The following is a 72,089-nucleotide window of genomic DNA, read 5'->3' on the forward strand; positions in this document are numbered from 1 at the left end:
CCAAGGTTGCCAAGCTGAAAGAAACCTATCATGATTATGCTCCAAAACTGCCATCAATTTTTCATTAATAAAGACACCTTGGATCCTAGACCTGACCTCCTCAAATTGTAAAGTGGGGGACTTCCAAGAGCTGGCAATAGTCTGCTTAGTGGCCATAAACAAAACAAAAGTTGACAAGCGAGAGGGTCAACGAGGTAGGCCATGGAGTGGCTTAAAAAGCAACGCTTCAATAGGGTCTTTTTTTAGATTAATAGACGTAACTGAATATATGAGATTGTAAACCCTAGTCCATAATCGGTGGGCCACTGGACAGGTCCACCAAATATGGAGCATCGTACCCTCTAGAGAACAGCCATGAAAACACTGCGAGTCATGATCTGGTATAAATTTAGCTAATCGAGATGGGGTAAAATACCATCCCGAGATCACCTTAAAGGAATTCTCTAACGCCGGTATATTCCGAGAGCATCGAGAAACCGCTTGTCACATAGGCCCCCAATCCTCAGCAGATTTCCATCTGAAGCTCCACAATCCATTGTACGCAATTGGTAGGTAAAGGTTCAGCCATATGATTCTGGATTGATAAATAAACATGAGAGAGGGCACCTTTAGTGGAAGTCGACGCCTTACAAAGCGATTCAAAACCAGATAAAGTTCGGGGGGAATCCCGTCTGCGAATCAAGGGTGCAAGAAAATGACATATTTCCAAATATGGAAATATCTCTGAGGGAGGAATAGCATGACTCTGGAAGTTGCGCGAATGTATGCAGACCCCGACCAATGAGTGATCAGATGTAAAGCAATGGATTATTTACCAAAGAAATGCCATCTCATCAGAATTCCCCGGGGGAAAAAGCGGACAGTTGAATAACTGTAGAAGAGGTAAATGTGGGGAGAGTAGTCCCGCCGAATACTTACATGAGTCCCAGATTTTCAAAGAATGAGCCATAACAGGTTTCAATGGTTTAGGCCAGGGGTCCTCAACTTTTTAAACTGGGGGCCAGTTCACTGTCCCTCAGACCGTTGGAATGCCGGACTATAGTTTAAAAAAAAAACTATGAACAAATGCGGACACAGTACAGGAGATGACCAGAGACTGCGGACATAGTACAGGAGATGACCAGAGACTGCGGACACAGTACAGGAGATGACCAGAGACTGCGGACACAGTACAGGAGATGACCAGAGACTGCGGACACAGTACAGGAGATGGCCAGAGACTGCGGACACAATACAGGAGATGTCCAGAGACTGCGGACATAGTACAGGAGATGACCAGAGACTGCGGACACAGTACATGGGATGACCAGAGACTGCGGACACAGTAAAGGGGATGACCAGAGAGTGAGAGGAATAGTGCCCCATCATTGGTGTCAGTGGGAGGAATAGGGTCCCATCATTGGTGTCAGAGGGAGGACTAGTGCCCCATCATTGGTATCAGTGGGAGGAATAGTGCCCCATCATTGGTGTCAGTGGGAAGAATAGTGCCCCATCATTGGTGTCAGTGGGAGGAATAGTGCTCCATCATTGGTGTCAGTGGGAAGAATAGTGCCCCATCATTGGTGTCAGTGGGAGGAATAGTGCCGAAGCCCAAACAAAAGGCAAAATTTGGTGTAGTAAAATACGGAGTGTATGAGGTGGAACCCGAACAGGGAACACTTGAAAAGGATACAATAATTTCAGAAGGTAGGTCATTTTAATCGCATGAGCCCTACTGAACCATGATAAGGTCATGGATTGCCAAGAAGAGATCAACTTGGTAAGCTGAGAAAGTAGGGGAGGAATATTTGCCGGGTATAACAAATCATAAGAAGGTGTAAATTAAACTTCCCAATAAGGAAGAGCGGAGGTCCATTGAAATGGAAATTGGGATTGAAGATGCGCCACAGCCCATTGAAGAAGGGAAATATTCATAGTCATTGACTTCATAGGATTTACATGTAAACCCGAGAGATGAGCAAAATAAGTAAGAAGCAAAAGGAGATTAGGGAGAGAAACAAATGTTGAAGAGAGATACATCAGGATATCGTCCGCAAAAGGCACAATCGTATGATGTACCCACACCAACACAAGACCCGAAATGTCCGCATGAAGCCGAATACGAACAGTTAGGGGATCTAGGGCCATGATAAAAAGAAGAGGAGACAAGGGACAACCCTGAGGCGTACCACCCCTAATTTGAAACCGAGAGGATTCAACCCCATGATAGCGAACTGTAGCGAACGGAGTACTATAAAGTCTATAAATCCACCAAAGAAAATAAACTTCTACACCCCATCTCCGCAAGGAAATCTGCAGATAATTCCAAGAAAGAGTGTCAAAGGCTTTAGTCATGTCCAAGGACAAAAACATAAGATCACGGGATCGCATCCGAGCGAAGTGACTGATTAAAACAGAGCAGCGGATATTATCAGCCGCCTGGCATCCAGGTACGAAACGTACTTGATCTTTATCAGTCAAAGTAGGGATTAACGCATTCAGTCTAGTGGCCAGAGTTTTAGTCAAACTTTTGAGGTTCACAAAGAAATAGGCCGATCATTTGACCAAGATTGCTGAACGAGCATTATTTCTATATTGGCAACACTGAGGACTGATCAGAGGAGAAGAATGACCAAGGCAGTCCTATGACAGCAGACCTAACAGCATGAGGACCCAAAGAGAAAGCCGCCACCCTACCTGGACACCTGATCAACATCCGTGGGTCAGCAGAGAAATCTCCAGAGTCGTGTCGTGGCCAGAGAGTATACCCCTGTAAACATTAGATCAGAGAAATGTTGCCGGCATGAAATGGAAGGAATAAACGTGTAGCATTAAAAATGCTGATAACATACAAAGCCACTTTAAAATAGTTTGTAAAGATTACTGTCTGCATCTTTTTTTCTATATAGAGATATAACTATTTTTTTCTGGTCTGTCTATATGAAATCTAGGAGTCTTTTAGTTGAATCCCATGGTCAAAAATGAAACTGCCCAGAGACAATACATTCTTTCTCCAGTTTTGACATTTTTAACCAAAAGATGACAAGCCTGCCCACCACGACAAGGTAGACTCTTTCAGGGCAGGACCTACACTGAACTACACTACGCTAACCTACACGATGCTAGTCATCACCCTATACCTCCAAGAGCAGAGCGTCTACTCTCCGCCTAAAAAAACTTCTGCTAATACACTATTACGAGCATTATTTCTTGTACTAAACGTTTTATTGAACAGAGTGAAAGAAACATACAAATCATGACAAATCATATGATAGAAAGCAGCACCAGACAACAGAGGACAAGGAAACACCACACAGAAACACAGGAATAGACATATAAGGCCCACACAGGGATCCAGATGACACATTATAAGACAGGGGGCTACGAAGCCCACAATCACGTTATAAAATACATAAGATACCTTCGAGAAAAGCATCAAAAACACAGAGAGAGCCTCGTCCTCTTGAAGAAATATTTTCCCTGAGAATCATAGAACTATCAGATAACAACAACAAATGACAAGCAATTGGTCTATTTGGAACAAACCATGTGGAAGAAGGATGAAAGAAAAAAAGTGAGAGAAAATCCAAAGAGGACCAAGGATTCAGGAACCCCAGACCCCCCCACTCCAGAAAAGACAGGAAAAAAAAGGAGGAAAAGAACAAAGGGAAGAAAGAAACAGACCAGCAAAAGAAAAGAAGTTTGTCTGACGGGAGGTCCGGGAGACACGACCCCCACATAGGGGGATTGAAGGGGAAAATCCCAACACATCAAAGATTAGTAAGCTTCGTGTTAAAAGGAGAAATTGGGTGGTAGTCCACCCAAGGTTGCCAAGCTGAAAGAAACCTATCATGATTATGCTCCAAAACTGCCATCAATTTTTCATTAATAAAGACGCCTTGGATCCTAGACCTGACCTCCTCAAATTGTAAAGTGGGGGACTTCCAAGAGCTGGCAATAGTCTGCTTAGTGGCCATAAACAAAACAAAAGTTGACAAGCGAGAGGGTCAACGAGGTAGGCCATGGAGTGGCTTAAAAAGCAACGCTTCAATAGGGTCTTTTTTTAGATTAATAGACGTAACTGAATATATGAGATTGTAAACCCTAGTCCATAATCGGTGGGCCACTGGACAGGTCCACCAAATATGGAGCATCGTACCCTCTAGAGAACAGCCATGAAAACACTGCGAGTCATGATCTGGTATAAATTTAGCTAATCGAGATGGGGTAAAATACCATCCCGAGATCACCTTAAAGGAATTCTCTAACGCCGGTATATTCCGAGAGCATCGAGAAACCGCTTGTCACATAGGCCCCCAATCCTCAGCAGATTTCCATCTGAAGCTCCACAATCCATTGTACGCAATTGGTAGGTAAAGGTTCAGCCATATGATTCTGGATTGATAAATAAACATGAGAGAGGGCACCTTTAGTGGAAGTCGACGCCTTACAAAGCGATTCAAAACCAGATAAAGTTCGGGGGGAATCCCGTCTGCGAATCAAGGGTGCAAGAAAATGACATATTTCCAAATATGGAAATATCTCTGAGGGAGGAATAGCATGACTCTGGAAGTTGCGCGAATGTATGCAGACCCCGACCAATGAGTGATCAGATGTAAAGCAATGGATTATTTACCAAAGAAATGCCATCTCATCAGAATTCCCCGGGGGAAAAAGCGGACAGTTGAATAATTGTAGAAGAGGTAAATGTGGGGAGAGTAGTCCCGCCGAATACTTACATGAGTCCCAGATTTTCAAAGAATGAGCCATAACAGGTTTCAATGGTTTAGGCCAGGGGTCCTCAACTTTTTAAACTGGGGGCCAGTTCACTGTCCCTCAGACCGTTGGAGTGCCGGACTATAGTTTAAAAAAAAAACTATGAACAAATGCGGACACAGTACAGGAGATGACCAGAGACTGCGGACATAGTACAGGAGATGACCAGAGACTGCGGACACAGTACAGGAGATGACCAGAGACTGCGGACACAGTACAGGAGATGACCAGAGACTGTGGACACAGTACAGGAGATGGCCAGAGACTGCGGACACAATACAGGAGATGTCCAGAGACTGCGGACATAGTACAGGAGATGACCAGAGACTGCGGACACAGTACATGGGATGACCAGAGACTGCGGACACAGTAAAGGGGATGACCAGAGAGTGAGAGGAATAGTGCCCCATCATTGGTGTCAGTGGGAGGAATAGGGTCCCATCATTGGTGTCAGAGGGAGGACTAGTGCCCCATCATTGGTATCAGTGGGAGGAATAGTGCCCCATCATTGGTGTCAGTGGGAAGAATAGTGCCCCATCATTGGTGTCAGTGGGAGGAATAGTGCTCCATCATTGGTGTCAGTGGGAAGAATAGTGCCCCATCATTGGTGTCAGTGGGAGGAATAGTGCCGAAGCCCAAACAAAAGGCAAAATTTGGTGTAGTAAAATACGGAGTGTATGAGGTGGAACCCGAACAGGGAACACTTGAAAAGGATACAATAATTTCAGAAGGTAGGTCATTTTAATCGCATGAGCCCTACTGAACCATGATAAGGTCATGGATTGCCAAGAAGAGATCAACTTGGTTAGCTGAGAAAGTAGGGGAGGAATATTTGCCGGGTATAACAAATCATAAGAAGGTGTAAATTTAACTTCCCAATAAGGAAGAGCGGAGGTCCATTGAAATGGAAATTGGGATTGAAGATGCGCCACAGCCCATTGAAGAAGGGAAATATTCATAGTCATTGACTTCATAGGATTTACATGTAAACCCGAGAGATGAGCAAAATAAGTAAGAAGCAAAAGGAGATTAGGGAGAGAAACAAATGTTGAAGAGAGATACATCAGGATATCGTCCGCAAAAGGCACAATCGTATGATGTACCCACACCAACACAAGACCCGAAATGTCCGCATGAAGACGAATACGAACAGTTAGGGGATCTAGGGCCATGATAAAAAGAAGAGGAGACAAGGGACAACCCTGAGGCGTACCACCCCTAATTTGAAACCGAGAGGATTCAACCCCATGATAGCGAACTGTAGCGAACGGAGTACTATAAAGTCTATAAATCCACCGAAGAAAATAAACTTCTACACCCCATCTCCGCAAGGAAATCTGCAAATAATTCCAAGAAAGAGTGTCAAAGGCTTTAGTCATGTCCAAGGACAAAAACATAAGATCACGGGATCGCATCCGAGCGAAGTGACTGATTAAAACAGAGCAGCGGATATTATCAGCCGCCTGGCATCCAGGTACGAAACGTACTTGATCTTTATCAGTCAAAGTAGGGATTAACGCATTCAGTCTAGTGGCCAGAGTTTTAGTCAAACTTTTGAGGTTCACAAAGAAATAGGCCGATCGTTTGACCAAGATTGCTGAACGAGCATTATTTCTATATTGGCAACACTGAGGACTGATCAGAGGAGAAGAATGACCAAGGCAGTGCTATGACAGCAGACCTAACAGCATGAGGACCCAAAGAGAAAGCCGCCACCCTACCTGGACACCTGATCAACATCCGTGGGTCAGCAGAGAAATCTCCAGAGTCGTGTCGTGGCCAGAGAGTATACCCCTGTAAACATTAGATCAGAGAAATGTTGCCGGCATGAAATGGAAGGAATAAACGTGTAGCATTAAAAATGCTGATAACATACAAAGCCACTTTAAAATAGTTTGTACAGATTACTGTCTGCATCTTTTTTTCTATATAGAGATATAACTATTTTTTTCTGGTCTGTCTATATGAAATCTAGGAGTCTTTTAGTTGAATCTCATGGTCAAAAATGAAACTGCCCAGAGACAATACATTCTTTCTCCAGTTTTGACATTTTTAACCAAAAGATGACAAGCCTGCCCACCACGACAAGGTAGACTCTTTCAGGGCAGGACCTACACTGAACTACACTACGCTAACCTACTCCATGCTAGTCATCGTATTCTTAGTGTTAGATGCCTGATTGTAATAAGCCTCATCCTAGAACCTTCCATCTTCCTCTCCAGACTTGTTTACTAAGATCTACATAAGAACAACCCTTTTCATTCACAAAACAGAGAACAGACTTGACATGGTTGTTGCTGTTCTCTTATGGTGGGTGATGCAGTGGTCAGCAATGATCACCTGTAATGTCTCTACATATCTCCTTTTCTTTGATCAATGTTTCTTCTCTAAAATACAACGTGAAGGAGAAGAACTGAACAAAACACGGACACTTTGGGGTTGATTTACTAAAGTTAAATAGCATGTGCACTTTGCAAGTTCTATTGCTCCAGAGCTTAGTAAATGAAATAAAGCTGCAGCTGGTAAAGAATACCCAATCACATGCATGAACATGAAAAAGAACAACACTTGTTCTCGCACTCAATGGGGTGATGGATGTCAGCAGTGCTTCCCCGTATTTAGTAAGCTGTGGAGCAACTGCAATTGCAAACTGGACAGTCTATTGATGTATAATAGAGTCACCCCTCGGTTTTATTTTGTTGTATTAAATGTTATGATGCTACAGATTTCCTTATGAATTCACCGAGACACTTTCACTAATGTGTTGATAATGATTTCGGTGGACTCGTTTGGTTTATAATCTGAAGAATCGTGGCCAGAAAGTTCCCCCTTCACATATCGGATACTTAGTTCCAACATCTTCCAGACATCAGCCTTCTGATAAGAAAACAATGTTATAGGGGGACACAGATTTATAAATTGATTTTACGGGGGGCTGTGGTAATGTTGGTGACAGGCTGTATCATATAGTTCTGTAGATGATAAAAGATTAAAAAAAGCCAGAGGGGCCATGATGTCACCATTGTGTGTGAGTGACTGACAGCTGTTCACACTGTGCATTAGAGACACGGAACCAGTATTCCCTCTTCACACTTCTGTCCCACCAGACATGACCCGGGATCCACTAGTCTGTATTAGACTGTCATTAGGATGAATAAACAGAACCAGCACCCCTTATATCAGGTCTCCCCATCACTGTGCCCCATTATATCAGGTCTCCCCATCACTGTGTCCCATTATATCAGGTCTCCCCATCACTGTGCCCCATTATATCAGGTCTCCTCATCACTGTGCCCCCTTATATCAGGTCTCCCCATCACTGTGCCCCATTATATCAGGTCTCCCCATCACTGTGCCCCCTTATATCAGGTCTCCCCATCACTGTGCCCTATTATATCAGGTCTCCCCTTTACTGCGTCCTCTGATATCAGAAGTCCTCATTAAGGTCCCCCTTACATCAGACATCCTTATCACAGTCCCCCTTACATGCATTGTCCCCATTGGAGTGCCGTCTTTTATCAGGAGTAATCCACAAAGGCCCTCTTTATATCAGATTCTCCAAGTGTCCCCTTACATCAGTTGTCCTCATCAGAATTCCCATTTCATGGACTGTCCTTAGTGGAGTGCCCCTTTACAAGGGCTGTCTCCATCCGAGTGCCCCCTTACAAGGTCTGTTCCTTTTGTTGTGCCCCTTTACATGGAATGTCCCCATCATGGTGGTTCCTTATATCAGGAGTCCTCATCAAAGTTCCTCTTACACCAGATGTCCCTACAGAGTCTCCCTTACATGGATTAACCCCATCAGAGTGCCCTTTTACATCAGGGTCCCCAATACAGTTCCTCCTTACATCAGTTGTCCTCATCAGAGTGCCCCCTTATATGGACTATCCTAATCTCAGTACCTGCTCACATGGATTGTTCCCATCAGAGTGCCCCCTTATATGAAGTGTTCCCATTAGAGTGCCCCCTTACATGCAGTGTTCCCATCAGAGTGCCCCCTTACATGCAGTGTTCCCATCAGAGTGCCCCCTTACATGAACTGTTCCCATCGGAGAGCCCCCTTACATGCAGTGTTCCCATCAGAGTGCCCCCTTACATGCAGTGTTCCCATCAGAGTGCCCCCTTACATGCAGTGTTCCCATCAGAGTGTCCCCTTACATAGACTGTTCCCATCGGAGTGCCCCCTTACATGGACTGATCCCATCAGAGTGCCCCCTCACATGGACTGATCCCATCAGAGTGCCCCCTTACATGAACTGTTCCCATCAGAGTGCCCCCTTACATGAACTGTTCCCATCGGAGTGTGTGAGTATAACCTGCACAGAGGCCTGATCAATTAGATTGGCTGCTGCTAGCAAAATCACAAACATAAAAATTGCTGCGCTGCCTCTCCCAAAAACGACTTTAAATAATTAATAAAATAAACGAATGAACTCCCCACTACACAAAGGGTTCCCACAAATGTGCATGTGTTCCCATCGGAGTGCCCCCTTATATGGACTGTTCCCATCGGAGTGCCCCCTTATATGGACTGTTCCCATCAGAGTGCCCCCTTACATGGACTGTTCCCATCGGAGTGCCCCCTTACATGGACTGTTCCCATCGGAGTGCCCCCTTACATGGACTGTTCCCATCGGAGTGCCCCATTACATGCAGTGTTCCCATCGGAGTGCCCCCTTACATGGACTGTTCCCATAGGAGTGCCCCCTTACATGGACTGTTCCTATCGGAGTGCCCCCTTACATGGACTGTTCCCATCGGATTGCCCCTTTACATGCAGTGTTCCCATCAGAGCGCCCCTTTACATGCAGTGTTCCCATCGGAGTGCCCCCTTTACATGGACTGATCCCATCGGAGTGCCCCCTTACATGGACTGTTCCCATCGGAGTGCCCCCTTACATGCAATGTTCCCATCGGAGTGCCCCCTTACATGGACTGATCCCATCGGAGTGTCCTCTCACATGGACTGATCCCATCGGAGTGCCCCCTTACATGCATTGTTCCCATCGGTTTGCTCCTCTGCATGGACTGTTCTCATCGGAGTGCCTCCTTACATGGACTGTTCCCATCAGAGTGCCCCCTTTACATGCAGTGTTCCAATCAGAGTGCCTCCTTACATGCAGTGTTCCCATCGGAGTGCCCCCTTACATGGACTGTTACCATCGGAGTGCCCCCTTCCATGGACTGTTTCCATCGGAGTGCCCCCTTCCATGGACTGTTCCCATCGGAGTGCCCCCTTACATGGACTGTTCCCATCGGAGTGCCCCCTTACATGGACTGTTCCCATCGGAGTGCCCCCTTTACATGGACTGATCTCATCGGAGTGCCCCCTTTACATGGACTGATCCCATTGGAGTGCCCCCTTACATGGACTGTTCCCATCGGAGTGTCCCCTTACATGCACTGTTCCCGTCGGAGTGCCCCCTTACATGCAGTGTTCCCGTCGGAGTGCCCCCTTTACATGGCCTGATCCCATCGGAGTATCGGAGTGCCCCCTTACATGGACTGTTCCCATCAGAGTGCCCCCTTACATGGAATGATCCCATCGGAGTGCCCCCTTACATGGACTGTTCCCATCGGAGTGCCCCCTTAAATAGACTGTTCCCATCGGAGTGCCCCCTTACAGCACTGATCCCATCAGAGTGCCCCCTTACATGGACAGATCCCATCGGAGTATCCTCTCACATGGACTGTTCCCATCGGAGTGCCCCCTTACATGGACTGTTCCCATTGGAGTGCCCCTTACATGGACTTTTCCCAGCGGATTGCCCCTTTACATGCAGTGTTCCCATCGGAGTGCCCCTTTACATGGACTGATCCCATCGGAGTGCCCCCTCACATGGACTGACCCCATCGGAGTGCCCCCTTACATGGACTGTTCCCATCGGAGTGCCCCCTTACATGGATTTTTCCCATTGGAGTGCCCCCATGCATGGACTGTTCTCATCGGAGTATCCCTTTATGTCACCTGCCCCCCCCCAGTCTGTCCCAGAGATGATTGGACGGATTCTCCCCCCCCCCTCCGTATAACAGATAGGAATGGATTGTAGTCCGCCCCTCCCCCGCACTCAGCACACTTCATATTCATGTCACACAATCATTCCGGCTACATTGGCTGTCAATTGTTCCCCTCCCAAGTGACAGATGGCGCTGTGTCACTCCGCACCCCTCTTACCCGTCCGTCCTCTCCTGAGTGTCCTTGCGCTCTGAGCAGAGCTTCCTCACAGTCTAGACTCCTCCCCCTTTGGAAACGTCCAAAGGGGGCGGGGCTGCAAGGACAGCCAGGAGGCGGGGCTGAGCAGCGCGCGGGTAGGATCTTAGACTACATAGGTTGCTAGGAGACCGGCTCTGTGCTTTTAGGAGATGAGTGGAGGGGAGGGGCCTAGCAGCAAAATGGAGCTCCACTCTAGATAGGAAATGTGGCCTGCTCTCCATCTTTAGTTCAGGTCCCCTTTTTTTTTTCTTGTTGTTTATTGAACTTTAATTCAGTAAACAACCAACAAACGCAGCTCAATGAAGTGTATGTGACATATTTCCTGTGTATATTTGTACAGAAAATGAGAAGTCAGCCTGCAGATGGAACTCCATTTTGGAGGTCACATGTTTCCTGTCAAGTGGAGCTCCACTCTGTAGCCTCTGAATATTTGCTAGTTTAAAGTTCTTTAAAAAAAGGGGCGGAGTGGAGGTCATGTGTTTCCTCTCAAATTCTGCAGCCAGACTCACTTGTCTGAATAGAGCCCCGCCTCAGTCTAGACTCCTCCGTCCAATGATGCAGTAAGAAAGGGGCGGAGCAACTTTGAGCAGCTAGGAGGCGGAGCTGAGGAGCGTGAAAAAGAGATGTGTGTGATCTGTTCTGTAGTGTTTACATAGGTTGCTAGGAGACCGGCGCTGTGCTTGGAGCAGCTGCCTGCACGGTGCTGATGGTGATGGGAACAGTCCATGTAAGGGGGCACTCCGATGGGAACAGTCCATGTAATGGGGCACTCCGATGGGATCAGTCCATGTAAGGGGGCACTCCGATGGGAACAGTCCATGTAAGGGGGCACTCCGATGGGATCAGTGCATGTAAGGGGGCACTCCGATGGGATCAGTCCATGTAAGGGGGCACTCCGATGGGATCAGTCCATGTAAGGGGGCACTCCGATGGGAACAGTCCTTGTAAAGTGGGCACTCGGATGGGATCAGTGCATGTAAAGGGGCACTCCGATGGGAACAGTCCATGTAAGGGGGGCACTCCGATGGGATCAGTGCATGTAAGGGGGCACTCCGATGGGATCAGTGCATGTAAGGGGACACTCCGATGGGATCAGTCCATGTAAGGGGGCACTCCGACGGGATCAGTGCATGTAAGGGGACACTCCGACGGGATCAGTCCATGTAAGGGGGCACTCCGACGGGAACAGTCCATGTAAGGGGGCTCTCCGACGGGATCAGTGCATGTAAGGGGGCACTCCGACGGGATCAGTCCATGTAAGGGGGCACTCCGACGGGAACAGTCCATGTAAAGGGGGCACTCCGACGGGAACAGTCCATGTAAGGGGCACTCCGACGGGAAAACTGCATGTAAGGGGGCACTCCGATGGGAACACTGCATGTAAGGGGGCACTCCGATGGGATCAGTCCATGTAAGGGGGCACTCCGATGGGATCAGTGCATGTAATGGGGCACTCCAATGGGAACAGTCCATGTAAAGGGGGCACTCCGATGGGAACAGTGCATGTAATGGGGCACTCCGATGGGAACAGTCCATGTAAAGTGGGCACTCCGATGGGAACAGTCCATGTAAAGGGGCACTCCGATGGGATCAGTGCATGTAAGGGGGCACTCCGATGGGATCAGTCCATGTAAAGGGGCACTCCGATGGGATCAGTGCATGTAAGGGGGCACTCCGATGGGAACAGTCCATGTAAGGGGGCACTCTGATGGGAACAGTCCATGTAAAGGTGGCACTCCGATGGGATCAGTGCATGTAAGGGGGCACTCCAATGGGAACAGTCCATGTAAAGGGACACTCCGATGGGATCAGTCCATGTAAGGGGACACTCCGATGGGATCAGTGCATGTAAAGGGGCACTCCGATGGGATCAGTGCATGTAAGGGGGCAATCCGATGGGAACAGTCCATGTAAAGGGGGCAATCCGATGGGAACAGTCCATGTAAAGGGGGCACTCCGATGTGAACAGTCCATGTAAAGGGGCACTCCGATGGGAACAGTCCATGTAAAGGGGCACTCCGGTGGGATCAGTGCATGTAAGGGCACACTCTGATGGGAACAGTCCATGTAATGGGGCACTCCGATGGGATCAGTCCATGTAAAGGGGAACTCCGATGGGATCAGTGCATTTAAGGGGGCACTCCGATGGGAACAGTCCATGTAAAGGGGGCACTCCGATGGGAACAGTCCATGTAAGGGGGCACTCCGATGGGAACAGTCCATGTAAGGGGGCACTCCGATGAGAACAGTCCATGCAGAGGAGCAAACCGATGGGAACAATGCATGTAAGGGGGCACTCCGATGGGATGAGTCCATGTAAAAAGGCACTCCAATCGGAACAGTCCATGTAAGGGGTAGGGGCGGTTTCATGTCGGTCAATCAGATAACAAATGGCTGAGGGTCCGGGCAGTCTGTGTTCTTTATCAGAAGGGTCACCTCTATGCTGCAGATTCAAAGCAGGGAGCCGGCCTGTGCAGATTGCCAGTGACCTCTGACCCTCCAGGTCCCATTAAGAGAACCTTCCTACAATACAGCCGCCATTACTAGGTGGTCCCGGATGTAATAGAAAGGTGAAATTGTGGAGGATTGTATGAGCACAGCACACATTGTCAGATCAGATTGGTGGAGATCGCTGTTCAATCATGTCTGACTTTCGCCCCACACCATGATTGTCACATGATTGCTTGGGTGGGCGCTAACCATGGCGGATCGTCATACAACTCACTCTTTATGTCTTACAGAGCCCCTCCCCCATGCTGGCAATCTGATTGGACGTGAAGTACCGCCAGCCTCATAGTGGAAGAGCTGTGAGCCGCCAACATGGACACCAAATGCGTAAAGGTGGTGGAACGATGTCGGCAAGTGAAGGGCGAGGGGACGGACATGAAGTATCAGATGATGGGTGCAGTGAGCAGCAGGCGCTGTCAGTACTTCATCCAGAAGACAGGTAGGTGGGTGAGGATGGGAGCAAAGGGGTCCTCACTGGGGGAAGGAATGGTGTGTCGCCCATATACAGAGAGGGCTCCCCATACCCATGTATGAGCTGGAAGTGGCAGGAGATCAGTGCTGGTAGTATCCATCACAGACAACACTGACCCATCCCTGCGATCCCCACATACTGACCCATCCCTGCAATCCCCACATACTGACCCATCCCTGCGATCCCCACATACTGACCCATCACTGCGATCCCCACATACTGACCCATCCCTGCAATCCCCACATACTGACCATCCCTGCGATCCCCACATACTGACCCATCCCTGCGATCCCCACATACTGACCCATCCCTGCGATCCCCACATACTGACCCATCCCTGCGATCCCCACATACTGACCCATCCCTGCGATCCCCACATACTGACCCATCCCTGCGATCCCCAAATACTGACCCATCCCTGCGATCCCAACATACTGACCCATCCCTGCAGTCCCCACATACTGACCCTTCCCTGCAGTCCCCACATACTGACCCTTCCCTGCAGTCCCCACATACTGACCCATCCCTGCGATCCCCACATACTGACCCATCCCTGCGATCCCCACATACTGACCCATCCCTGCGATCCCCACATACTGACCCATCCCTGCGATCCCCACATACTGACCCATCCCTGCGATCCCCACGTACTGACCCTTCCCTGCGATCCCCACGTACTGACCCTTCCCTGCGATCCCCACATACTGACCCATCCCTGCGATCCCCACATACTGACCCATCCCTGCAGTCCCCACATACTGACCCATCCCTGCAATCCCCACATACTGACCCATCCCTGCGATCCCCACATACTGACCCATCCCTGCGATCCCCACATACTGACCCATCCCTGCGATCCCCACATACTGACCCATCCCTGCAATCCCCGCATACTGACCCATCCCTGCAATCCCCACATACTGAGCCTTCCCTGCAGTCCCCACATACTGAGCCTTCCCTGCAGTCCCCACATACTGACCCTTCCCTGCAGTCCCCACATACTGACCCTTCCCTGCAGTCCCCACATACTGACCCATCCCTGCAATCCCCACATACTGACCCATCCCTGCAGTCCCCACATACTGACCCATCCCTGCAATCCCCACATACTGACCCATCCCTGCGATCCCCACATACTGACCCATCCCTGCGATCCCCACATACTGACCCATCCCTGCGATCCCCACATACTGACCATCCCTGCGATCCCCACATACTGACCCATCCCTGCAATCCCCACATACTGACCCATCCCTGCGATCCCCACATACTGACCCATCCCTGCGATCCCCACATACTGACCCATCCCTGCGATCCCCACATACTGACCCATCCCTGCGATCCCCACATACTGACCCTTCCCTGCGATCCCCACATACTGACCCATCCCTGCGATCCCCACATACTGACCCATCCCTGCGCTCCCCACATACTGACCCATCCCTGCAGTCCCCACATACTGACCCTTCCCTGCAGTCCCCACATACTGACCCATCCCTGCAGTCCCCACATACTGACCCATCCCTGCGATCCCCACATACTGACCCATCCCTGCGATCCCCACATACTGACCCATCCCTGCGATCCCCACATACTGACCCATCCCTGCGATCCCCACATACTGACCCTTCCCTGCGATCCCCACATACTGACCCTTCCCTGCGATCCCCACATACTGACCCATCCCTGCGATCCCCACATACTGACCCATCCCTGCGGTCCCCACATACTGACCCATCCCTGCAGTCCCCACATACTGACCCATCCCTGCAATCCCCACATACTGAGCCTTCCCTGCAGTCCCCACATACTGACCCTTCCCTGCAGTACCCACATACTGACCCATCCCTGCAATCCCCACATACTGACCCATCCCTGCAGTCCCCACATACTGACCCATCCCTGCGATCCCCACATACTGACCCATCCCTGCGATCCCCACATACTGACCCATCCCTGCGATCCCCACATACTGACCCATCCCTGCGATCCCCACATACTGACCATCCCTGCGATCCCCACATACTGACCCATCCCTGCGATCCCCACATACTGACCCATCCCTGCGATCCCCACATACTGACCCATCCCTGCGATCCCCACATACTGACCCATCCCTGCGATCCCCACATACTGACCCATCCCTGCGATCCCCACATACTGACCCTTCCCTGCGATCCCCACATACTGACCCATCCCTGCGATCCCCACATACTGACCCATCCCTGCGATCCCCACATACTGACCCATCCCTGCGATCCCCACATACTGACCCTTCCCTGCGATCCCCACATACTGACCCATCCCTGCGATCCCCACATACTGACCCATCCCTGCGATCCCCACATACTGACCCATCCCTGCAGTCCCCACATACTGACCCTTCCCTGCAGTCCCCACATACTGACCCTTCCCTGCAGTCCCCACATACTGACCCATCCCTGCGATCCCCACATACTGACCCATCCCTGCGATCCCCACATACTGACCCATCCCTGCGATCCCCACATACTGACCCATCCCTGCGATCCCCACATACTGACCCATCCCTGCGATCCCCACATACTGACCCTTCCCTGCGATCCCCACATACTGACGCTTCCCTGCGATCCCCACATACTGACCCATCCCTGCGATCCCCACATACTGACCCATCCCTGCGATCCCCACATACTGACCCATCCCTGCGATCCCCACATACTGACCCATCCCTGCGATCCCGACATACTGACCCATCCCTGCGATCCCCACATACTGACCCATCCCTGCGATCCCCACATACTGACCCATCCCTGCGATCCCCACATACTGAGCCTTCCCTGCAGTCCCCACATACTGAGCCTTCCCTGCAGTCCCCACATACTGACCCTTCCCTGCAGTCCCCACATACTGACCCATCCCTGCAATCCCCACATACTGACCCTTCCCTGCAATCCCCACATACTGACCCATCCCTGCAATCCCCACATACTGACCCATCCCTGCGATCCCCACATACTGACCCATCCCTGCGATCCCCACATACTGACCTTTCCCTGCGATCCCCACATACTGATCCATCCCTGCGATCCCCACATACTGACCCATAGGGGTCCTCACTGGGGGAAGGAATGATGTGTCACCCATATACAGAGAGGGCTCCCCATACCCATGTATGAGCTCGAAGTGGCAGGAGATCAGTGCTGGTAGTATCCATCACAGACAACACTGACCCATCCTCCCATCCACCACATACTGACCCATCCCTGCGATCCCCACATACTGACCCATCCCTGCAATCCCCACATACTGACCCTTCCCTGTGATCCCCACATACTGACCCATCCCTGCAATCCCAGCACTGATCCTCCTCACCAACCCAATACTGCCTCACTCTCCCGTCCACCACATACTGACCCATTCCTGCAATCCCCACATACTGACCCATCCCTGCAATCCCCACATACTGACCCATCCCTGCAATCCCCACATACTGACCCATCCCTGCAATCCCCACATACTGACCTATCCCTGCAATCCCCACATACTGACCCATCCCTGCAATCCCCACATACTGACCTATCCCTCCAATCCCCACATACTGACCCATCCCTGCAGTACCCACATACTGACCCATCACTGCAATCCCCACATACTGACCCATCACTGCAATCCCCACATACTGACCCATCCCTGCAATCCCCACATACTGACCCATCCCTGCAATCCCCACATACTGACCCATCCCTGCAGTCCCCACATACTGACCCATCCCTGCGATCCCCACATACTGACCCATCCCTGCGATCTCCACATACTGACCCATCCCTGCAGTCCCCACATACTGACCCATCCCTGCAATCCCCACATACTGACCCATCCCTGCAGTCCCCACATACTGACCCATCCCTGCAGTCCCCACATACTGACCCATCCCTGCAATCCCCACATACTGACCCATCCCTGCAATCTCCACATACTGACCCATCCCTGCAGTCCCCACATACTGACCCATCCCTGCAGTCCCCACATACTGACCCATCCCTGCAGTCCCCACATACTGACCCTTCCCTGCAATCCCCACATACTGACCCTTCCCTGCAATCCCCACATACTGACCCATCCCTGCAGTCCCCACATACTGACCCATCCCTGCAATCCCCACATACTGACCCATCCCTGCAATCCCCACATACTGACCCATCCCTGCAGTCCCCACATACTGACCCATCCCTGCAGTCCCAGAATCGATCCTCCGCACAAAAGTGTATTTTACTTTTTTGCTGCCCTAGGCAAGACTAAAATCGACCACCCCCCATCTACATTTATCTCTCCCCTTGCTGTTTAAGATCCACCTCTTCAGTACAGGAGCATGATGGAGGGCAGTGTGACATGGCAGGGGGGGTCGTGGGACTGGAGGGGGTCAGCGTGATGGGGGGCAGCAGGACAGGAAGGAGGCAGCAGGAGAGGAGGGGGGCAGCAGGAAGGGGGAGATCAGGACAGGAGTAGGCCATCGAGACAGGTAGGAGAGTAGCAGGACAAGAGGGAGGCATCATGGCAGGGGGAGGGCAGCATGATGGGGGGCAGCATGATGGATGGGGAGACAGGTGGGGGCAGAGGGACAGGAGGAGTGCAGTGGGACAGGAGGAGGAGCACAGAGGGACAGGTGGGGGGCATGGGACAGGATCGGGGCAGCAGGACAGGAGGAGCGCAGAGGAACAGGTGAGGGGCAGTGGGACAGGAGGAGCACAGAGGGAAAGGTGGCGGGCAGCGTGACGGGGGGTATGGGACAGGATCGGGACAGGAGGAGGAGCGCAGAAGGACAGAAGGAGTGCAGAAGGACAGGTGGGGGGCAGCATGACGGGGACATGGGACAGGATCGGGGCAGCGGGACAGGAGGAGCGCAGAGGGACAGGTGGGGGGCAGTGGGAAAGGAGGAGCGCAGAGGGACAGGTGAGTGGCAGTGGGACTGGAGGAGCGCAGAGGGACAGGTGGGGGATAGCGTGACAGGGGGCATGGGACAGGAGGAGTGCAGAGGGACAGGTGAGGGGCAGTGGGACAGGAGGAGCACAGAGGGACAGGTGAGGGGCAGTGGGGACAGATGGGGGGTACAGCGTGATACGGGGCATGGAACAGGATCGGGGCAGCGGGACAGGAGGAGTGCAGAGGGACAGGTGAGTGGCAGTGGAAAAGGAGGAGCGCAGAGGGACAGGTGGGGGGCAGCATGACGGGGGCATGGGACAGGATCGGGACAGGAGGAGGAGGAGCGCAGAGGGACAGGAGGAGCGCAGAAAGACAGGATCGGGGTAGTGGGACAGGAGGAGCGCAGAGGGACAGGTGGGGGGCAGCATGACGGGGGCATGGGACAGGATCGGGGCAGCGGGACAGGAGGAGCGCAGAGGGACAGGTGGGGGGCAGTGGGACAGGAAGAGCACAGAGGGACAGGTGAGGGGCAGCGTGACAGGGGGCATGGGACAGGATCGGGGCAGTGGGACAGGAGGAGTGCAGAGGGACAGGTGGGGGGCAGCGTGACAGGGGGCATGGGACAGGAGGAGCGCAGAGGGACAGGTGAGGGGCAGTGGGACAGGAGGAGCACAGAGGGACAGGTGAGGGGCAGTGGGGACAGATAGAGGGTACAGTGTGATACGGGGCATGGAACAGGATCGGGGCAGCGGGACAGGAGGAGCGCAGAGGGACAGGTGAGTGGCAGTGGGACAGGAGGAGCGCAGAGGGACAGGTGGGGGGCAGCATGACGGGGGCATGGGACAGGATCGGGGCAGCAGGACAGGAGGAGCGCAGAGGGACAGGTGAGGGGCAGTGGGAAAGGAGGAGCGCAGAGGGACAGGTGGGGGGCAGCGTGTAAGGGGGCATGGGACAGGAGAAGCACAGAGGGAGAGGTGAGGGGCAGTGGGACAGGAGGAGCACAGAAGGACAGGTGGGGGGCAGCGTGACAGGGGGCATGGGACAGGAGGAGCACAGAGGGACAGGTGAGGGGCAGTGGGACAGGAGGAGCACAGAGGGACAGGTCAGGGGCAGTGGGGACAGATGGGGGGTAGTGGGACAATGTGGGGGGACAGGAGGGGGGAAGTGGAACAGGTGTGGGAAAGGGTGACAGGAGGGGGCAGCGTGACAGGGGGCAGTGTGACGGAGAGGGGGCAATGGTACGGGGGAGGGAAGTGGGACAGGTGGGGGGCTGTGTGTCGGAGGGACAGGAGTGGGGAAGCACCAGTCCTCCAAGCTCTTACCTGTCCAGCAGGGGCTCCTCCAGACAGTGTCAGGATCACTCCAGGAGGGACGCTTGTGTTCCATCTCCCTCAGGATCTCCGGCGGCGCTGCAAAAGAGCGGGGGGCTCCTACACCCTGACCTCGTTCTTTTCTTTTTCCTCCTCCGCTGGCACCTTCTGGCCATCCTGCACGTCCCAGCGCACACTGACAGTGGGCCCCGCCCTCACGCGCTCCGAGCGCACACCAGGGATCCGCCCACCACTCTGCTCTCCTCTGCAGCCGGTCCCTTAGCCCGGGTGACCCTCCTTGTGTGTTGGCTTGGCTGTACACTCACCCATGGCAGCCCTGTTGCTGACACACAGTGTCCCTTTTGCCTGGGGGGCGTGCCGCCCCCTCGTAAACTGCCATCCTAGGCAAACGCCTTGTTTGCCTCATGGCAGATACACCCCTGCCTCCTCACTACCCCCCAACACTAACACAGTCCCAGCCCTGCAACCAAAATCCCTCATTATATGTCACTTACTGTTACCAGGACATAGAAGGTGAATCTCCTCAGGGGAAACACAGATCGCAATAACAATTTCATAGGGAATCTAACCCATGACTTGCTTCCATTGTGAGGATCTTTTAAGAGATCAATAGGAAGGATTTTCCCAACAAAGCTTGAATGATGATCCACCAGGCCAGAGAAAACCTGGTGTTTGGTGACAGGTGCATCAGTTTGTCCCGAGATTGAACCGATTTGTCCCAGGATGAACTAACAAAAGAAAAGAGAAATCATTTTCCTAATGACACCAGTGTAATGGAAATTATTTTTGACTCCAATTTTAGGGCTCATTCACACTTGACTGTTTTACTAACGCTTGCCAAACGCCCATATAGCGTTTGGCAAGCGTTGGTCCGGCACTTGCGGAGCGTTTTTTAACGCTCGGCAAATGCCTCATGCGCGGTTTAGTGGCAGTTGCTAGGCGTTTGCCGAGCATTAAAAATGCCACACAAACGCCTATAATGAAGTTTGAATAGTGTGACCGCTCCGCAAACGCCTTGCAACCGCACCGCAAACGCCAATCAGGCGTTTGCGGAGCGGCAACATAGACTAGAATAAGGCTTCAACGCCTCCTGACTCGACCAGAGGCGTCCGTTTTGCCTCGATGCTAACGATCCTGTTAGAACAGCACCATGTGCTGCAATGTGCAGAATTGTCCGAGGCGTTTGGGAAGCGGTAAAAACGCTTCCCAAATGCCTCTCTTCCGCCTGCACACAACGCTAGTGTGAACGTAGCCTTACTGGCAATTTTTCCACTGACATCCACGTATGTGAAAAATTTTACCAAAGGGATACTCACATAAGGTGTATTATTTTCCCACTGACACCAATGTAATTATTATTTTTTTTTTTTTGCACACTGTCACTGGTATGTTGGTGGGGAATAGTTTTCCCATTGACACCAGTATAAAGGGCATTATTTTACAATCTTTACCAATTTAAAGTAGCAGTAAACTTGTTATATACACGCACGCACGCACGCACACGTGTTAAAGGGAGTTCTTCGTTGCTGTGCTGTCAGTGTGTGGTGATTTCATGTGGTCTTCCTTCCAATGTGAGGTTTCCCATCCACACCAAATAAACCCCTTCCCACCGGCTGTACACTTATGTAGCAACACACTGACACCAGTGAAACAGGAATTATTTTCCCATCTGCAGCAACTTGAGAGCATTATATTCCCAGTGACATCGATGTAAGTCACATGTACAAGCAGGCATTATATTTTAACCGACATCAATGTATGAGGAATTATTTTCCCACTGACATCAATGTTAGGCACATTGGGGAGATCCAGATTGCCTTTAAATCATCTGCACATAATTAAGGAAAGCCTTGCTCGTAAAGTTCCAAAACATGCAACAGACTTGGGTAGTTCCTATTTTGGGAATTTTCAAATGTAAGAATTACTGACAGTTTGTAGATAACGTAACAGGAGGTAATTAAAACCACCTCCAATTTGGTGTACAGAGACAGGCCAGACCATGTTTGCGCTGCAAAGCTGTTGTGGATGTTACGCTTCCTCCTTAGGGCTTGCTGGTTGCTAGAATGCTGGAGGCTGCTGCTATCCTAGCAACCAAGGATGCATCTCTGGCTCCATTCAGCTGACAACCAGGAGATTCTCCAGGTGACAGCTGATTGTAAATGAAGGGGCTAAGAATGCTGGCTGATGTAATAAACCAAACATGGCTATGGCACTTTTTGAACAATGACATCAGTCAGCATCCCCAGCACCCCAACCCTTTGTTTACATTCAATTGTAGGCTGGGGAACATTCCAATCATCAGCTGAATGGGGCGAGGGATGCGTAATTATTTGCTAAGGCACTGCCTACTGCACACCTAACAGCATCTTACCAACCAATGGCACTGTGCGGCTCAGGAGCTCAGTATGGACTGAGGACAGGGTGTCCACAGTTTGTACACTGTGGCCTCATTGCTGCACCCCTCACCATGCCTCTATGTGACACATTGTTGTGCCTGTTTCTTACGTTTACAAAAATGGCAACTGTCCCATTTTATAGCTAGTTTTAGAGGATAAGTTCACCTTTAAAAAAAAAATAAATAAATAATACATGCACATCTTTTTGCAGGTAAGAAAATGTGCATTTATTAGAAAGCATTGCTCCTGCAATCAGCAGATTGCGGGTGCTATGCAGGACTTCTGCAGACTTGTCAGTGTATGTGTGCTTTTACTCTGTACGGGCAAGCAGATACACACTGACGGGAAGAGACAACGAACTACCACAGTGCTCAACAGTGCTGTGGTAGTTCACTGAGGACTACAAGCCGAGAGTTTGTTTCCCATTCACAGAATTCTGTGACTGAATGATACTGCCGGGCGGGCGAGCAATAGGTATCCCGTGCCTATTATGTGGTATAGGTATCCTAATTAAGGAAGCTGCTTACACCAAAAAACGTGTATCTCCTCTCAACTGAAGGATCAACAGTTATTAAAGCTAAAATCAGTGCTACCCATAAATCAGCATAATTAACAATGTGTCTCATTAATAAAATCATACAAGTTAGGCCTCGTTCACACTATACGTGCAGAAAAACTGATGGAAAAGATTTCACTCGCAGAGCACAAGTTTACGTCTGTTTTCATACGCATATCAGTGAGTTTTATACAGAGAATAGGGCACATAGAGAACTATTGTTTTCTTTGTACCCTTGCAGAACGTATGCAGAAAAACTCAGAAAGGTATACAGAAAAAAATGGCATGAACAAGGCCTTAGGTTCTATGACTATTCGTAACAATGTAACATGACAATATAAATACATGCAATAAAGGAAAAAAATAAATTAAGATTAAAATGATAAAAAAAACTTTAAAATATATATTAATAATATATTTTTTAATTATTATTTTCATTTTTAATTATTTTTTTCTATATTTTTTTCTTTATTGCATTTATTCACATTGTTACATTACAGTTTTACAAATAGTCACAGAACTTTATTGTTGTATGATTTTATAAATGAGACACATTGTTAATTATGTTCATTTATGGGTGGTGCTGCACTTGCTTAATTTTGGGGATTTGCTGTTTTTGCTGCCCTTAGTTAGACCCCTGGTCACACTTTTTTCTGGTCTGCCTATATGAAATCTTAGGAAACTTTTAGCTGAATCCCATGGTCAAAAATGAAACTGCCCGGAGACAATACATTCTTTCTCCAGTTTTGACATTTTTAACCAAAAGATGACAAGCCTGCCCACCACGACAAGGTAGACTTTTTCAGGGCAGGACCTACACTAAACTACACTACGCTAACCTACTCCATGCTAGTCATCGTATTTTTACTGTTAGATGCCTGATTGTAATAAGCCTCATCCTAGAACCTTCCATCTTCCTCTCCAGACTTGTTTACTAAGATCTACATAAGAACAACCCTTTTCATTCACAAAACAGAGAACAGATTTGAAATGGTTGTTGCTGTTATCTTATGGTGGGTGATGCAGTGGTCAGCAATGCTCACCTGTAATGTCCCGACACATTTCCCTTCTTTAATCAATGCAGAGCTCTCTTCCACATAGATGCCTTCAGTCTGAAAGGTCTAAAGCGATTTAATTGTAGTGAAGTTTGTTCACAGAGAACTGCCTTTGTCGCCCTCCTCATCCTACCAGTCCTCAGTTTTACTGACATAGAAAAATGCTCACAATAGTGTGTTACAATAAATAATTGGATGTTAAATAAAAAATTAGGTTTTTTTTAGAATTACAATTCCAAAACATCTGAATAGAGCCCATGGCAGCAACAGGGGGAATGACAACCCTCAGGGTACTGTGGTCACCCCCTGAAGGAGGTCACCCCACCCACATTCCACCTATCAGGCCATGCACAACACCCCAGTTATCCCACCAGACCACACCCAACTGGGAGGAGGTGCAATCAATCCTGAACTTCATGAACCCAACAGGAAGGCCGAGACTTCCTCAGAGCTATGCGCCACCAACATTCCTGTCCTGCCACAGTTTCAGAGCTTCCCCGAGAGGTAGCCTCACTCCATTCCTTCAGGCACAGAGTGTCTACACTCCGCCTAAAAAAAACCTGTGCCAATACACTATTATGAGCATTATTTCTCTGTTTTTTAAGGGTTTATTTGCATTTTTAATTATATTAATAAAAGGTAATTTTATTTTGGTTTATTCACATATATTATGGATTGGCAATATGAGATTATTAGTATACAGTATTTGATTAAGTGTTTTGTATATTAAAATATTTTTTATATACATGTACTTATTTTTTATACACATATAATTCTGTATACTAATTTTTATAAGAATTGCATCGGGTTGGTATCACCCGTTTTTTTTTGAGGATTAGGGGGGAGTTTTTTAAATTTTTCATCTAGTGTATTTTTATCAAATTTATAATTATTTAGATTATTAAAGGTTTTTTGAGGATGTCCAATTTATACTGTCCAATAATGATGTAGGGAGCCATTAAGGGATATATACTATATAGTGCCATTAAGAAGTACTGCCCTGTGATCTATAGGGTCTGTGGAAAACAGGCTTGTTTTCACTGCGAGTCCGACGCTAGGGTTGCCTAGTTACCGTTCTGACTACGCTAGTATGGCAGTGGTTGTCCCGCCCAGCGGTCTGATTGGCAGATCTTCAGCCTATAAAATGGAGTACTGTCTACCCACCTGTGTCACTCACCTGTGCCCATTAGTGCCACCCACCTGTGCCCATCAGTGCCACCCACCAGTGCCCATCAGTGGAGCCCAGCAGTCAGTGCCGCCAGTCAGTGCTGACTATCAGTACCCATCATCAGTGCCACCTATCCGTGCCACCTCATTAGTGCTGCCTATCAGTGCCACCTATTAGTGCCCTTCAGTGCTGCCTATCAGTGCCCTTCAGTGCTGCCTATTAGTGCTGCCTGTCAGTGCCCATCAGTGCCGCCTATCTGTACCCATCAGTGCTGCCTCATCAACGCACATCAGTGAAGGAGAAAAATTACCTGTTTGCCAAATTTTATAATAGAAACAAAGAAACTTTTTTTTTCACATTTTTTGCTCTTTTTTTGTTTATAGCGCAAAAAGTAAAACACCCAGCGGGGAGTACATGCCACCAAAAAAAAGCTCTATTTGTGAGAAAAAAAATGATAAAAATTTCACATGGGTACAATGCTGCATGACCACGCAATTGTCATTCAAAGTGCGACAGCGCTGAAAGCTGAAAATTGGCCTGGTAAGGAAGGGGGTATAAGTGTCCGGTAGGCAAGTGGTTAATGGAATTAGGTATCCATTCGATTTATCCTCTGATAATCATGGAGGCCATGAAATGATGTATCACTTTGATTCATAATGCAGAATGTGAAATTGTATCCACTGAAATATCACTGGGCCAGCTGTCACCCCTCAACTAACTACGCCTGGTCCCCCTAGTGATGAGCACCCACTCCCTACCACTACAGATGTTCAAGGGATACAGAAATTGCTGTCACACCGCCTACCACCCACAGACCTCCACACCAAAACTACCCCGAACAAATATTGACAGACTTCCACCCCACAAGTACCACCTCAACAGCCACAGATACATCGTGACCCCTCGCACTACAGCCCCTTCTGCCGTAAACAGCACCCCTACCAAAGTAACACCCTCCAGTGACAGAACTGCAACCGCACTGACATCCTACATTGGCGTGTACCCATGCGAATGGCGTAGCGTGTAAAGGGTTAAATATTGTGTCCGTGTGCTGCAGAGGATTTATCATGTACACAATAAATGAATCAGCCTGTATACTGTGCAGATCACTCAGCATCTAAGGGTTCAATGACTCATCCTTCCAATCCTGTCTGTGTCCTGCTTTGCCCAGCAGACACGCCGATCTTTTCTGAGTACCTCTGTGATATTCCAACAGATTGGCATGAAGGGGTTACTTCAACAAAGGTACATGGTCAGATGCAGTAGTTCTGTAATGGAATGATCGTGCCTGAAATAGGGACATGCGCAGTTGCTTCAAGGGGGACAGATCTTCATGGGAGACAGATCTTGCCGCTACACCGGACCCTCTTCCTCTGGAGGGGGGGTCTTGGTGCATGGAGGGCCCTGGACAGTAATGGTGAGAGCGGCCCTGTGGTCGGAGGGGGGATGCGATCGGAGGGCAGTGGTGCGATAGGGGAAAAGGATGCGATCGGAGGGGGGTGTAATTGGAGGGTGGGGGATGCGATTGGAGGGGGGGGTGCGATCGGAGGTGGGGGTGTGCAGTCAAAGGGGGGGATGCGATCGGAGGGCGGGGATGCGACTGGAAGGCGGGGGTTTGATAGGTAAGGGGGATGCGATCGGAGGGGGGTGGATGTGATCGGAGGTGGGGGTGTGCGATTGGAGGGCGAGATGTGATCGGAAGGCAGGTGTGCGATCGGAGGGCAGGATGCGATCGGAGGGGGGGTGCGATTGGAGGGGGGTGTGCGATCGGAGGGAGGTGTGCGATCAGAGGGGGGGTGCGATTGGAGGGCAGGATGCAATGAGAGGGGGTGATGCGATCGGAGGGGAGTGTGCGATCGAAGGGTGGAGATGCGATTGGAAGGCGGGGATGCGATGGGTGAGGGGGATGCGATCGGAGGGCGTAATGTGATCAGAAGGCAGGTGTGCGATCTGAGGGCAGGGTGCGATCGGAGGGCGGGATGTGATTGTAGGAAGGGATGGGATCGGAGGGCGGGATGCAATCGCAGGGGGGATGCGATCGGAGGGGGTTGTGTGATCGTAAGGGAATGCATGATTTTAGGGCAGGATGCGATCAAAAGGGGGTGTGCGATCGGAGGGGGGGTGCGATTAGAGGCCATTATCCCGGAGAGATCAGCTACACCCGGCATGACGTCTCTATTTGCAGAATACACTGTTCAACAAATTTTTCTTTTTTGCCAGTTTTGGAAACAAAAGGATCCATTTCTTAATGAATTTCACATTCTGAGTTCAAATATAACAATGAAATTTGTCAATTGGCTCTAGTTTTTCTGTAAACGGAAAGTTTTCTACTATAGGCATAATGACTACATAATGCACAATAATTATATAGATAGATGTCTTTCCACAAATATAAAGCAAGTGCTATTGACTACATAACAAAGCCTAAATGGCATAATATATTGCATAGGATTACCAAGAAAAATTATAGCCATAAGCTAAGTTGAATCATTTTAATACTTAGGATTCTCACTAGTTTTGTCTTCAGTTTGTGTCGGTTTTGCTTCTCTTGGCTTTTCTCTTGTATTCGAGGAAAGGGCTATCTCTTACAACTGCACGTGACTACACACTTCAGGTTCTTCCTCACTTGACTCAACCACAAAGGATTCTGGTGCTTTAGGAATTGGTAGTCCCTCTCCATGAGGAACTGGACGTATTGCCAATGGAATATTTTACAATTGGAGGCACCATACAAAAGTAACAATTACTAACATGATCTGTTGGCTCTCTCCAAATCATTGGCACAGCGAAAGGCATAGATGCCTTTTTTCCATTCAACCATTGCTCCAGTGCCGTCCCACAAGAATTGCAGCATATATGTGGTGCCCAGCTCTTGTCCTGGTCTCCTATCTTGCAGCCAAAATACAAGTTGTAGGCTTTCTTAATCATTCCTGTTATCCTCCTTTTTGTGAGATAAAAGTTATTTCACCGCAGATATAGCAGAAATTATCTGCTTTATTCACACAAGTTCGAGGCATTACTGAGTAGCCTATATAAGCATAAAACGAAATGTAAAGACGCTGTCGAACTACAATCAGCTACAGATACTGCAGCTTTTATGCAGTGAAGTGATGCAATTAAAGGCTAATATTGCATCATCTCAGTATACATGCAATTTTCTATTGGTCACCAGTATCAATTGCGCAATATGCAGCTGAAGTTGCATCATAATTTTGAATGGCTTACGTCATTAGATGGGTGAATATATCATGGAAACTAGAGCCAATCAACATTTTTTAGGGTCATTTTCGTTTTCAGCACCCCAAAATTATGTAAGATTAGCTAATTTTATGCCCAAAACTTTTTACCTGTTGAACAGTGATATCAGACAGGGTTTTATATTCTATACAATAATATCGGGATCTGTATATAATATAATCCTGTATACTGGGATCTGTATACAGGACACTCATCAGCCAGAACATTATGACCATTGACAGGTGAAGGGAACATTGATTATCTGCTTACAATGACATCTGAGATATATTAGGCGGCAAGTGAACATGTTGTCTCTGAAGTTGAAGTTTTGAAACCAGAAAAATAGGCATCACAGTTTGTTGTCTATGGGAGTTGTATATCTGCAGACTAGTCAGGGTGCTCATGCTGACCCAGCTCCACAGACAAAAGCCCCTACAATGATCACATGAGCATCAGAATTGGAGCACGGAGTAATGGAAGAAGGTGGCGGGTCTGAAGAATCACGTTAGTTTTCTTACATCATGTGGATGGTTGGGTGTGTCTCACTTACCTGGGGAGGAGATGACTGTGGGATGCAGTATAAGAAGAAGGTAAGTCGGTGGGGGCAGGGTGGTGCTTTGGGCAATGTTCTGCTGGGAAGCCTTGGCTCCTGCCATTCATGTGGAAGTTACTTTCTACAGACCACCTACCTAAGCATTGCTGCTGATGGAGTCCAACCCTTCATGGAAACGCTGTTCCTGGATGGCAGTGGCCTCTTTCAGCAGGAGAATGCTCCCCGCCACACTGCAAAAATGGTTGGAGGGGTACAGGGAGTTTGAGGTGTTGACTTGGCCTCCAGTTCTCTAGATCGCAATCCAATCAAGTAACTGGCTTTTACAGCAGTGAACATGGATGGTTGTTGGCTGGCTGGCATGTTGAACTGGCTATCTTATCCCCCTCTTTGATAAGTTAGTTCAGCTATCTGATAAGGATTGTCCACAGTGATGATATCCGTTTATACAGGCTAGGCAGAGAGGTCTCACAAGGGATAAATTGCTATCACAACAATCTGAGTCAGAATAAAGTGCATTGAAGCCTGCAGAGCATGGCAGTTACAATCAGTTTATTGCTGGTGCAGTGCATAGGCTCCTGCATCGTCCCCAGCCCAGCCCCCAGTCTCTCTGGAGGTATGCACATACTGTTTTGGAAGTGGAGGAAAATATCAATGGATTACAAGTATAGTGACACCACCACACAGCGCTCTAATTAGATCTGTGAGTTCCTCTGCTCTTGTGGCATATGGGACTTGTAGTCTTTCCAATCACTGATCCCTGTGAATTGGTCACATGGCTGTGTGAGCAGAGCCATACACAGCTGCACCTAAATCAAACTCAAACAGCCTCAGGTAGAAGCATAAACAAAAAATAGACAAAGCACACATGTGCCCTAGTGCAATGAATCCTTTAATAATGAACCATATTACATAATACAATATCAAAATCGCAGATCTCTGTGAGGAACTCCCGTGCCTTGTGCCTCCTTATGCATCCACACTTGTCTGGGGGTACCCATGCTGGCACATGAAGTGTCCTATCCAAAGTGTGACACCAGTGGGGCAGAGGGAGGACCAGAACACCAGTTCAGTCCTCAGCGCCTGCTTGCTCAAGGTGCCGGGGACCCTGCATGTGCCGCAGCTATGGACAAAGCTGGCACTGCTAGCGGAAGAGAGGGTGGAGGCCACGGTTGAATCGCTGAGGCCTGTTTCTGGGACAGTGTTGGCCCCCTTTTTTCATGTCTTTTTTCAAGACTTAGAAAAGGGGGTCATGCCCCCAAAATGTGAGGTGCATAGTATTGTGTTAATTGCACTTGGAAACACAATCACTGGATATTTGTATCTTTGTTTTTTTTTGTGCATGTAGAAGCACTCTGTGGTTCCGGTGATGTGGGGTGCAGTTTCAGGATGGGGGGGTTGGAGAAGGTGACCATATGTTATGTTACACCTTAAATATAGATTTAATATGAAATCTGGTCAGAAAGGTGAACGTAGCCTTTTAGGACTTTATTGAATCCTATTGCTTCCACTGATGTATGGCATATGTCTGCAGCAGCAGAGGGTTTTACACAGTTTCCCAGGTGCTGTAGCATGCATCTTTAACAAGCCGATTTTCAGCTGTCAGGTAGAAGCGATCTGGTGGATGTACAGCTGATGGATCACTTTCATGGGCCCCCGTTAATGCACCATCCAATTCCCCTACCACCTCCCACTATGTTTCCCGGGTTCCAGTTTTCCACCTTTGAACCTCAGACTCGCACTGCGCGATCTGCGCTTCATTGGCTTCAGTGAAGGGCAGGGGAGACATCAGGGGTCTAATTGCCAGGTGTCTTTTGCAGGTAACCATCCCTACATATTTTAAGATGATGACGGCATTGAGTGGTTATAAGAATGCGTATGAGTAACTGCTTTTGTATTGGTGGAATGGGAATGCTTTGTTAGTCTTTATTTTATGACCTGGCTGTGTTCTTTCTGTTCGCAGAATCGCTCCATAGACCATCGTGTTGATCTGTATTCTCTGCAGCTCTATTGCTGGGATTATTCTGATCTGTGCCAGTAGTAAGTAAGCTTTTATTTTTCATTTATTGCTGTATAAATACTTGCTGTGTGTTGGCTATAGGCAATACATGGAACACAATCCTTCCATGTCCACATCTCCATTATTCACTGGCATCCTCTGTGGGCTGTGGGTTCCGGCACAGTAATAAATGAGATGGATTTTAGGTGAATCTTCAAACAAAATCATTTTTTCTATTGTTTTTGCAAGTGGAAGTGTTAGGACATCTGTTGAGTTTCTATTGACATTTATCAAGGAAATTTCACTTAACCCACATAGGAAATGAGGAGAGTAAAGCAGAGTATATGCGTATTGAAATTCCTCCTGTCCAGCAGGAACTGCCCATATCTCAGTACGTGTGTATCCCTCACTTGTGTGCATGCTGGGATTTGGGAAGTTGTTTTTCGGTTTTTCTTTTGTTTTTTTTCTTCCCATTCAATCAACTGGTTGCTTGAAAAAAGACTGTGTATACCCAGCTAACGTTTACACTATATGAAAGGCAAAAAAAAAAAATCACAGAGGTTCTAACACTTCCCCTTCTATGAAGTGGTTTTATTTGCTGATGCGTCCCTAGAGAGATTCCGTTCACTTCCTGTTCCTTTGAACATTTAGGGAGGAGGAATCTCCCCTGCAGTGAGCACAGACAGAGATCCTAACTGCATCCCACCTTCTTTGGAAAAAAGGTTTTGGCAGGAATAACACTTTTTCCTAGTTTAAGATAGTTAAATAGTAAAAAAATTCTGGTAAATGCCTTTTAACCACTTCAAGTCTGGACACTTTTACCCCCTTCCTGTCCAGGCCAATTTTCATCTTTCAGCACTATCACACTTTGAATGACAATTACGCGGTCATGCAACACTGTACCCATATGAATTTTTTAGCATTTTTTGAGATGGATAAAACTTTATTTTGGTGGTATTTATTCACCACTGGGATTTTTATTTTTTTTGCTATATAAATGAAAAAGTCCCAAATATTTTGAAAAAATAAATAATCTTTCTTCATAAATCTTGGCCAAAATTTATTCAGTTATCTTGTTAGTGAAAAAAAAATAACCCAAATTAGTTTATAACCAAAAATTATTATAACTTTTCAAAAACTCTTTTTACATTTTTATTTTATTTCTTTATATTATTATTTATGTTTTTTTTGTCAACATACTGTCACCCTAGCAGTAAAAAAAAAAAAATAGTACAGTGTCACTACTTGTGGGGGGTGGTGAAGATTTTTTTTTTTTACACTGATTTCTTTTACACCCATAAAGGCTGTAAAAGCAATAATTTCTACTATTCTCTGGCTGCATTCTTGCAGCCATTGAGAAATACTGTGTGAGCTGTGATTGGTCACAGCTTGTCACATGGTACAAGGCTGTTGTGAATAGCCTTGTACCATGTCACCTCTGTGATCTTTCACAGATTTCACACGTAGTAAGCAATGATGTCAGAAATGACATCTTGCTTACTACTCTTCATGTGATCACTGATTGGCCAATCAGTGATCACGTGATCATCACACAGACGTCCTGTACAACAATCGCGGTGCTGGGTACACACAGGTAGGGAGCGGGGAGGACGATTGTAATCGGCCACCCACCCCTGCACTGCTCCCGTCTGGCCGTTTATATACATGGGCCGCACGGGAAGTGATTAATTACCTTCCTAGTTCCTGTCTACCTCCCATATCCACACCAGTGAAAATCCCAGTACTTCCAGGTATAAAAACACATGGCTATACCCCCTGCCTTCCCACAATGCATTATTTGGTATCATGAGCGAGTCACCATTCTCAAATCCTGTTACATGGAGGCAATCCTGGCAGACCTGGATTTGCATAGGGTCTGCAGTGCAAAACACAACGGCAAACTGGATCAGAAAGCCATCCTCTGTGTGACCTGTAGGTGGTGGTGGGAAGGAGGTGCAGAGTGGCCACGGTTCTAGAATGACAGGCAAACTTCCCTGAAGGTGGTGGGTTGGCAGGGAGATGCTAGAGAGAATATAGAGGGTGTATGGGGCATGGAGGGAGATGCTAGAGAGTATATAGAGGGTGTAGGTGGCACGAAGGGAGATACTAGAGGGGCTATAATCTGTAAGTGGCAGGCAGGGAGACTCTAAAGGGGCTATAGACTGTATGAAGGTTGCAGGGGAGATGCTAGAGGTACTGCAATGGTAAAATATTTACTGGGTATATCTGTCAAAAGACACAGGTAACGTTTGCCTTTTAACTCTTATTTTAGTCGATAAAAAGTGGGATGTTTCCAGTAACTGGAGTTGAAAACCCTGTAGTGCAGTCCATGGTTGAAGGTAGAACTGCCTCTTCTGCCTGTCCTTGGATTTTAATTTGAAATACCAGAAGCAAAGCCTCTGGAGGTGTTTTCTACATCCTGGGATGTCTGGGGACATTTGACTTTTATCTAATCCCTCCAATGAATAACACATCTCCGCTGTAAAGTTGTATTTATTTTATTATCTATTATTGCTAACTTTTTAAGGATCCTGTATGTCACCATATTTGTGAATTTTGCTTTTGCCTTTTTTGAGAAACCCTCATCTCTAACTGTAACATCAAACGTGCGTTACCGCACTGACCTTTCTGTACAGGTAATGACCATTACTGTCCGGCTGACCTAGAATTTATACGTATTATACACCAAAAACAGGCTATTAAGGCCGGTTCTCACATGCCCACATCTGAATCACGCAGGAACGTGCTGTGCTTTCCTTTGCAATTAAACCTAGATGCAAAACATACAGCTTTTGCAATCTGCAGCGGGTGTCAATAGAAATTTAATGACACCCCAAGTGCCGGTCACAAATGCAGTGTGTTTGCCCGCACCAGATTGCATGGTACTTTTGTAACATGTGATCTGGTTACAGTGGGGCTTATTTATTAAAGCTGGGGAGTGCAAAATCAGGCTGACTTCTGCATAGAAACCAGTCTGCTTCCAGGTTTTATTGCCAAACCTTAATTGAACAAGCTGAGGTTAGAAGCTGATTGGTTTCTATGCAGAAGTGAGCCTGATTTTGCACTCCCCAGCTTTAGTAAATATACCCCAGTGTGGCACAGTGCAGTGCGACTTTAGCCCATTCAAAATTCATGGCCTTGAATTCACACCGCACAGGAATGCAGAGCGCTTTCTTGTGCAATTCAGCTCTGGGCATGGTGTAAACCTGTCATCAAACTGAAAGTCTAATAAAGTGAATGTTCGCCTTTAGTAACTTTGAACAACAATTCTCCTGTATGCAATTCCAGATTCCTTGAATGGAACCTACCAGTGGTCCTCATTTTAAAATGCTGCTCTTGGTTTCCTTTACATATGCATTAGGGGTCTTTTCTACAGAAACCTGTGGCCCCTTGATCCCCCTCCATCCTGTTGTTTGCAGAACTGGCTGCATGCTACATGTTCGCACCCCATAGTGGGCGCACAGTTGTAGCATGGGTGCTACAAGGTTCAATCTATGTGCATGTGCAGTGTTCTGTCTCATTTTCTAGTTGCAGCAGCTGAGTTCAGGCATTAAAGTAGTTCTAAATCCTCAAGGGTTTTTAACTTAATGGATTTTATGCATTAAAGCGGAGTTCCACTCACCCTGTCCAAAAATAAGTCAGCAGCTACAAAAACTGAAGCTGCTGACTTTTAAAAAACAGCCACTTACCTGTCCCTCGGTCCCATTGTGTGTCCCCTGTAACCCGTTTCACCGGCCGTCCTGTGTTCCAGGCACCGGCATCTTCAGATTGGGCACCCGGCTGTGACAGCTTGCGGCTTCACATCCGGGTACCCGCTGCACATGTGCGAGTAGCATTGCGCTTCATGAACGGTCCTGGTCACTTTCACCCACCAGCAAGCTTCTGTTCACCTAATGTAAACAGGGCTCATATTCTGCACAGCGCTCCCATATTTACTATACAATCCTGCTCCGGGTCCGTCCACCTCTCTCTGCCCAAAATCCCAGCTGCTAATCCAGTTCTCCACTGTAAACTTGAGGCATGGAGAAAATCAGATGACTGCATGACCGGTAAACAACATTAACTTTGATTGTAGACTCTTCATAAATGAATTATAATGCAGCAGGACTCTAGCTTGCTTCACGCCAACCAACGCTTACTCATAGAGCACTGGTTGGCATAAAACATGTTAGGGGTAGTCTTTCATCCTGCTGCACTGTCATTGATTTTACAAAGAGTATACAATAAAGGAGGTCATTGGCTGCTGGATATGTCAATCACTGGTTCCCAGCCGGCGATTCCTAGCCGAGACTTGGTGATTGTCGGCAGGGCTGAGAGGGGAGAGATCTGTGTGTAAACACAGATCTCTCTCCTGTCAATATGGACATGCTGCTTTGTATCTCTCTGCACAGCAGAGAGATACAAAGCAGCATGTCTCCCAAGTAAAAAACACAGCATACGTAGTAAAACACACACAGCACACAGTTAACCCTTTGATCGCCCCAGATGTTAACCCCTTCCTGCCCAGTGTCATTAGTACAGTGTCAGTGCTTTTTATTAGCACCGTTCACTGTATTAGTGTCACTGGAGATGTCAGTGGCAGTTATTCAGTTCCCACCCAGTATCAGAATGCCCACCGAAGTCCCGCTATAAGTCACCGATTGCCGCCATTACTAGCATAAAAAAAAAAATAAATTCCAGTATATAAATACCGTCATTTGTAGATGCTATAACTTTCACGTAAACCAAATATACAGTTATTGGGATTTTTTTTAGTAAAGACATGTAGCAGAATACATTTTGGCCTAAATTTATGAAGAAATTTTATTTTTTTATTTTTTTTTATTGGGTATGTTTTATAGCAAAAAGTAAAAAATATTGTTTTTTTTTTTTTTTTCTTCAAAATTGTCAGTCTTTTTATATAGCGCAAAATTAAAAAACGCACAGGCGATAAAATACCACCGAAAGAAAGCTCAATTTGTGGGGGAAAAAAAGGACATACATTTAATTTGAGTGCAGTGCTGCATAACTGCGCAATTGTCAGTTAAAGCAACGCAGCGCCGTATCGTGAAAATGGCCTGGTCAGGAAGGGGGGTAAATCCCCTGGAGGGCAAGTGGTTAAACAACATGTCATGTTCAATGGGGTCAGACCACAACTGTGTCCCTCACCCTCACCTAGCAAAAAGTAAAAAATACTGGTTTTTGTTTTTTTTTAAATTGTCAGTCTTTTTTTTTTTATAGCGCAAAAATAAAAAAATGCAAATACCACCAAAAAATATCTCCAGCAGTGGTGCGCAAAATCATGTGTGTGTGTATGTATTTTTTTCAGGTCCTTTTATAGCGCTGTCAATTTACGCAGCGCTTTACATATATATTGTACATTCACATCAGTCCCTAACCCTCAAGGGGCGTACAATCTAAGGTCCCTAACTCACATTCATACATACACATACTAGGGCCAATTTAGACAGGGTCCAATTCACCTACACACACATATATATATATTGCGCATGTATCTGTATGTGTGATTTTGCATTTCCTGGTAGAGGACGTGCGCCCCTACCCTCGCCACTATTCGCAGCCTTGGCTGTCAATCACCGGGTCCCGTTCAGGGTCAGTGCTTTTTATTAGTACTGATCACTGTATTGGTGTCCCTGGGAATGTCAGTGACATTAAGTCAGTTCCCCCCAGTGTCAGAATGTCCTCCGCAGTCCCTCTATAAGTTGCTGATCGCCGCCATTACTAGTAAGAAAAAAAAATCTCAATGTATATATACCGCCATTTATAAACGCTATAACTTTCACGTAAACCAATTCATTTGCACTTATTGGGATTTATTTTAGCAAAGACATTTTGGCCTAAATTTATGATGAAATTTGATTTTTTTTTTAACTTTTTTTTACTGGACATGTTTCATAGCAAAAAGTCAAAAATAAAGTTTTTTTCCTCCAAATTGTCTGTTTTTTTTTTCTTTTTTTTTGTAGCGCAAAATATAAAAACCGCACAGGTGATCAAATACCACCGAAAGAAAGCTCTATTCATGGGAGAAAATGTAATTTGGGTGCAGCGTTGCATGACTGCGCAATTCTCAGTTACAGTAACCCAAAAAATAGCCTGGTCAGGAAGGGGGGTAAATCCTCTGGAGGGCAAGTGGTTATGCTTTGTGTGCAGAGAGGTAATGGACATACAAACTGCAGCAACATTTAATTTTTTTTATCTTGAAAGTTTTTACTTTTCTGTTTTGTTTTTTTGTCCTCCAGACAAACTGCTAAAGATGATTTGTATTTGTCGGGTGCAGAAGTTTATGCAGCCCTGCCAGACAGTGGAGTTAGGTTGTTGTGTTGACATTCATGTACTACAACATAGCAATACAGCTTTGTCACCTCTCCACTGCAAGCCTGTGATTGGACAGAGGAAGGGCAACGGTAGGCCGATGAGTTCATCTCTTTGTTCTCGCCTTCTGTCAGCAAGATCCTTGTCGGCACACTCCTGATTGGCCACTAATGCTACCCCTCACTTTCCCAGCCTGTGATCTACTGTACAGGGGTTTGCAGGAGGATGGTGCCAAGTAAAATGCCAGTACTTGTACTAGTATTTATAACATATTTTAATTACTTTTGATTATAACATAACTGCATTATTTGTTTTTTTTATATCTGCGTTCAAGTTTCTAGAAGAGAGATTGGAAACCTGTGAACCATAAGTTGTCCATAGATGGATCGAAGTTCAGCATGGACCAGCAGAATTTCGATCCATCTACTGTATGGGCTGGCTGGTGGTATAGAAGTCGGTCACTCGATTGACTTCTGTACCATCAGCCTGTGTGTTTTATTTGCTCGATCAGTGACACGGGCAACACTGATCATTGTATTCTGACAGTGGGAAAGTCTCCCCACTGTCAGAATAAAACTGGCTTCATGAGAGCGAATCCCCCATCAACACAAACTATATTAACAGGGGAATCCAGTTGTTTTTTTCGTTCAGCCTGCTAGTTGAACGAAAAAAAAAAAGCATAATCTACGGCCTTGCATAATTACCACTGCAGCGCTGTCTCCATGCTCCATAAAGAATATTTTCAGATGGAGGGTGCTGACCAATCGGATGCTGTCTAGCCCCTACTGTCATCGCTGCAAGGAGAGGAGAGGAACTCACGGAGATTTCAAATCTTCAGACCTGTGAAGCTGCTTTCTCTCCTCTCTATGCAGGGATGTCAGTATGGGCTAGACGCCATCTGATTGGTCAGCATCGTTCAGGTAACGGTGCTGACCAATCAAAATCTCTTTGGCCCGAACTGTCATACCTGCAAGGAAAGGAGAGAAAGCAGCTTCACAGGTCTGAAGATTTGAAATCTCCGTGGCTTCCTCTCCTCTCCTACCATCTGCCACCATAGTATACATCCCCACACGCTCACTCTCCCATTCTCCACTGTGGGAAATCTCCCCGCTCCAGTGTGAACTCAGGATACGACTGCCTGGGTTCACACATGAGCAGTGGGGAAACCACATGCGATTTGGACAGGAATCGCATTCCTGTTTGAATTGCATGCTATTCTTTGCGGTGCAATTTGCGTCCATACATTCTGTATGGACGCCAATGGCATAGCAAAGTATCGGTAATTGGTAACAGCGAGTACTTGACCGACAGTATCGATATCACACTTGCATCCCTAGTTAGGATATGACAGTGTTGTATCTGATGAATGTTAGACAATGTGGCCAGTAGATTAGATCCATCAGAATTTAGAGCCCGAAATTCAAATGTTGGAATTGTGTCCCTGGTGGTGGGTGTTTATTGGCTAGAATAGTTTTCTCACACCTTTATTTATAATGCTGACATATTGACATTTGCTGTGTACAATGGTTGCACCATCTAAATCATTTTATGATCGTTATTTCTAGGTTCTGGGTTGCTTGCAAGATTCCAGATTGGACATCGAGTGGATGAGATATTTCCACAATCTACCTGACTCACTTACCTCACTCCTGATGCTGCTGACAACCGCCAATAATCCAGACGGTACGGCTTTATTCTTTCATGCACAAATCTGAGACCGCAGAACTGAAAGCAAATGCTGCACAAAAAATAGATGACTGGAGTGTTAACTAGTGGATGTGTATTTCTTATTTCTGAAAGATAAAGATCTCGTGTAGGGCCAGTTCACACCACAAAACGCACTCTCCATGCATTCCCCATACGTTTTTGCTTACAGTTCACACCACACTCTGTTGTGGTGCAGTTTTGATGCAGTTTGCCATGTTCCAGTATGGTTCTGTTTAGAACAAAATGCAGCATTTTCTATTTTTTTACTGCACCAGAAGCTGAAATAGGCTATGGGATTTGCAGTGTGCATAGAACAGTGCGTATGATCACAACTAGTGCGCATGCTTGTTTCAAACAAACAAGTGGGGGGGGGGGAGCATAGGTATGGGAGCTCATGGAGGATGTAATAAGGAAGCAGAAAAACACAGTAAGAAATGATTTATTAAAAAATAGATTATTATTACAGGGCTATGAACTAGAGGATGTGTTTTGGATTTTTTCTGAATAATAAGGATATTGTTTGCTTAGTGTCACAAAGTAAAATCCGTCCTCCTCCTTCCCTTTATAGCCGGCCAATCCTCTCCTTTTTTGTTAGATGTTAAAAATGTTATACTAAGCTTTGGTGTAAAAAAAATGTGTTAACCTTAAAAATGTGTTTTTACTGCTTCAAATCTCCATTTGTTTTTTGTGATTGGGCCGTGGGCTGTGTAGTGTGTGTAGAGCAGCGTACATGGCCATAACTAATATTCACTGCTATTTTCACATGAATAGAAGTCTGGGGGATAGGAGACATTCAGGAGTTAATGGCGGATGTCACAAGAAGGCAGATACACAGTAGGAAGCAATTTAATGGAAAATAGATTATGGGAGCATTAACTAGTGGATGTTTAATCTATATATATATTTTTTTGTGCAAAATAAAGGTATCATTTAGTGTCACAAAAAACAGGCTCCTCCCCTCCTTATAGCCGGCCAATCACGCTCCTTCCTTGCGAGATGTTAAAGTGACACTCCTGAGATGGGCTATGGGATTTGCAGTGTGCATAGAACAATGCACATGATCGCAACTAGTGTGCATGCTTGTTTCCAAGAAACCGGTGAGGAGGAAAAGCATAGGTGTGGGAGCTCATGAAGGATTGGGGAAAACCTCCTGCGCTCAATCCTACTAAACTAAAAATAAGCTGCTACACCTGCACCTTATTACCTAAAGTGAAAAACCAAAATATAACAATCAATAAGTGTAGTGCTCTGGTGAAAACAAACTAAATCTCAACATAAACAACATGTGACATAATGGTGGAACAAACCGTGAATCTTAATGAGAATGAATGCTAAAACAGTGCAACATCACACGATATTGTGCATATGGTGGACATGACTAATATTAAGCCCCCTAATACAGGGGATATACCCTATAAAACAAGTGCTCAGGGTCAACACACTCTATTCATACCATAAATAAACTGCTGATATCAGAAAAAATATATATATACAGCAAGTGAATATAAATAAACACATCACTCAAAGTAATATCTCATAAACAAAACATGCCACCAGTGTCCACAACAATAAATGCAATCATGCAGGTGAATCTTGTGCGTTTGTAGGCTCTGCTGATGACTCCACACACAGCTAGATTGGCTCATCACCTCCTTGCTGCGACCCTAAAAGGGCCTAAATGCCTTATGGATCACTCCTGGATCCCCCTTGGGTTAAAGCGTATCCTCTAGGAATATCCTAAATGGCTCTTATCCAGAAAAATCAGCTCCCACATGGTCCACAACGAGAAAAGCCTCCATAGTGTATTATCATTTATTAACACGGTAATTAAAATAATATACACAGGACACTCACATGATACATCTTTTTGTATACAGCATTTTGAACCTCATGTATGGGTGTACTTGCATGGGTTCTTTAGGGAGTCCAAAGATGGCGTCCGTGCCGGAAATGACGTCACCTACGCGTTGCATCACCTCTCACGTGACTTCCTCAGGTGATGTCATTTCCGGCGCGGACGCCATCTTTGGACTCCCTAAAGAACCCATGCAAGTACACCCATACATGAGGTTCAAAATTCTGTATTCAAGAAGATGTATCATGTGAGTGTCCTGTGTATATTATTTTAATTACTGTGTTAATAAATGATAATACACTATGAAGGCTTTTCTCTTTGTGGACCATGTGGGAGCTGATTTTTCTGGATAAGAGTCATTTAGGATATTCCTAGAGGATACGTTTTAACCCAAGGGGGATCCATGAGTGATCCATAAGGCATTTAGGCCCTTTTAGGGTCGCAGCAAGGAGGTGATGAGCCAATCTAGCTGTGTGTGGAGTCATCACCAGAGCCTACAAACGCACAAGATTCACCTGCATGATTGCATTTATTGTTGTGGACACTGGTGGCACGTTTTGTTTATGAGATATTATTTTGAGTGATGTGTTTATTTATATTCACTTGCTGTATATATATATATATATTTTTTTTTTCTGATATCGGCAGTTTATTTACGGTATGAATAGAGTGTGTTGACACAGAGCACGTGTTTTATAGGGTATATCCCCTGTATTAGGGGGCTTAATATTAGACATTTCCACCATATGCACAATATCGTGTGATGTTGCACTGTTTTAGCATTCATTCACATTAAGATTCACGGTTTGTTCCACCATTATGTCACATGTTGTTTATGTTGAGATTTAGTTAGTTTTCACCAGAGCGCTACACTTATTGATTGTTTTAGCTCATGAAGGATGTTACAAGGAAGCAGAAAAACACAGTAAGAAATGATTTTATGAAAAATAGATTATTACATTAACTAGCTGATGTGTATTGGATTTTTTTCTGAATAAGGATATTGTTTAGTGTCACAAAAAAAATCTGGCCTCCTCCTTCCCCTTATAGCCAGCCAATCCTCTCCTTTTTTGTTAGATGTTAAAGAAGTGACACTAAACTTTGGTTTAAAAAATGTGTTGTTAACCCAAAAAGTAGTTTTTACTGCTTCAAATCCCTATTATTTATTTATTTATTTTTCTGTGAGTGGGCTGTGCAGTGTATGTAGAGCAGTGTACATGGCCATAACTAATATTCATTGCTCTTTCCAAATAAACAGACGTGAGGGGGATAGGAGACATTTGGGAGTTAATGGCGGATATCACAATGATACACAGTAAGACCAAATTTCTTGAAAAATAGATTTTTTTTTTTTGTTAAATCAAGATATCATTTAGTTTCACAAAACAATATCTGGCCTCCTCCCCTTATAGCCAGGCTATCATGTTCTTTTCTTGCAAGATGTTAAAGTGGCACTCCAGTGTGCATAGAACAGGGCATATGATCACAACTAGTGTGCTCATTTCAAATAAACAAGTGGAGGGAAAGCATAGGTGTGGGAGCTCATAAAGGATGTTACCAGGAAGCAGAAAAACACAGTAATAAATTGTTTAATGAAAAATAGTTTATTACAGGGCCATTAATTAGTGGATGTGTACAATTATAAACAACAAATTCTCACACAGTCACAAATGCTACTAAAAATATTCCCTTCTTGTGTCAAATACAAAACTATATATCAGAAAGCAGCTCACACTAACACATACTCATGATGTGCGTGGATTCCAATACATAAAACACACAGTGCCGCGCTCTCTTTTAGTATGTGAGAGCAAACAAATTATGTTATAAAACACTGAACATATGTGAAAAAAAGTCTCAAGTATAATGTTTTTCTTCAACTTGAAACAAACTTCACAATTTCATATCTGCATGCAATATAAATCCTCCACCACAAACGCCAGATGTGCCCTCACCAGGGGTTTTTGACCTCACATATAGTTTGTTCAAAAACCGCTTGTGTTCCTTGAGGTGGACATAAATGGTCAGATGTATCCTGAAAATGGAATCCTCCTCCAAAGATTAAAGGGATCGGTGATCTTTCCTCTTCCATTCAGCATACATGTCAAAAAACGAGTAAAACACAATAGTGCTTTATGCTTTAAAACACATTACTTTATTAAAAGCATAAAAACTGGCTAGTCACATGGTACAGGTGCTAGATCGCACCAGATATATGCGCATTTAAAACCTGCAATACTCTTGTATGAGCAAGCAAAGGAAACTCCACTCCTCAAATGTAACAATGTGGTTGTAAGGACAAGTTTCCTTTGTTATGCTTTTAATAAAGTAATGTGTTTTAAAGGATAAAGCATTATTGTGTTTTACTTGTTTTTTTTATCATGTATGCTGAATGGAGGAGGAAAGATTAAAGGGATCGGTGATCTTTGGAGGAAGATTCCATTTTCAGGATACATCTGACCATTTATGTCCACCTCGAGGGACACATAGTTTTTGACCAAACTATACAGTTGCAAGAAAAAGTATGTGAACCCCTTGGGATTACGTGGAGTTTTGCATGAATTGGGCATAAAATGTGCTCTGAACGTCATCTAAGTCACAACAATAGAAGAACACACGCTGCTGAACATAATACTACACAAACATTAGATGTTGCCATGGTTTAATTGCACATAACATGTAAACATTCACAGTGCAGGGAGGAAAATGTATGTGAACCTTTCGACTTAATAACCGGTTGACCCTCCTTTGGCAGCAATAACCTCAACCAAACGTTTCCTGTAGTTGCAGATCAGACCTGCACAACGATCTGGAGTAATTTTGGACCACTCCTCTTTACAAAACTGTTTCAGTGTAGCAATATTCTTGGGATCTCTGGTGTGAATCGCTCTCTTAAGGTAATGCCACAGCATTTCAATCGGGTTGAGGTCAGGACTCTGACTGGGCCACTCCAGAAGGCGTATTCTGTGCTGTTGCAGCCATTGTTTTGTTGAATTACTTGTATGCTTTGGGTCATTGTCCTGTTGCATCACCCATCCTCTGCGGAGCTTCAGTTGGCGGACAGATGGTCGTACGTTTTCCTGCAAAATGTCTTGATAAACTCTGGAATTCATTTTCCCATCAATGACAACAATCCGTCCAGGCCCTGAGGCAGCAAAGCAGCCTCAAACCATGATGCTCCCTCCGCCATGTTTCACAGTGGGGATGAGGTTTTGATGTTGGTGTACTGTGCCTTTTTTTCTCCACACATAGTGTTGTGTGTTCTTCCCAAACAACTCAATCTTGGTTTCATCTGTCCACAGTATATTTTGCCAGTAGTGCTGTGGAACATCCAGGTGCTCTTTTGCAAACTTCAAACGTGCTGCAATATTCTTTTTGGACAGCAATGGCTTCCTCCGTGGTGTCCTCCCATGTACTCCATTCTTGTTTAATGTTTTCCTTATTGTAGATGTGTCAACAAAAATGTTAGCATGTGCCAGAGATTTCTGTAGGTCTTTAGCTGACACTCTGGGATTCTTCTTTACCTCATGCAGCATTCTGCGCTGTGCTCTTGCAGTCATTTTTACAGGACGACCACGCCTAGGGAGAGTAGCAACAGTGCTAAACTTTCTCCATTTGTAGACAGTCTGTCTTACCGTGGACACATGAACATCAAGGCTTTTGGAGATACTTTTGTAACCCTTTCCAGCTTCATGCAAGTCAACAATTCTTGATCGTAGGTCTTCTGAGAGCTCTTTTCTGCGAGGCATGGTTCACATCAGACAGTGCTTCTTGAAACCAGTAAACCCAAAACAGGTGTGTGTTTTTTAAGGGCAGGACAGCTGTCAGCAACACATCCAATATCATCACACTGATTGGAGTCAAGGTTGGCTCACTCCTGGCTCCAATTGGGTCTGGGAGAAGTCATTAGGCTAGGGCCTCACATACTTTTTCCTCCCTGCACTGTTAATGTTTACATGTTATGTGCAATTAAACTATGGCAACATCTAATGTTTTTGTAGTATTATGTTCAGCAGACTGTGTTCTTCTATTGTTGTGACATAGATGACGTTCAGAGCACATTTTATGCCCAATTCATGCAAAACTCCATGTAATCCCAAGGGGTTCACATACTTTTTCTTGCAACTGTATGTGAGGTGAAAAATCCTGTTAAGGGCACATCTGGCATTTGTGGTGGAGGATTGATATTGCATGAAGATATGAAATTGTGAAGTTTGTTTCAAGTTGAAGAAAAACATTATACTTGGAGACTTTTTTTCATATAGGTTCACTTTTTCTTTTTTCACATATGTTCACTGTTTTATAACATAATTTGTTTGCTATCACATACTAAAAGAAAGCGCGGCACTGTATGTTTTATGAACTAGTGGATGTGTATTGGATTTTTTCTGAATGATAAGGATATTGTTTAGTGTCACAAAAAAATCCGGCCTCCTCCTTCCCCTTACAGCCGGCCAATTCTCTCCTTTTTAGTAAGATGTTAAAGAAGTGACACTAAACTCTGGTTGAAAAAATATATCCAATTCAAATATGTGTTCTTAAGCCAAAAAAAGTCATTGGTGCTCTCAAACCCTCCAAATCTCCATTTTTACTTTTTTTAATTTGTGATCCAACTTCCTGATATGGGCCCTGGGCGATGGGTGATGGGGCGTGCAGTGTGTATAGAGCAGTGGCTACAACTAATATTCATTGCTGTTTTCAAACAAAGAGAAGTGGGGGAAAAGGAGAGGTTTGGGAGTTAATGTAGGATGTCACAAGGAGTTTCATTTTCAAATAGAAGTTGGAGGGAAGGTGTGGAATCTCATGGAGGATGTTATAAGGAAGTAGAAAAACACAGTAAGAAATGATTTCCTGAAAAATAGATTACAGGGACAGTAACTGGCGAATGTGTTTTTTTGTTTCTGAATAATAGGGATATTGTTTAGTGTCACAAAAATAAAAAATAAAAATCTGGCCTCCTCCACCCCTATAGCCAGCCAATCCTCTCCTTTTTTGTAAGATGTTAAAGTTAAGATGTTATAAAAAAAATCTATACAATAACCCAAAAAAGTAACCAAAAAAGTAACTTTTTCTGCTCTAGATCTCCATTTTTTTGTAATCCAACTGCCAGCTGTGGGTGACAGGTGGTGGGTTTTGCAGTGTGTATACATAAAAAATAATATTATATATATATATAATTTTTTTTTTTGAACAGAAATGAGAAGAAATGGAGAGGTTCAAGGGTTAAAGAGGATGTTACATAAAGTCAGAAACACACCATAATATCTTATATTAACTTACCACTATTTTATCTATGTTTAAAAACTAAAATCTATTTTTTTTTTTTTTTTTTGTAATTTTTAAATTTTTTTTGTAATTTTTACATTTTTTTTTCCAAACAAAGTGAGGAGAAAAGGACAGATTTAGGAGACAGGGAAGATGACAGATAGAATCAGAAACACACAGTCTAGAGGGAGCTATGGGTAAAAAGGGACTTTTTTTTTCCCTTTAAGCCAGTAATTAGGGGGAGGTAAGAGAGATGGGCTGTAAACATAAGATAAAACCCATACTTGCCTGATGTCACTTACCTCATTCGGCCCTTACCTGATGTTACTTACCTCATTCGGCCCTGGGTCTTTTGGCTCCTTGAGGCTTGCTGTACGCTGCCTTTCTTTTGGGCTCTTTGGCATTCAGGGCATCCAGGAGACCTTCAGCTACCAGCTCTTTGTATTTAGCCCCTTTGCTTGCTCGGGAAGAGCATCGCTGGGTGCTGGTTGTAGGCTCCTGGGATGCCAAGCTGGTGGTGATGTCCCTCCTCTTCACCTTGAGGGCCTTTCCATCTTCAGCCCTCTTCCCAGATGTCTTTGGGAACCTCACTGGATAGTGGAAGATGGGAGCCATGGTGAAGGTAGTAGCCATGTCCAGAAGCTGTCCCAGGGCCTCAGTCTTCTCAGCCTTTCCTCCCTGCAGGTGAGTCACAGCGGCCATGATGTCCTCCTCTCTGTCCTTCCCAGTGGAGTCCGATGATGCAAATCCCAGAAGCAGAAGAGGGTCCGCTGATCCCCAGTCGAAGTCTCCGGCCATCATAATAGCAGAAACGCTGAAAACTTGCTGAAATCCACAGAAATCCACAGAAATCCTGGAGCTACAGGTGTCTGTGTCCTCAGCAGTACAGCTATCAGCAGCGATCAACTGTCACTTTTGGTGTGAGGTTGTTTACTCAAATCCCCCCCCCTCCCCCCCCCCTCCACCGACCTGATGCTTAGAAATTCACCTGTTAGCCCATTTGTTTAACACATAAAACCTTATTTTACCCCAAATACTACCAGAAATATTGTTCTATAGACACACACATTAATATCACCATACATTTAGACTGGGCACGTTTAACCCTTTTTCTGCCAGAGACGTTTTTAGGGTTTTTTTTACACATATTTTAAATTTGAATTTAAGGTGATTACTGAAGATTACAGAAAACCCCCAAACATGATATATTTTCTTGCAGCAGAGACCCTGGCAATTCAAATATCAAAAATGATATAAAAAATTAGACAATTTATGTCACATAATATGTGTGCAATGGTTTTTCAAGCTCAAATTTTTAGTAAAAATGTCACTAGAGTTCATTTTAGGGCACACAAACACAATATATTCCCCAAATGTTTGGTAAAATATAAAAGATGAAGTTGCACCAGGTAAATAGATGCCCAATATGTGAAGCTTTAAAACTGAGCGTGCCCATAATACAAACATGTACTTCAGCACCCTATATTTTCTCCAAGGGGACACATTAAAAGCCCCTCCAGGTCATTAGGTTGGAAGTAACTCTGTATAACAGCCCTAAAATGATTGCTGTCACTCTGGCATGTGCAGCAATGCACAACACGTGTAGCACCAGCAATGTTTTCATATGTGGGTGCCATGACCGGTGTGCTCAGGTTGGTATGTACATAGGGGGGGGGACGACCTTTTGGAGGTTTAAGTGCCTGGGTGTACGTTTATTTGTTGACACTTTTTATTGATATCACAGAGAGGACACCGTCTCCTATGTGATGTAATGCCTTTGTGACAGGTGCTGCTTCTTCACACATCAGGAGTCTATTTCAGCAGCAAGCCGACAGACAACTTGTGATACATTGTTACATACAACACACTCCCAGCTCCTGGTGTGTACCCCCCCCCCCCCCCCCGCTGCCACCAGCATAGGACTTGTTGATGGCAGTGAGAGGGTTAATGATGCCGTAACAGATGTTGGTGTTTCTGGGGGTTGGAGGGGCATTAGGGGCCTCTTACTATATGGCTGATTCATGATTTGGCTGCCTTGTCTTGGCAGTGTGTATTTCCCTCCTGGGATCCAGTTTGTGTTTTTCTGCTCCTGATAGTTGTCTGTGAGTATGGCTGGGGAAGACAGGAATAGAGGGCACTCACACTCTATTAGTTTCACTGCAGGCAGGTGAGATGTCGGGTCTTTTAGACCCCTGTCACCAGTTACTGTGAGCAAGGAAAGGGCCACGCTCGAAATGCGTTGTCATGGTGACAGTGGAAGCCTCCATCTTGTTTGGTCCAGCTTGCACTCCACCTTGATCCCCGGATCCGGTTAACTTCCTTTTTTGATGTCACTTCTGGTGCACCGCATCCGAGCCCACGCAGGTTACCGAGTGACTCCCAGAATCCTAGTGGACCCATTGATGGTGGATCCTTACTAGCGGAGTCGCTAGTGGTTATAAAACAGTCCTGTTTGCTGACATGGGCTCACCGCTGACACTCCTGAAGCTCTGTGAGCTTCTATCTCCCTGGAAGGCTTTCCTTTAATGTGCAATGTTGCTGTTTTTATTGAAGTTCATCCTCTCTTGTTCTGACTGGTATATTACCATTGATCAAGCAAGAGAGCACGTGTTTTATCTGCCATAAATATGCTTGTGCCTTGTTATAAACGTTTATTTTTGATTTGACATGGTGACTCCTTTATACAAGTCACTTTCCTCGAATCGCTTTTGGGACATTTGGTTTCATGTTTGCTTTTTCACCACTCTTGGTGATTTTCATGCAAAGCAGCTGAGGACTAGCAGCCACTTTAGACAATCATTCTATGTATACCTCACTGTCCAGCCTTAGCGCCTAAACTTCAGGATATATATCCAAATTTATTCTGCAGAAGGGCAATGACCTCAAACATACATCCAATGTCATTATAACCATCTTTACTGTAAAGAAGAACAAGGAGCCCTGGAAGTGATGGTTTGGCCCCCACAGAGCCCTGATCTCAACCTCATCAAGTCTGTTTGGGATTACATGAAGAGTCAGAAGGATAAATGGCAGCCTACATCCACAGAAGATATGTGGTTAGTTCTCCAATCTGTTTGGAACAACCTACCTGCCGAGTTCCTTCAAAAACTGTGTGCAAGTGTACCTAGGTTGGTCATACCAAATATTGATTTCATTTGGATTTCTCTTTGGTTCATTTACCTTCCATTTTGTTATTTGATAAAAATAAACTATTAGCACTTCTATGCCTGAAAGAATCCATAGTATAAGTAAACCCTCATCTTGTAAAACAGCCCATTCAGTTTGAAATAGAAATGAAAGGCAAAACATTTATGTATACATATAGAAAAAGTGAAAATATATCTTCTGTTCTCAGCTGCATAAGGAACTCAGGGAAGAGAAACAGCAGCACACTGGTCTTCCCAGTGAAAGGCTGTGAAGGAGGCATGTCAGCACAGTTTAATCCATGGTGGAGAGCAGGCAGAGTTGTCAGCAGAACCAGAAAACTGGCCACGCTGTGCTCTCATGCCTGGTGTGGTCAGTTTTTAATAGGAAAGCAGAGGAACTGGCAGGAACACCAACAATTTCACGCAAAGCAAGCAATTCAAGGAGAACAGGATACTTTTTTTTTTGGGTACAAGCACGTGGTACAACAGTTGTATGTCAGGAGTATGCAATGTTGGGCTTACATATTTAATTTACAGCATTTTTTACACCGGCCTAAAATGTTTGCACAGCAGTGTGTGTAAATAAGTGTATGTGTACGTGTGTGTGTTTATAAAAATATATTTAGAAAAAATTGTACTATCCCCGAAATAAAATTCCCAACAATGTTTTTAATGGTAGTTGGATGTTTTGGATATGTTCTATTGGTGTAAGACTTGTGAATGTTACCCCTCCCTATCCTAAAACAGGACATTCAGAATAAAGGCAGTCGCTTACTTTGGAATTGAATGCATGAATGGATTTCCTTCTCTGAAAACTTTCAGCCAGAGTCTGGAGTGGTTGGGACATTGATATAGATGTAAAGCTGGGTTGGGTGAAGATCTGCTATTTGTGCCTCTAATGATTTTCTCCTTGTTTTTTTTTTCACTTTTTTGATCATTCATTTTATCTTGGAGATCCACATCTGTAATAACACATTCACCTGCTATTTATCTTGTTTTTCTAGCTCACCATTTTAGCACTTAAACAGAGAAAGGGAAATCAACATGGGGGATGAAAGTGAATGGTTGAAACGTCCTGTTGACCAGAAGTGTGAGCACAAGGTAAGTTGTGATTTATGATGTTTAAATATGATCCACGTCATCATGCATGCCTAAAAGAGAACTTGAACTCCCTTACCCACTTCCAGTCCGGACACTTTTACCCCCGTCCTGTCCAGGCCAATTTTCAGCTTTCAGTGCTATCACACTTTGAATGACAATTGCGCAGTCATGCAACACTGTACCCATATTTATTTTTTAGCATTTTTTTGAGACAGATGAAGCTTTATTTTGGTGGTATTTATTCACCACTGGGATTTTTATTTTTTTTGCTATGTAAATGAAAATGTCCAAAAATTTAAAAAAAAAAGTGTTTTTCTTATAAAATTTTGGAAATAAATAGTATTTAATTATAAATCTTGGCCAAAATGTATTCTGTTATCTTTTTAGTAAATACAAAATAACCCAAATTAGTTTATAACCAAAAATTATAAGTTTTACATATTTTTTTTTTTTTTTATATATATATATATATTTTTTTTACAAACTGTCACCCTAGCAGTACAGTGTCACCATGGTGAAACTGTACTACTTGTGAGGGGTGATGAAGATTTTTTTTTTTTTACACTGATTGCTTTTACACCTGTAAAGACTGTAAAAGCAATCATTTCTCCTTCTCACTAGCTGCATTCTTGCAGCCATTGAGAACTACTGTGTGAGCTGTGATTGGTCACAGCTTGTCACATGGTACTAGGCTGTTGTGAATAGCCTTGTACCATGTGACCTCTGTGATCATTCACAGATTTCACACGTAGTAAGCAATGATGTCAAAAGTGACATCTTGCTTACTACTCTGCATGTGATCACTGATTGGCCAATCAGTGATCACATGATCGGGACCTCACATAGAGGTCCCGTCCGACGATCGGTGTTTCACTGTGTCTGGAGAATACAGCGGACACCGGATTGTAGTCCTGCGTGCTCCCAGGGAGCGCACACAAGCAGGATGCGGGGAGGCTGTTTAAAAACGGCCACCCGACCCTGCACTGCCACTGTCCGGCCGTTTTATATACAACAGCCGGATGGGAGGTGGTTAATGGCACTTTTTGGTTAATGGCTGGGAGGTGGCACAGCTTCACTATAATGAGCCCACTAAAGTTGGTTGTCACAGTGGATACATGATTGGGAACCCATCCCACAGGCTCCTTGTCAAAAGCTGTGACTGAGAGCTGTCTTTGACGGCTCAGTTAATGTGCAGTGAGCTTGCTAATTGCTGTTGTGGGTGTATATGTGCCGACGCGGGGTGCTGAGGCCTACTTTTTCTTGCTATTGCAGATATGGGCTACATGGTTGGCAAAAGGTTACGTGAAGGGAGGTTGATTTATGGTACATGCTCAGTTTTGCTACCAATGTGAACCTCCTTCAGCCCTACTTCGTGGATCTTCACTGTGTAGCCCTACCTGGCACCGCAGAGCCTTCGCCTTAGTTTTTACTTGACTAGAAGGATAAAATGTGTGTGACGGAAATCCAATACATCTCACCATCCAAATACCACCGTTCCTACAGTAAAGTATGGAGGTGGTAATATCCTGTTATGGGGGGCTTCTGTGCAGCAGGGATTGGAGCACTTGTCAGGATAGAAGGAAAGATGGATGGGGTGAAAAACCATCACATTCTTGAGGAAAATGTGCTGCCTTCTGCCAGAAAGTTGTCAGTGAGAAGGTTTACCTTCCAACATGATAATGACCCAAAGCACACAGCAAAAATGGCCACACAGTGGTTGGAGGAGAAAAAGGTGAACGTCCTTGCATGGCCTAGTCAGAGCCCAGACTTAAACCCCTTTGAAACTCTGTGGAATGATTTAAGACTGCAGTCCACAAACAGTCACAATCAAATTAAAGTGAACTTGAGCAGTTCTGCAAAGAAGAGCGGGCAAATATTGCCAAGTCTAGATGTGCAAAGTTAGTGGAGACCTATCCCAACAGACTAATGGCTTTAATTAACCGCTTGCCTGCCACCCCATAGCAGATATACTGCTACAGGGCAGCTTTGCAAAATCATGTAAATATATGTGATTTTGTAGTTCCAGGTAGGGGGTTTTCGTGTGCGGTGCCCTACCCGTTCTGCTATTGGCTCCTGAGGATGTCAATCACCAGGTCCTGGCTGGTGATTTTTGGCCAGGACTAGGTGATCATCTGCAAAGCTGAGAGGGGAGAGACCTATGTGTAAACAACACAGATCTCTCTCCTGTCAGCATTGACATGCTGCACAGCAGAGATCTAGAAAGCAGCAGGTTTGCTTAGTAAAACACAACACAGTACACAAAAAAATCACCCCCTAACCCACAGTTAACCCTTTGATCGACCCTCATTTTAACCCTTTCCTGCCCAGTGTCATTAGTACAGTGTCAGTGCTTTTTATTAGCACTGATCACTGTATTAGTGTCACTGGTCAGTGGCAGTTAGTCTCCCCCAGTGTTAGATTGCCCACTGCAGTCCCACAGTTCCGCTATAAGTCGCTGATCACCGCCATTACTAGTATATAAAAAAAAAATTAATTATACGTATGTGCCGTCATTTTGTAGATGCTATAACTTTCACATAAACCAATTAATATACACTTATTGGGATTTTTTTTAGCAGACATGTAGCAGAATACATTTTGGCCTAAATTTATGATGAAATGTATTTTTTTTTTGTAATTTATATGTTTTATAGCAAAAAGTCAAAAATGTTGTTGTTTTGCTTTTTCAAAATTGTCAGTATTTTGTTTTCTCTATAGCACAAAATATAAAAACCGCAGAGGTGATCAAATACCTATTTGTGGGGAAAAAAATGACATAAATTTCATTTATGTTCAGCGTTGCATGACTGCACAATTGCCAGTTAAAATAACGCAGAGCTGTATCATAAAAAATGGCCTGCTTAGGAAGGGGGGTAAACCTTCTGGAAGGCAAGTGGTTAAAGCAAAGATTGATTCAACAAAACACTGACACAAGCGGGTGATCCTTTTTCCAACTCGGTGATTCTGTTTTTGACTTTTTCAATTCTTTTTCTGACCTGTTGGTGTTCTATCTTTCACTTTGATGTTGTAACAAAAAATCTTTTTACTTTCTATGCCTCGATCACATGGGTGTGCTGCAGTGTATACCTGTGAGAGGGCCATGTATGACCACAGGGGGATGCACAGGTGTTCAGGTGGGTGCCATGCAGATGCGGGGGTGCAGTCCGAAATGCAGAAGTGTGCGTTTGGGGCTGTACACCCACACAGCTGTCAGATTGAGAGCAGTGGCTGTGTCCATGCAGCTCTGTGTCCCAATTGACATGAATGGGACTGCCCGCATGGGGATGCATGAACACCTGTGGCTAAAAGCGGCAGTACGCCTGTGTGAACGAAGTCTAAATCTTTATTTATTTATTATCGATCCTATTTATTCACATGTGTTATTGAAAGATCTTTCCACCCGTAAAGTTTGGTTTATGCTAAAGAGAGATCACCTGGCGGTTCTGTGTATCTCTTAAAGTATACCTACAGGCAACACTTTGTAGTTTTGAATTGAGTGGAGAGGGTTTAGAACACCTGTCAGGTTTTTATTGCTGTCTGTGTCCCCCAGGGGCGGACTAATCATTTGGAAACGCGGGCACTGCCCGAGGGCCCGGGGTCAGTAGGGGGCCCCATGAGATGCCTCTGGTACCTTTTTCATAGGTTTTTTGAGTTTGAGCAAGGACACAGGGGCCCCGTGATCCCCTATTGCCCGGGGGCCCCATGAGTTGTCAGTCCGCCCCTGGTGTCCCCTTTAGGGAGATTCACCCTCTCTATTTGCCCGGTTTACTATTATCACCGAAAGTAAAAGAAAATCCCAAATTTAGTTTTGTGACCATACCAGGAATAGAGGGGAAATCTTCCAAGGGGGACACTAGTTTTGATGACAGCCAGGGATTCCTTCACTTTGGATGGGTTTCACTTCCTTTTTTGGCCATGGGATAGGAAATGAAAGGAAATCTCCCCAATGGGACACAGATGACCAAAATAAAACTGACAAGTGTTAAAACCCTCCTTTACCATATTGGAAATTAAAAAAAAAAAGCTTTGCCTTTATTTCTACTTTAAGGGCTCTAAAGATGAGACCTCTGAAGTCCTGGGTCTATACCCCTGCAGTGCCCATTATGAGGGGTCCCCACTTTTCTATTTTATACTTTGGAAAATGTACAGAAGGAGCAGGAACACCCATAAAATAAATATACGAGGCCAGGGGCTGATTCATGCAACAAGGCTCAACCCACAACAACAATATCACCCTTGGGTGGACTGACCTTATGGGTTATGGCATCTTCAGTCATTTCTACAGGCTTTACTCATCTGTTTATGTCTCCTATGTACTTAAAATTGGTCTAAAATGTGTAATTTACTTATCTGCAGCATGTCACCCAGAGAATGAGCCACCTAGGGAGGCACTGCTTGCCTTCTGCAAGGTAAGACCCTCTGTCCCTATTTTCTGTCTATTACCTGCATGCTTGTAATTAAGAAAAAAGTCTAAGAGACTCATACAGAACTATGACCCTGCTGAGGCCCAGCTTAGTCCCAGATCCAATACTGGTTGCCTATCTTGTCCTCCATAGCCACCATACTTGAATGTTTTTAGAACTGAATTGCTGACTTGTATACAGTACATACAGTCCCAGTATGCAGATGTTTTAGCTTCGAGGGCCGAAAGGGCAGTGAGCGCCCAGAGACGAATGCTCGTAACGCGGACTGCTTGCAGCGAGGTTGGACAGTGCACCTCTGAAACCTGTCGACACCTAAACACAGAAGCCTCATACACTGGGGCTAATCACCAAGTTTGCATGAGGTCTAAAGTCTAGTTCTACATTTGCAGTCAAATTTGTGAAACCCCCACTATATGTTTACTATGGGTACCCAATTACAAAGCAAATCTAAAACTCTTGTTTAAAAAAATAAATAAATCTTACTATTTTTTAGATGTTTGTTTGGTGTTTGGGCAGATTGCAAGCTATTCTGAACAATTTTAGCCCTTTCACTGCCAGAACCGTTTTTGCATTTTTTGCACACGTTTACAAAATCATTTTAGGCCTGAAGATTACACAAAACCCCCAAACATTATACATTTTTTGAAAGCAGACACCCTACAGAATGAAATAGGGGTAGTTCCAATTCTTTATGTCGCACAATATTACCACAAAGGTCTAGGAAATGCAAAATTTCATGAAGAAACTCACTAAACTGAATTTTAGGGCAAACAAATGCAATAAATTACAAATTTTTTGTAAAATATAAAAGACGAGGGTGCGCTGAGTATATAGATACCTAGCATGTCAAACATTAAATTTACATGTACCTGTGAAATGGCGACAAACGTCAGTACCTTATATTTTCTATAGGCGACACTTCAAAAGCCTCTACAGGTCATCAGTTTAGTGTTACAGAGGGGGCACTCCGATGGGATCAGTCCATGTAAGGGGGCACTCCAATGGGATCAGTCCATGTAAAGGGGGCACTGCAATGGGATCAGTCCATGTGAGGGGGCACTCCGATGGGATCAGTCCATGTGAGGGGGCACTCCGATGGGATCAGTCCATGTAAGGGGACACTCCGATGGGATCAGTCCATGTCAGGGGACACTCCGATGGGATCAGTCCATGTAAGGGGACACTCCGATGGGATCAGTCCATGTAAGGGGACACTCCGATGGGATCAGTCCATGTGAGGGGACACTCCGATGGGATCAGTCCATGTGAGGGGACACTCTGATGGGATCAGTCCATGTAAGGGGGCACTCCGATGGGAACAGTCCATGTAAGGGGACATTCCGATGGGATCAGTCCATGTAAGGGGACACTCTGATGGGATCAGTCCATGTGAGGGGACACTCTGATGGGATCAGTCCATGTAAGGGGGCACTCCGATGGGATCAGTCCATGTGAGAGGACACTCCGATGGGATCAGTCCATGTAAGGGGGCAGTCCAATGGGAATAGTCCATGTAAAGGGGGCACTGCGATGGGATCAGTCCATGTGAGAGGACACTCCGATGGGATCAGTCCATGTGAGGGGGCACTCCGATGGGATCAGTCCATGTGAGGGGGCACTCCGATGGGATCAGTCCACGTAAGGGTGCACTCCGATGGGATCAGTCCATGTGAGGGGACACTCCGGTGAGAACAGTCCATGTGAGGGGGCAATTCGATGGGATCAGTCCATGTGAGAGGACACTCTGATGGGATCAGTCCATGTTAGGGGGCACTCCGATGGGATCAGTCCATGTTAGGGGGCACTCCGATGGGATCAGTCCATGTTAAGGGGCACCCCGATGGGATCAGTCCATGTTAAGGGGCACTCTGATGGGATCAGTCCATGTTAGGGGGCACTCTGATGGGATCAGTCCATGTGAGGGGGCACTCTGATGGGATCAGTCCATGTGAGAGGGCACTCCGATGGGATCAGTCCATGTGAGAGGACACTCCGATGGGATCAGTCCATGTGAGAGGACACTCCGATGGGATCAGTCCATGTAAGGGTACACTCTGATGGGAGCAATCCATGTAAGGGGGAACTCCGATGAGAACAGTCCATGCAGAGGGGTAAACCGATGGGAACAGTGCATGTAAGGGGGCACTCCGATGGGATGAATCCATGTAAAAAGGCACTCCAATTGAAACAGTCTATGTAAGGGGGCACTCCGATGGGATCAGTCCATGTAAGGGGACACTCCGATGGGATCAGTTCATGTAAGGGGGTACTCCGATGGGATCAGTCCATGTAAAGGGGCACTCCGATGGGATCAGTCCATGTAAGGGGGCACTCCAATGGGATCAGTCCATGTAACGGGGCACTCCGATGGGATCAGTCCATGTAAGGGGGCACTCCGATGGGTTCAGTACATGTAAGGGAGCACTCCGATGGGATCAGTCCATGTAAGGGGGCACTCTGATGGGATCAGTCCATGTAAAGGGGCACTCCGATGGGAACAGACCATGTAAAGGGACACTCCGATGGGAACAGTCCATGCAGAGGGGCACTCCGATGGGAAAAATGCATGTAAGGGGGCACGCCGATGGGATGAGTCTATGTAAAAAGGCACTCCAATCGGAACAGTCCATGTAAGGGGGCACTCTGATGGGATCAGTCCATGTAAAGGGGGCACTCCGATGGGAACACTGCATGTAAGGGGGCACTCCGATGGCAACAGTCCCTTAATGCAACCTGGGGGGTCAGAGGTCACTGGCAATCTGCACAGGCCGGCTCCCTGCTTTGGATCTGCAGCATAGAGGTGACCTCTCTGATAAAAAACACAGACTGCCCGGACCCTCAGCCATTTTTTATCTGATTGACCGACATGAAGCCGCCTCTACCTCAGCCAATCACACTCCGCTCAGCACCATGCAGGCAGCTTCTCCAAGCACAGCGCCGGTCTCCTCGCAACCGATGTAAACACTACGGAGCAGCTCACACGCATTCCTCCTGCACGCTCCTCAGCTCCACCTCCCGGCTGCCGGTCATGTAGGTCAGATAACAAATCTGACAATGTGTGCTGTGCAATTTCATGCCCATTCATTCATTCACACACTGTAAGCAGATCACATGTTACAAAAGTACCATGCAATCCAGTGTGGGAAAAGCACTTTGTTTGCAACCTGCAGTTGGGGTGTCATTACATATTTATTGACACCCACTACAGATCGCAAAAGCAGTGCGTTTTACATAAGGTTGAGTCACACAGGAATGCACAGTGAGTTCCTGTGCGATGCAGATGCTGGCATGGTGTGAACCAGCACTAAATGTACATAGAAAGGAAACTAGAACAGTCATTCTGGACTAATGAGCATTTTTGAGCCTGGGTTCACATACATGCGGTGCGGTATATCGCATGTGATTCACACAGGAACCGCACCGCATTCCGGGGCAAATCACATACGATTTGTGTGCGGTGCGATTGGAGCCATACATTAATCGCACGACCGCGACCAACAATAATACGTCACGTCCGCGGCGTCAGACCCCAGACCTTCTCACCAAACTCGTGACCGAAGGACCGGCCGATCTAAAACCGCGGTGTGATGCGCTTAACAAGGCTACACCCAGCTGCACCCTGCAAAGCGATTGTCCAGCTAATGGGCTACAATCGGTGCCTGCAACCTGAATGCGCTTGTTACTGGTTCGGGTTAATTACGCAACTAACCCTCTACTGCAACCACCACTTTTGTCAGAGACTGGGAAACTCCCGTTATCAAATATACACTATAATGATTGAAATATTTACCTATATAACACGGTCCGCAGGCCTGTTATAACAAACAGTAGCGTCTCTTCAAAGGCAGGAATTCGTCAATTGCAAGTAAGCGCTTAAAAACAGTTTAACACTTTCAGAAAGAACGATTTATTACTAAAAGAGTCAAACAGGTGTAATAAAATATTTACAGAAAAAAATGTAACTAAGATATATATTTATATATAGATAAAGACCCACAACACAGCAAAGAGATATTAGGAAGGAAGTTAAAGGGTTAAGTTACTTGCCAATACGCCTTGGTTTATAAGCAGATCCAAGTTGCAGAGCGGAAAGGGTCTTTGATCTCCTGCTGTTACGATGTTAAGATCAGGAGATGTGCTTAGCTTAGCTTTAGACTTGCCAGCCTTTCTGTTTTAAAATCCCCCTGCAAGGGGGGGTGGCTCTGAGATTGGCCAATACCCTGTTTTGGGTGGGATGTCGGCGGACTCTGAATTAAAACCAACAGCTTCATAATCCATGATATGAAACATAGGTGACAGCTGACCTGAGGAATGTTCAATTAACTTCTGTCACCTGGCTGGTAGGTTTTATGAGGTTCCGACTTCTTTCAAGTCTGGGAAAAGCTGCCTTATCTTGATTGGGAGGGGTGAGTTTTCCCAGGCCTTGAGACTAAGCGTCTGCTGCTCATGGGGGGCTTTGTAGCGCTGGGCCCCCTGCTGTTCTAGCCTGCCAGCAACTTTTAACACACATCTGTCCCTGTGCCTCTCAGTAAAGGAGGGGGTAGGGAAGGAAGGATTGAGGAATACTTCTATTAAAAAGGGGGAACTCCGCATCCAACTCCGATGAGCAAGTTTGCTACAATACTCACTGTGGAACCTGAGGGGTTAATCCTCTACATTGTGTAAAAAGGCTGTTTGATCCTGACTTCTCTGCCCCTCCTCTTGTTGAAATGACCACCTGATACAGATCGAATCCAAATGCACATGCTCAGTTTGGTGTGTATTGCTAGAGAGGTTTTTTTTTTTTTTATCTTGGGAAAGTGCATGTGATCAGCACAGGGCCAATCAGCCTTGTCCAGACAGAGGGTCAGGACTTTCACATCCTCCTAGAGCAAAAAGAAAACTCCTACATGCTTTAACCAGTGCTCTGCTGAAGTCACAAGACTGCTGATGAGAAAAGGTACTTAGCAGTTTATATTTACTAAAATAATTGCATTTCCGTGTTCTGTGTACTTTACATGCATAAACAGTGCCATGTCCTAATTCAAGAGCATTAATACCAAAAAATGGATAGAAGTCCACACATGGACTTTTTAGGCACTCAGCACTTGCTGATAACTCAAACAATTTTATTGATACATAATTGGAAATCCACTAGTGTATGGCCAGCTTAACTATAAACGTTTGAAAGTGTTTATTCATAGGATACACAATGTTCTTAATAGAAGGCTCATATACACAAGAGTTCACCTGACAGCCACAGGTTCTGTCTTTCTCCAGCTCTACCTGCAACAAGTATAATGAGCTCCCGGCAGGTGCATGAAGGGCTTGTTGAACCTTAAAGGGATTGTGCACACATTTGCTTGAAAACAGAAGCGGATACACAAGACAGAGCATTGCCAAAAGTAGTCATTGGGATCTTCAGGCTCCTTATGCTCCACTCTATTTTTACAAAGAAGGAGATGGATGGGTGAGCTGTAATTCCCCATCTACCTGGGTCCTCTGGGGCTTTTACACTCAGATACGTAACCCTTGGTGTATGGTTCTTTTTGCTACAACCTAGAAAGTGTTCATTAACACCAGCTGTAGAAACATTGTTGGCAAATTATTTTACTTAAGTGTATTTAAATATTTAACTTAAGTTTAAGTGTTTGCAATACCTCCCATCACTTTACACTAAAATGGACTTTAATAATGAACTAAAATGATACTTTTTAAAATACCGTAAAATGAATGACTGTAAAACTGACCATCACTCATGCAGTCTTGGTCTATTTCTATTATTCACCCAAAGGACTCTCCATGGGTTTTCAGGAAATCTGAAAAAAACCCAATTTGTTTAGAATATATTTAAATTGTAACTAAAAAAGTAATAAAACCCCCTTTTTTTCCGTTATAGTGGTTGGGGATTAGAACACCTGTCAGGTTTTTACTGATATCTGTGCCTACATTAAGAGGGTTTACCCTTTCTATTTCTCCTCATGTTTATGGTTATCACTGAAAGGGAAAGAGTTGTCCCCAGAACATAGTAGAGGGGCATATTTTAAAGGGGAAGCCAGTTCTGGTGGCAACCAGGGAATCCCTTAATTTTGGAGATATTTCTTTTCATTCCTGTTTTGGCTATGGGACAGGGAGTGAAGGGAAATCTCCCCAATTGGACAATGATGGCAAAACAATCTGAAAGGGATTATAACCCTCCCTTACCCTATCCAAAATGTATAAAACAAATGTTTTGCCTTTATAACTTAGAGCCCCTCCCTTCGGATTTTTTGGAAATGTACAATTACAAATTCCACCTGCTGGGGAACATTAGTGCGATCTAAAATTACAATTAATCTCAGTGGAAAATTGTATTTTGGTGCTCAATCTTTAGTCCACCAAATACTTAAGTGAAATTCCAGTTTGTCGAGAAGAACATTCCCTTGTAAGTGAACAATATCCATGCAAGAAATTTAGAAAACTATATGTATGTATGTGTTTTGTGCAGAAGTAGTTTTTTTTGTTTCACCATGCTCTATAGCAAACGGATGTCTGAATGAGAAGATGTATACCTTCATTTTAACACCTGATCATGGTTAAAAGCCCTTTTCACATGGGCATCATCAATTCAGTCATGCAACTGTGTGTTTTGCTAGAAAAAAATGAACTGATGAATATGGATTCAGGTTACACCAGTTTACATATCCATCTTCGGGTCTGTTCCATCCATTTTTAGGCCCCTTGATAGCCTTGTGTACCAGCTACAATGTGTCCCTGCCATCATTTTATTGTGCGTGGCAGGGTCAGGCGCAGCATCTTCCTCTCTAGCTCTGCTGCAGACAGCCTATCAAAGTCTATAGCAGGCTTCAGCTGGTTGGGGTTGGGGGCTGTACCAAGTGGTACTGGCATTTAGGTCCCTGTACATTCAAAGATGAAGGTCCAGAATGCAGGACAGTCACTTTATAACAATTCAACACGCCAGTGTTCAGTCTGAAGACACAAACCAACAAGTACAAACATCTCATTTGTGATTATTTACGGAATGTGAAAGGATCTTACATTATATTGTGTATATGTTTATGTACTGTATTACAATGGCAAAACAAGCATACTATGTCCATCTAATGGGGCAGATGGGTTTGGCGCTAGAACATGTTTTAAAAACCAACTAGGTAGAATAGGATCTCTCATAATGGCTGTCGCAGGTGTGTAGGCCTGGGAAATCAAATGCAGAATTCTCACCATCAGAGTCAACAGAATAAGAAATAAATGGAAAGGTCATTTAGTGTGGACAGACCATTTGACAATACGGGGTTTATTTACTAAAGCTGGATAGTGCAAAATCAGACTCACTTCTGCATAGAAACCAATCAGCTTCCAGGTTTCATTGCCAAAGCTTCATTGAACAAGCTGAGGTTAGAAGCTGATTGGTTTCTATGCAGAAGGGAGTCTGATTTTGGACTCTCCAGCTTTAGTAAATAAACCCCTACATGTCTGGAAAATAAGTAAGTAGTGAGCTCACAAGCAAAAGAGCAGCAGCTGGCACAAAAAGGATAACCCACTATATCCTCAAACAGATGAATAGAAAAGAAAGAAAGTGCAGCGCTTATAAATTCTACGATGCTAATCATACATGCAATGCCATAGCAAATAAATGCATAAAACGAATCACAGGTGACTGGAAGTGACTATGCACAAAAATATTATCAGTGAAGCACCCATGAGTAGCGCTATAGTGCACAAATAATAAACAACAGCTGAAATTACAGTGCCAAAAGGTGAGAAATGAACACGTGACAAATGGGTGAACAATCCAATAAATGTAATGTATGAAACTCAATAAATAAAATGTTCCAAATAAAAAGTCCAAGAGAAATAATCGTGATGTCAAGTGACGTATGAATCCGTGATAGATCCTTCTGTATAATGCACTCACCAGAAGCACATAAAGTATGCACATAGAAATCAAAGGACTTTAGCTCCTCCAACATGTCTGCCTCATCCACCACCTTCATATACAGTGTATGGAAAACCACAACAATATATACCAGAGCAGGAACTATATCCAGTAAAACGTTCCACTTTCAGCACACCAAAGGAGCTCCACCTTGAAGGGAATAGCTCAACAAACGAGCCCAGAAAAGGAAAGCGCTAATGGTGTAGTCATTTAATGAAAATTCAGAAGCATCCACGTGGAGCAATAAAAACAAGTGTGTTCCACTTACAAAGATGGCCACCGGACCTTCGTAAGGACGTGGCGGCGTGACGTCAGTACGCAGGCTCCTCACTGACGCGTTTCATAGAGTAGGCGGACCCCCTTTGATTGCGTGCATATGAAACTTTATGCGCTTCTGGTGAGTGCACATAAGCTGAGCGCACATAAAGGACCCAGTGCCTGATGCAATATCAAAGGCTGTCCCAAAATTGTGGGGTTCGGGTATGGCTACCAAGGTTTTACTGAGGATGCGCTAAAATGGATACACTGCTTGTATGGTGGCATTAGAACACAGTGAGGGACTGAAGGGATAATCAGAAGATAAATTACATTAGAAAATTAATAAACTAGTTGGGCTAAGGTTGAATTTCTCTGTGAAAGAGAAAAAATCCATCACCATCACACTAGCACAAAGCTGAGGATTTACTTTATGGGGCAGGGTTAAAGGGGAGGTACCCTATGGGTGTGTCTTCTAAAGCCAGTGTCCAAACACCTGAAGGTACATGCTTATAACCCATAGTGTATGAATACACTGTGTCCTGCATGATTACAATACATTCATAATTCTAATAATAACGGATTATGAAAATATTTAACACTGTCTCTGGCCTATCAACTGTTAATGAGGATAATGTTAGGGGACCCACATACAGAAAGTTTGTCAACAAAAAAACGTTTTCTTGTTAGGGGTCATATTGAATTCAAGTGCTGGTGCAGTGCTTTCTGATGTCTACAGTTAGTCCACTGGAGGGTGCTGCAGTCCACAGAGTTCAGAAAAACAGAAAGCTATTGATTGGAACTGTAACCAAAGTAATATTTTACAGAAAATGTTCCATGTAAGCTTGTAATTGTAAGCTCTGACATACTTGAGGGTGACAAAGGACAGAAAACACTTTTCAAAAATCCCCATAAATAATATATATATATATATATATATATATATATATATATATATATATACACACATTTATATTTATATATGCCAACCATAAGATGACCCTGCAATAGATTCTGACTGTTCCTGTCCACAAAAGCCATTCTGCTTTATTATATATGTTTGAATTATAAAAAAAAACAATGCATTTTTTTTTATCAGGACCTGTTAATCATAACATGGATGACACTGTTAAATTTGATCCACCTGTTAGTTTATGTAACACCAATGCAGTCTGCACATAAAACTTTAGAAGAGATAACTATTTCTTCTACAATAGTAATACATGCACATCAGTGGCGGGACTTCAGGGGTCACAGGGGTTGCAATGGTGACCCCGCTCATACTCCAGGGGCCCATGTGGCCTCTCTGGCAGGCAACTGAAAACACCAACTATTTATCCTGAGCACCAGCCATTCCTGAATGGATTCAGTGAGGTCAGTGCAGCCGGCAGGTTCATTGTGTAGACAGCAGATAACAGTGTGGAAAAATAATGGCTCCTGTCACTTCAGAAGCTGCTGCTAGCAGTGAGCGAGCTCTTCTTCCTCCACATTTCCAGGCTCAGGGCTGGACAGCCCTCCCCCCAGGAGTAGAAGGAGGGTGTGTGACATTCATTGTGAGGGTTCCTGGCTGCTGCACACTGTAGGTGAGACATGTCAAGTCTGGAAACATGTATGTTTGTGTTCTCCACAGCCCGTTCTGGTGTACATGGAATATGGCAGCTTAACAGTCTGCACAGCTCACAAATGGCACTCTTTGAGGGGGTGGAACACATACAATTATTTATAATACACCTGCTAACCAAGTTACATTATATGTAAGATTCTTTTAAAGAATCATTAAGAAAAAAACCTGTCATTTGGACAGTTCGTTCATTTTTCGTCCAGTTTATGGGCACAAATTGAAAATCGTTGTGATGTTTTTGAGCCACAAAATTGAAGAAGTTTGGAAAACATCTGCCAAATGAACAATCAATTGAAAGGTTAATGTGTTTCTCGCTTGTTAAAACTCAAACTGTTCGTACTGCGCATATGTGAAAAATTTACGAAAAACTAGTCATTTATAATACACCTGCCAACCAAGTTACATTATATGTAAGATTCTTTTCACAAATCACTAATAAATTCCTGTCATTTGGACAGTTCGTTCATTTTTCATCCAGTTTATGGGCACAAATTGAAAATCGTTGTGATGTTTTTGAGCCAAAAAATTGAAGGAGAAGTTTGGAAAACTTCTGAGAATGAACAATCAATTGAAAGGTTAATGTGTTTCTTGCTTGTTAAGACTCAAACTGTTCATACTTTGCATATGTGAAAAATTGAGGAAAAACTTGTCATTTATGTCCATTAAATGATTTATTGCTCGAAAATCAGTCCACGCATGATGGCAATATTGTTTGCTCTCATGACCATGAGTTCGTTTTTCAAAAATGCGTTGAGCGAATCTTTCCCGAGCCTGGACAGGCTGAGTGACGTCAGCCAACAATGGGCTAAAGTCCCAAAATGGGTTTCAGGAGTGCAGATCGAACCGCACAACTGTGACATACAGGAGAAGTATAGCCAAAATAGCTTTGTATTGGACATGAGAAGCCACCTGTTAAAGTAGAAATAAAATCAAAGCTTTTTTAAATTTTGGATAGCGTAAGTCCCCCGGTCACAGTGGGTGCGACTTGGCATGCGATTTGCATGACATACGACTTGCAATTCGCATGGCAAGTCGCACCCTATAGTCCACAATTACAGTGGTCATATCGGAGCGTTTCTGACTTGGTCGGAGCCACACCGATTTCTTGCGTGCACTACTTTGGTGTGATTTGCATAGACATCTGTGTCAGATGTCTTGCAAATCGCACCTCAAATCGGCATGTCACCTGACTTTAAAATTGTGCGACTTCACTGTAAGTCGCACAATTTCAAAGTTAGGATTGGTGTGACCGGGGTGTAAGGGAAGGATATAACCCCTGTCAAGTTGCTTTGCCGTCTGTGTCACATTGTGAGGATTTCTCTTCATTTCCCATAGCTGAAATAGGAAGTGAGAGGAAATCCCTTCAAAGTGAGGGAATCCCTGGTTGTCACCAGGATCACTAGAACTAGTGTCCCCATTGCAAGATTTCCCCTCTATTACTTTTCTGGGGACAACCCAAAATTTTGACTTTTTTTCTAGTTTCACTTTCAAATATGGTAATCAAGACAAATAGAGGTGATGAATCTCCCTAATGGGGACAGACCGCAATAAAAACCAAACGGATGTTCTAAACCCTCTCAACTCTTTCCAAAAAGTTTTGCCTTTAGTTCTTATACTTTAAAAAGGAGTTCATTCCCGCCCCGCCCCCCAAAAAAAAAAAACTAGAGTCAGGAGCTACAAATATTAGATACAAATATAATAGTCATAAGGAGCCATCTTACAGCCATCATACTTGTACATGTTATACTTGTTTTATACACTCTTCCATAGTTTTGTGTTGGGGCTACCTATGTTAATGTATAGCGCCGCACTCATTGTTATGTAGTTTTATGATGGGTTTGGCTGGCTGAATGTGCTAGCTGCTTTTTTAATACTGTTTCTCTCTTAGTATTAATGTTTTAGAGCCCGAGCGCAAGTGGTCTGCTTGGATCCCTAGCAACAGCCTTAATTTATTTGTATTAACTAAATAATGTTGCCAGGGGTTCACAATCCCATGGGGCCACTTTATAATCTCCATGGTCCTGGCACGACTGGTACAGGCTTCTTGGTTGTGGTTGTCTGCAAACACCCGGGCTCCATCTGCAGATATCTATAGTATGCTTGCCACACAATGGCCGATTTGGTCATGTGATCGAGGTCTAAATACTGACAAGAAAAACAACGGTACCTTTCCAACTAGCAGTCTGTACACAGGGCCATGGCGGCTTTTGCCTTAAAGTGTAGGGCTTTTATTTCTATCTGTGCCCCCTTTAGGGTCATTCAGCCTCTCTATTTGTCCTGTTTACTGTTTTCATGGAAAGTGAAAGTAAAAGAAAATACCACATTTTCAGCGGACGCCAGAAAAGTAATGGAGGGGAACTCTTCTAATGGGGAAACTAGTTTGGATGACCCTGGTAATACCCTGGGATTCCCTCACTTTGGAGGGATTTCCTCTCACTCCCTGTTTTGGCTATGTGACAGGAAGTGAAGGGAAATCTCACCAATGGAACACAGATGGCAAAAATAAACCTTACAGGGGTTATAAAACTCCTATACTCGGTCCAAAATGAAAAAAAACTTTATATACTTTTATTATTATTATACAGGATTTATATAGCGCCAACAGTTTGCTCAAGCTTTGCAATATAACGGGAGACAATATAGCAACAATACAGTTCAATACAAGAGGATTAGGAGGGCCCTGCTCCTTGGAACTTACTATCTAAGACGGAGGGGCTAGTGGTACAAAAGGTAGTAACTGTGGGGGATGGATTGGTAGGAGGAGTAGAAGATTCCATTAGCGGAGGGCAGGATTGGCTTCCCTGAAGAGAGAGGTTTTCAGAGATTGCCTAAAAGTGGCAGTTTACTAGGTAGAAGCAGGATAGACTTCTTTAAAGAGGTTTTCAGGGATCGTCTAAAGGTGGTTAGATTAGGAGACAGCCGGACAAATTGGGGTAGTGTTCTAGAGGATGGGGGAAGCTCTGGAGAAGTCCTGGAGACAAACATGGGAGGAGGAGACAAGGGAGCTAGAGAGTAGGAGGTCTTGCGAGGAGCGGAGAGTACGGTTTGGGTGAAATTTGGAGACAAGATTGGTGATGTAATTTGGGGAAGAATTATAAATGGCTTTATATGTTGTTGTTAATGTTTTGAATTTTTTCCGTTGGGCAATGGGAAGCCAGTGGAGGGATTGGCAGAGAGGGGTGGCAGATACAGAACGGTTAGTAAGGTGGATGAGTCTGGCAGCAGCATTCATGATTGACTGAAGAGGGGATAGCCTGCGATTAGGTAGGCCAATGAGGAGGGAGTTACAATAGTCAAGGCAAGAGATAACCAGGGAGTGAATAAGTTGCTTAGTGGTTTCCGTGGTTAGGAACGGGCGTATCTTGGAGATGTTGCGGAGGTGAAGTCTACAAGATTTGGACAGTGGATTTGGGGCTGAAAGGACAGATGGGAGTCTAGGATTACACCTAGTACCCTGGCATGAGGGGAGGGACTGATGGTTATGTTATTGATCTTGATGGACGAGTCAGGGGAGTTAGACTTTAAGTACAGCAAGTATCTAGCTTCCATGCACTCCTCAAGTGCTTAGAAACAGGTTTGAATGTTAAAATATGTACTTACCGGCTGTATAGTCTTTTTAAGACCTAACAGGTTCACTTTGACTGAACATTTCAGCGTGCATTCACCATACTGAGCTGATAAATGGATCTTTAGCTCAGCATGGGTTTCAGCAGAATTCCTTCCTTCCCGTAATAGGAAGAGCAATAAGAGTAGTATACTCCAGAATGTGTTGAAATGTCATTTCCTGGAGAGGATCGCTGATGGCTGGTTTATTAAAAGTAGAGATAATGTTGCCAATAGCAACTAGTTCTTTTCCAGCTGTTTTTTATTTTCTTACTTCCCCAGTAACTTGCTATGGAAAAAATTCTGTTTTTCCTTCACTCACCATTTTATGAGTTTTATTATTCACAGGATCATCATGTTTGCTTTAAATTCTAAACCTATTAATAATGTTAGTGGTTATGGATTACCTCTGAGCTGTGTGTAGGATGATCTCTCTATGTGAACAGATTGCTATATCACAAGTAGACTTTCAAGAATTCACAGCTCCTCTTCTTCACCTCCTCATTTACAGCCCATAGTTAATTTTGTTTGTTCAATATGCACACTCAAGACTTGTTCACACCAGATATCATCAGGCAGTACGCCACCTTTTCCAGTGCGGGAAAAATGCAAAGACAGGAGAAAATACATTGTTAGCAGCACAGCTTGTTCATACCAATGCGGTGTTGCAGTACATTGTAAAAAGAGCCATCTTTAATATTGATTGTGCCCTAGGCAAATATTTTCTTGCACACCCCCCCCCTTGCTGATTGGTTACTAAAGGTTACTGTACATTGTAACTGCTCACTGATTGGTTGTCATAGATTACTGCTTATCATTGCCACTCACTGTGGATGTACTACAGGAGATGATCAGAGACTGCAGATGTACTACAGGAGATAATCAGAGACTGCAGTTGTACTATAGAAGATGACCAGAGACTACGGACACACTACAGGAGATTACCAGAGACTGCAGACATACCACAGGAAATGACTATAGACTGCAGACGTAGTACAGGAGATGACCAGAGACTGTAGATATACTACAGGAGATGACCAGAGACTACAGAAATACTACAGGAGATGACCAGAGACTGCAGATGTACTACAGGAGATGACCAGAGACTGCAGATGTACTACATGAGATCATCAGAGACTGTGGATGTACTATAGCAGATGACCAGAGACTGCAGATATACTACAGAAGATTTCCAGAGACTGCAGACATACTACAGGAGATGACCATAGACTGCAGATGTACTACATGATATAACCAGAGGCTGCGGATTTAGTTCAGGGGATGACCAGAGACTGCAGATATACTACAGGAGATGACCAGAGACTGCGGATTTAGTACAGGGGATGACCAAAGACTGCAGATATACTACAGAAGATGACCAGAGACTGCATATGTACTACAGGAGATGACCAGAGACTGCATATGTACTACAGGAGATGACCAGAGACTGCATATGTACTACAGGAGATGACCAGAGACTGCAGATATACTACAGGAGATGACCAGAGACTGCAGATGTACTACAGGACATGACCAGAGACTGCGGATGTACTACAAGAGATGATCAGAGACTGTGGTTGTACTACAGGAGATAATGTACTGCAGGAGATGACCAAAAACTGCGGATGTACTACAGGAGATGACCAAAGACTGCGGATGTACTACAGGAGATAATCAGACTATTGATGAACTACAGAAGATGATCAGAGACTGCAGACATACTACAGGAGATGGCCAGACACTGCAAATGTACTACAGTAGATGATTAGGGACTGTGGATGTACTACAGGAGATGACCAGAGACTGTGGATGTACTACAGGACACGACCAGAGATTGCGGATGTACTACAGGATATAACCAGAGATTGCGGATTTAGTACAGGGGATGACCAGAGACTGCGGATTTACTACAGGATATGACCAGAGACTGCGGTTGTACTACAGGAGATAATCAGAGACTATTGATGTACTACAGTAGATAGTTGGAGACTGCAGACATACTGCAGGGGATGGCCAGACACTGCGTATGTACTACAGGAGATGATCAGAGACTGTGGATGTACTATAGAAGATGACCAGAGACTGCAGATATACTACAGAAGATGGCCAGAGACTGCGGATGTATTACAGGATATAACCAGAGACTGCAGATTTAGTACAGGGAATGACCAGAGACTGCTGATGTACTACGGGTGATGACCAGAGACTGCGGATATACTACAGCAGATAACCAGAGACTATTGATGTACTACAGTAGATGGTCAGAGACTGCAGACATACTGCAGAGGATGGCCAGACACTGCAGACATACTGCAGAGGATGGCCAGACACTGCGTATGTACTACAGGAGATTATCAGAGACTGCGGATGTATTACAGGAGATGATCAGAGACTGTGGATGTACTGTAGAAAATGACCAGAGACTGCAGACATACTACATGAGATGGCTAGAAACTGCAGATGTACTACAGGATATGACCAGAGACTAAGGGTGTACTACAGGGGATGACCAAAGACTACGAATATGCTACATGAGATGACCAGAGACTGCAGACATAGTACAGGAGATGACCAGAGACTGTTGATGTACAACAGGAGATGACCAGAATAGGGCGGACTGACCATTTGGAAACTCGGGCACGGCTCGAGGGCCCAGGGGTCAGTAGGGGGCCCTATGAGATGCCCCTGATTCCTTTTTCACAGGCTTTTTTGAGTTTTGGCAAGGACACAGGCCCCATGATCCCCTATTGCCCGGGGGCCCCATGAGTTGTCAGTCCGCTCCTGGACTAGAGGCTTCAAATTTACTACAGCTAATGACCAGAGACTGCGGATGTTCTATAGGAGATGAGCAGAGACTGCGGATGTACTACAGGAGATGACCAGAGACTGCTGAAGTACTACAGTATAGGAGATGACCAGGGACTGCAGGCATATAACGGGATGAACAGAGACCTTTCAGCAATGCACAGATTTACAGTTTGTGAACAACAGGTCAGGGTTTGGTGTAACATTTCACAGGCAATCTATGGGGGTAAGGACATACTGTACCTGGCCAGCCAGACTCCGCATCCTCTCTCAGAGGTCTGGGGGCGGGGCTCCCAGTCACATCACAGCTTTTACTACAGCAGCTCCCTCCTGAGCATACAGGCTGCATGGGGTGGGGTCAGTGGAGCTCCTGGCCCCGCCCCCTCCCTGCTGGCTGGGGAAAACAGCGATGTCGCCAGTGTACCTCTGAAGTGCAATCATCGGGGCCCCAATTTGCAGGCAGTGTGGGCTTAAAGTGTTACTAAACCCACAACAGTAAAATCAGTCTGTATATGCAGTCTTGTGACCCTTAGGTTCCACAGTGAGTATAACAAGCATGCTTTACTGCATATACAGACTGATTTTACTGATGTGGGTTTAGTAACACTTTAAGTTATAATATACCTAGTGAAGTAACTGGCCTTAGATTATATACAGAGATGATCCAAATCCTCCTATATAAGTTATACCTGTTTATCTGCAAACTTCTTCTCTTCTCTACATCTGTTCAAAGTGCTGAATTTATAAAGCTTGTCTGCACGTTCAGAAAACGGGGCGGAGAGCTGAAATTCTACTCTGCAAAGCTCAGTGAGGAGAGCTCTGAGAGCTGATTGGAGTGAAGGGACACACTCCCCCTCCACACAGCACACAGGAATAGAGCTGGGGATGTCAAGCTGCTGGAGGTCACTCCCCTGCAGGGGCGGACTGACCATTTGGA

At 45.2% G+C, this 72,089-nt stretch overlaps 1 long non-coding RNA gene across 2 annotated transcripts; it reads left to right on the top strand.

The window, feature by feature from the left end:
* Window positions 1-26,675: 26,675 nt before the first annotated feature.
* Window positions 26,676-54,938, top strand: LOC149455033 (uncharacterized). Of its 2 annotated transcripts, XR_016314116.1 has the most exons (4): window positions 26,676-26,774; window positions 31,108-31,184; window positions 39,021-39,138; window positions 54,886-54,938. It is a non-coding gene; the product is annotated as an uncharacterized LOC149455033 (long non-coding RNA). The 2 variants fall into 2 exon arrangements; XR_016314115.1 differs by lacking the exon at window positions 54,886-54,938 and having other exon boundaries at window positions 39,021-39,224.
* Window positions 54,939-72,089: the final 17,151 nt, after the last annotated feature.

The sequence above is a fragment of the Staurois parvus genome, unplaced genomic scaffold (assembly GCF_062004578.1).
Source record: "Staurois parvus isolate SC_StPar_1 unplaced genomic scaffold, SC_StPar_1.0 ptg000409l, whole genome shotgun sequence".
Lineage (NCBI taxonomy): Eukaryota > Metazoa > Chordata > Amphibia > Anura > Ranidae > Staurois > Staurois parvus.